This window comes from Bufo gargarizans, chromosome 4 (genome assembly GCF_014858855.1).
Source record: "Bufo gargarizans isolate SCDJY-AF-19 chromosome 4, ASM1485885v1, whole genome shotgun sequence".
In the NCBI taxonomy this organism is placed as follows: domain Eukaryota; kingdom Metazoa; phylum Chordata; class Amphibia; order Anura; family Bufonidae; genus Bufo; species Bufo gargarizans.
The window spans coordinates 97,315,306-97,387,192 of record NC_058083.1 but is presented as its reverse complement, the minus strand read 5'-3'; the positions used below and the strand labels follow the sequence as shown (position 1 = coordinate 97,387,192).

The 71,887-nt window shown below is 46.6% G+C and overlaps 1 protein-coding gene and 1 long non-coding RNA gene across 3 annotated transcripts; both read left to right on the top strand.

Moving 5' to 3' along the window:
- The first annotated feature begins 17,586 nt into the window (after positions 1-17,586).
- On the top strand, positions 17,587-55,745 carry UBXN7 (UBX domain protein 7). 2 transcript variants are annotated; one of them, XM_044291523.1, is made up of 11 exons: positions 17,587-17,719; positions 21,144-21,291; positions 22,859-22,923; positions 24,162-24,227; positions 32,087-32,199; positions 39,846-39,992; positions 42,286-42,376; positions 43,160-43,287; positions 44,082-44,514; positions 52,382-52,461; positions 52,745-55,745. In XM_044291523.1, the coding sequence occupies exons 1-11, from the start codon at positions 17,662-17,664 to the stop codon at positions 52,904-52,906; spliced, it is 1,491 nt and encodes a 496-aa protein (XP_044147458.1). In that variant the 5' UTR covers positions 17,587-17,661; the 3' UTR covers positions 52,907-55,745. The 2 variants fall into 2 exon arrangements, with proteins under 2 accessions (XP_044147458.1, XP_044147459.1); XM_044291524.1 differs by lacking the exon at positions 32,087-32,199.
- A 604-nt stretch (positions 55,746-56,349) lies between these two features.
- LOC122935065 lies at positions 56,350-58,498 on the top strand. The gene is made up of 2 exons (XR_006388774.1): positions 56,350-57,127; positions 58,340-58,498. It is a non-coding gene; the product is annotated as an uncharacterized LOC122935065 (long non-coding RNA).
- Positions 58,499-71,887: the final 13,389 nt, after the last annotated feature.

Here is a 71,887-nt window from a genome sequence, read left to right as displayed (position 1 = left end):
CCTCCTCATAGAAACTGATTAAATTAGGTGGGATGGATTATCTCGGTAAAGGAGAAGTGCTCACTAACACAGATTTAGTCAGATTTGTGAACAATATTTGAGAGTAATGGGTCTTTTGTGTATGTAGAAAATGTTTCAGATCTTTGAGTTCAGCTCATGCAAAATGGGAGGAAAACCAAAAGTGCTGCGTTTATATTTTTGTTCAGTGTGTGTGTGTGTGTGTGTATATATATATATATATATATAGATAGATAGATAGATGGTGTATGATTGGTGATATGATAATTTTGATTAACTAAGGTAGGAGTCCCTCTCTTGCTCTGTAATCCACTGAAGGGGTAGAGAGGCTCCACCTTTTTATTCTGTAGGTTTCCTGTCCCTTGGGGCGGATCCCCTCTCTCTGTGTGGTGCTGTCGTGGGGTCTGGAAAATCCGATTACCAGTAAGTATAATCATTTTTTTTTTAATATAAAAAACATAAAAATTCAAATCACCCCTCTTTTCTTCAAAATAGATACAGTAAAAAAATTCAACATCATGGGCATCACCGTGTGCAAAAACCCCCATACTATTAAAATGTATTTTTTTTAATTCCATATGGGGAAACAGAAAAAAAAAAATAGCCGATTTGCAGTTTTTTTGGTTGTCACCTCCCTCAAAATTGAATAAAAAGTGATCAAAAAGTCGCATGTTGTCCAGCAAAAAAAATTAGCCCTCGTACAGCTCTGTACATATAACTACTAAAAAGTTATCAGGGGGTCAGAATTTGGAGATGGAAAGAAACATTTTTTACAAGGTTTTTATAAAAAAAAAAAAATAGTTACGGTATCACCGTAATGACCTGGAGAATAAAGATAACTGATCAGTTTTACTGCATAGGGAAAGCCGAAAAAACAAAACCCATAAAACTGTGGTGGAATGTTTATTTTTTTCTCCCCCAATTCCACCCCATTTAGATTTTTTTTTCCAGCTTCCCACTATATTGTATGCATATCAAATGGTGCCATTAGACAGTACAACTTGTCCTGTAGAAAACAAAAAAACAAGCCCTCATATGGCTATGTGAATGGAGAAATAGAAAGGTTACAGCCCTGAAAAGGCAGGGAGTGAATAACTAAAATGCAAAAATGAAAAACCCTCTGGGGTGAAGGGGTTAAAGTCGGTGATTGTTACTATCGCCGATCATGGACTCTGCCTCCAGGTGTCTGGTGTGTAAAACAGCAGGCATTCAGCGCTTATGGGGGTCACACAGCTCCTAGGCATGTGCCCTTTTTACACTCCATTCATACGTGTGCAGTGGAAGTCGGGAAGGTGTTAAATGGAACCAGTTAAGAGTCACAAGGGCATCTTCCCCTTAGGCCCCTTGCACACTGGCGTCACTGTTTTTGTCCGAATGCGTTGCGGGTGCATTGCAGCAAACCAGCGCGAGTAGGCACGCAATTTCATTCGGTTTTGTCTGCGATTGTGTTAATTATTTTCCGCGAGAGTGCAATGCGTTTTGCATGCGCGTAATAAAATCTGAATGGGGTATCCAGACCTGAACCCAGAATTCTTCACTGAAGTTCGGGTTTGGGTTAGGTGTTCTGTTGATTTTATCATTTCCCCTTCTAACATGGTTATAAGGGAAAATAATAGCATTCTGTATTAAGAATGCTAACTAAAATGTCCATTGAGGGGTTAAAAATAAAATAAATAAACTCACCTTATCCACTTGATAGTGCACACGGTATCGTCTTCTTTCTTCTTCCTGCAGGACCTGCAAAAGGACCTTCGATTACGTCATTGCGCTCACCACGTGGTGATGTTAGTGCAGGTCCTGCTGAATGAAGATAGAAGATCCTTCTGCGTCAGCGCAGGTCCTTTTGCAGGTCCTACAGGAAAAAGAAAGAAGACGATACCAGGATCAAGTGGATGAGGCAAGTTTATTTTTGTTTTTAACCCCTCAATGGACATTTTAGTAAGCATTCTGTATTAAGAATGCCATTATTTTCCCTTATAACCATGTTAGAAGGGAAAATAATACAGTGAATTGACTTTGATGGGGTCTGGGGTTGCTCATCCCTATTTACTAACATCATCTAGCAACTATGCGTGAAAATCACACCGCATCCGCACTTGCTTGCGGATGTAATGAGATTTTTCACGCAGCCCTATTCATTTCTATGGGGCTTGCGTTGTGTGAAAAATGCAGAATATAGAACCTGCTGTGATTTTCGCGCAACACACAACTGCTGCGTGAAAAACAACGCTCGTGTACACAGACCCATTGAAATGAATGAGTCAGGATTCAGTACGGGTGCAATGCGTGATTTTCACGCACGGTTGCTAGGAGGCGATCGGTATGGAGACCCGATCATTATTATTTTCCCTTATAACATGGTTAGAAGGGAAAAGAATAGCATTCTGAATACAGAATGCATAGTACAATAGCGCTGGAGGGGTTAAAAAAAAAAGAAAAAATTATTTAACTCACCTTAATCCACTTGATCGTGCAGCCCGGCTTCTCTTCTTATCTTGTCTTCTTATTTGCTGTGTGCAGGAAAAGGACCTGTGGTGACGTCACTACGCTCATCACATGGTCAGTCACATGATCCATCACCATGGTAAAAGATCATGTGACGGACCATGTGATGACTGGAGTGACGTCACCACAGGTCCTTTTCCTGCATACAGCAAATAAGAAGACAGAAGAGAAGCCGGGCTGCACGATCAAGTGGATTAAGGTGACTTAAATTTAAAAAAAAAATTTTAACCCCTCCAGCCCTATTGTACTATGCATTCTGTATTCAGAATGCTATTATTTTTCCTTATAACCATGTTATAAGGGAAAATAATACAATCTACAGAACACCGATCCCAAGCCCGAACTTCTGTGAAGAAGTTCGGGTTTGGGTACCAAACATGCCGATTTTTCTCGTGCGCGTGCAAAACGCATTACAATGTTTTGCACTTGCGCGGAAAAATCGCGCATGTTCCCGCAACGCCTGTCTGAAAGAGGCCTAACAGTCCCAAACCCGAAGCAGATCGACCGGCACCACTCCTGTCAGTTCAATAATGGCTCAAATCCTACTTATTACAATCAACTGCCTTATGTGTCACCCCGATTCCTGATAGATTGTAAGCTCTTGCGAGCAGGGCCCTGACTCCTAGTGTTTCAGTTGTATATTAGCCAGGTACTTTTGTTTCGTACATGAGCCCTAGGAATTTGTAAAGCGCTGCGGAATATGGTGGCGCTATATAAATAAATATTATTATTAGGGCCCCATGTAGGGTGTTGAAATGTGTGAAAAAATGTGTGGAAAAATTGCAATACTCACATTGTACCATCTGCTGTTAATCTTTGCAAAACACCTGTCGGGTCAAAATTTTCACTCCCCCCCACCTTGGTAAATTCTGAGGGGTGTGGTTTCTTAGGGGCATTCACACGTCCGTATGTGTTTGCGGACCGCACATTGCCGGCACTCTCATAGTAAATAGGACATATTCAATTTTTTTGCAGAACGGAAGTGCAGATCCGCAAATGCGGATAGCACATTCCGGCCCCATTGAAAATGAATGGGTCCGCACCTGTTCCGCAAAATTGCGGAACGGACCCATTTTGCAGACGTGTGACTGGACCCTAAAATGGCGTCAGTCGTATTTAACCTCAGCAGTTTTTGCCCAATGCTGTATAGATCATCAGCATTTCAGATCTCAATACCGGAATTAAATGGATCCGTTTTGATTTTGCACATCAGGATGCGGTTGTATGAAATCAAAATGGAAAGAAACAGATCTGTCACTTAATACACTGAAAGTCAAGGGGGGACGGATCAGTTTTTTAGGCTCCATAAAAAAAGGATCTGTCACCACTGACTTAGGCCTCCTGCACACGACCGTATGGCTTTTTCAGTATTTTGCGTCCGTGTGTATTCCATTTTTTGCGGAACGGAACAGCTGGCCCCTAATAGAACAGTACTATCCTTGTCCGTTATGCGGACAATAATAGGACATGTTCTATCTTTGAACGGAAAAAACGGAAACGGAAGGCATACGGAGTACCTTCAGTTTTTTTTTGCGGATCCATTAAAATGAATGGTTCCGTATACGGAACGCAAAAAAGGAATGTAAACAGAAAAAAATAAATAAATTTCGTGTTCAAGAGGCCTTGAAACTCGCACCATTTTGCAAGCAAATTCAGTCAGTTTTGTCTGCGATTGCGTTCAGTTGTGCAGTTTTTTCCGCCCGGGTGCAATGCGTTTTGATGCGTTTTCTCACGCGCGTGATAAAAAACTGAAGGTTTACAAACATCTCTTGGCAACCATCAGTGAAAAACGCATCGCACCCGCACTTGCTCGCGGATGCAATGTGTTTTTCACGCAGCCCCATTCACTTCTATGGGGCCAGGGCTGCGTGAAAAACGCAGAATATAGAACATGCTGAACACGCAGAACTGATGCGTGAAAAACAATGCTCATGTACACAGACCCATTGAAATGAATGGGTCAGGATTCAGTGCGGGTGCTATGCGTTCACGTCACGCATTGCACCCGCGCGGAAAACTCGCTCGTGTGAAAGAGGCCTAAAAGTAGCCTAAGGCCCCTTTTACACAAGCGAGTTTTTCGTGGGGGTGCAATGCGTGACGTGAACGCATAGCACAGATCCGGTGTTTCAATGCATTTGTTAGACGGATCCGTCTACAAATGCTATCCGTTTGCACACGGATTTACGGATCCGGCAGGCATTTCCGGTGACGGAACTGCCTGCCGGATTTTCACAACGCAAGTGTGAAAGTACACTTAGAGATGATGTTTGTAAACCTTCAGTTTTTTTATTACGCGTGTGAAAAACACATCAAAACGCATTGCACTTGTGAGGAAAAAACTGAACAACCGAACGCAATCGCAGACAAAACTGACTGAACCTGCATGCAAAATGATGCGAGTTACACTGAACACACCCTGAACGCATCCGGAGCCAATCCGTCACGTGTGTGAAAGGGGCCTAAGGCCTCTTTCACACGAGCATGTCCGGATGCGTTGCGGCAAACCCGCGCAAGTAGGTACGCAATTGCGTTCCGTTGTTCAGTTTTTATCGCGCAGGTGCAATGCATTTTGCACACGCGTGATAGAAAACTGAATGTGGTACCCAGACCCGAACTTCTTTACAGAAGTTCAGGTTTGGGTTCAAGGTTGTGTAGATTGTATTATTTCCCCTTATAACATGGTTATAAGGGGAAATAATAGCATTCTGAATACAGAATGCATAGTAAAACAGCGCTGGAGGGGTTAAAAAAATAAAATAAAAATTTAACTCGCCTTAATCCACTTGTTTGTGCAGCCGGCATCTCTTCTGTCTTGTTCTGTGAGGAATAGGACCTTTGATGACGTCACTGCGTTCATCACATGATCCATCACATGATCCATCATCATGGTGATGGACCATGTGATGAGCGTGGTGATGTCCTCAAATTATTTTATTTTTATTTTTTTTAACCCCTCCAGCGCTATTGTACTATGCATTCTGTATTCAGAATGCTATTATTTTCCCTTATAACCATGTTATAAGGGAAAATAATAATGATCGGGTCCCCATCCCGATCGTCTCCTAGCAACCGTGCGTGAAAATTGCACCGCATCTGCACTTGCTTGCGGATGCTTGCGATTTTCACGCAGCCCCATTAACTTTTATGGGGCCTGCGTTGCGTGAAAAACGCACAATATAGAGCATGCTGCGATTTTCACGCAACGGACAAGTGATGCGTGAAAATCACCGCTCGTGTGAACAGCCCCATAGAAATGAATGGGTCCGGATTCAGTGCGGGCGCAATACATTCAACTCACGCATCGCACTCGCACTGAAAACTCGCCCGTGTGAAAGGGGCCTAAGTGTTTTCAGAAGGTAAAATCGAAATCTTAATTTCAAGTTGTAATCCAACAAAAAAGGAAAAACAAGAAAAGCAGCGAATAGTTTTTTTTTTTTAATAGGCTTTATTTTTAATTTTCCAGACGAAAATTGAGAGTAACAACATACATCAGACTCGCAGGTCTCAAGACTAGTGCCATCAGAGTTTCATAGACAGTACATTATTAAAGTGTTACAAACATCAGAGCAGGCATGGGATCCAGCCGGTTCTCTCCGGTTCTGCCGAACCGTTTGTTAAAATTACAGGCGGTTCGCAGGACCGGTGAGAAGCAGGGATCCCGACCCGGTCCTGCAGCTGCGCCTGCACCAGTGGCGTAGCTATAGGGGTGGGGGCGGAGCGGAAGCCGAGAGGAGAGGCCCTGTGTGACGCGCACTGTGCAGGGCAGCTGGGCAGGCGAAGTGAGGAGGGGCCGGGGGAGCGGCTTCAGTTGAGGTGCGACGCAGGACTTAGTCACGTACCTCACTGTGACCTCCTGCGGCGGATCTCGCGAGATGACGCGATGACGCGGCGCGGGAAGGCACAGTGAGCGAGGCATTGGTGACCGCCTGTACCAGGATGCCACAAGCTGTGAAGGAGAGAGAGGTAAGTAATAATTATTTCTCCTAAGCAGGTGCCTACTCCACCTTCCCCTCATCCTGACCCAATGTTTAGATTCTTTTAGCCAAACAAGAGTTATGGATGGGGTTGATGACAATATTTAAGGTGGCCACACACAGGGAAACACATCTATTTTGCCCACAGAGTAAGAGCAGCTTTTTTAAGCGGTACTCCACTATGTAATGGCCCCCTCTTTATTATTAATGTAATGTCCCCCTCTTTGTTATTAATATAATGGCCCCCTCTTTATTATTAATGTAATGGCTCCCTCTTTGTTATTAATATAATGGCCCCCTCTTTATTATTAATGTAATGGCTCCCTCTTTATTATTAATGTAATGGCCCCCTCTTTATTATTAATGTAATGGCCCCCTCTTTGTTATTAATATAATGGCCCCCTCTTTATTATTAATGTAATGGCTCCCTCTTTGTTATTAAAGTGGGGGCCATTATATTAATAATAAAGAGGGGGCCATTATATTAATAAAAAAGAGGTGGTCATTATATTAATAATAAAGTGGGGGCCATTACATTAAAAATAAAGAGTGGGCCATTATATTAATAATAAAGAGGGGGCCATTATATTAATAATAAAGTGGGGGCCATTATATTAATAATAAAGTGGGGGCCATTACATTAAAAATAAAGAGTGGGCCATTATAATAATAATAAAGAGGGGGCCGTTACAGTAATAACAAAGAGGGGGCCGTTACAGTAATAACAAAGAAGGGGCCGTTACAGTAATAATAAAGAGGGGGCCATTATATTAATAATAAAGAGGGGGCCATTATATTATCAATAAAGAGGGGGCCATTATATTAATAAAAAAGAGGGGGTCATTATATTAATAATAAAGTGGGGGCCATTACATTAAAAATAAAGAGTGGGCCATTATAATAATAATAAAGAGGGGGCCATTACAGTAATAACAAAGAGGGGGCCTAAGGCTTTTTAAAAGTTGAGTGGTATGTGTGTAGTGTATATATAGTGTATTTGTGTGTAGTGTATATATGGTGTATGTAAATATGTCGTGACTGTGTTGCATATATATGGTGTATGTAAATATGTGTCATGACTCGTGACGCGCTGCGTATCCACCGCTGAGTAGGGAACCTGTTGTTAAAAATTTGAATCCCACCCCTGCATCAGAGTACATCCCCCCACATTATATTCTTTCGCATCCGAAGCTCCAGAGTTAAGACCACTTTCACACTCACAATCACACCCACCACAGTGCTGCAGCTTCCCCCCCTAGGGAAGTAAAGATTTGTCGGCCGAACCACTCATATACATCACCACCTATGTAAGAGTACGGAGGAGACTCATCCTTATAACATAAGGCTGCACTCTTCTTTTCATATTAATAATAATAAGCCCACTGCTCGCCACTTTTCCCCTTTCCTGTAGGTAATATATTTACTCATGCTATTTCAGGCGCTGGCCTCGCTTGTAGCCAGAGTCCCCAAATTTTCTCAAATTTCTCTGCGTTGCCTCTCGCCATAAATGTTAGTATATACATCGGCAAAACCGCATCTATAATTTGGATCCACTTTTGTACCGCCGGGACCGCCGGAGGTTTCCAATTCAGTAAAATGACCTTCCTGGCGTAGAACATCAAGAGTCTATACAGCATCCTAGCATGCTTAGTCTGGATCAGATCATTCACTAGTCCCAATAAGCTATTCTCTGGGGAGCATACTGCTGGTAACCCTAATTTCTCATTAAGAAATTTGTGAATTCCTGACCAAAACTGTGCTATCACTGGGCAACTCCATATCATGTGAATCAAGGTTCCCCTTTCTGCGCCACATCTAGAGCATTGAGGAGTATCCAATTTACGCATACAATGTAGCCTTACTGGAGTCAGGTATGTGCGATGCAGCCATTTAGCCTGTATTAATTGGTCCCTTGCACTGATTACCGAGTGCCTCCAAGTGTGCACTAGTTCTTTCTCGTGCCTATCCTCCAATTGTGGAATATCCACCTCCCACCTAGCCAAAGATTTAGATAAGGGGGGGTGAGGCCTGCGATATCAGTTCCACATAGAAGGAAGATACTGGTTTACACAACTCTCTCAATCTGGCAACCTTTTCAATGGAATTATATTCTAGCTTAATGGGATCCTTACCAAATTGTTTAGTACATGCATGTCTAAGTTGGAAGTATCTAAGCAAACTAGATTTGGGGATCTGAAATTCTTCCCTGAAGTCTCTAAATGTCTTGAAGTTTCCCTCTACGTTTAGTTGGGTAACGTACTTCACCCCATGTCGCGGCCAGAACTCAAACTCTTGCAGTTTATACAATTCCTGTAGTCCTTGATTACGCCACAACGGCGTCACCGGGACAACTCCTCTCTGTCTTCCCTATTCTTGTTCACCCGTACTGTTTTCCTCCAAATGGTCAATACCGCCAACATATTAGAAGTAAGACATCTAACCGCATATTTACCCTCCCTATATATGAAGTTTGTTAAAGCTTCATATGATCCCAACAATGCAGCCTCCAGAACAGTCGCTGGATTATTGGCGTCTGCCCTGATCCACCAACTGGCATATGTCAGCTGCACTGCCTGGTAGTACTTGTACATATCAGGGAGAGCCAAACCACCCCTGAGATAAGACGCTTTCAGCGTATCTCTAGCAATTCTGGGCTGTGTATTGGGCCATAGGAAAGGAGTCAGTAATTTATCAATCACCTCAAAATGGGATTTCTTTAAAAGCTCCGGCGCCGCCCTATACATATATAGTAATTTTGGTAACAAGGCCATTTTGAAGATATTTATACGCCCCACCAGAGAAAGAGGAATGGCTACCCAAGCCCTTAATTTTTGCAAAATATATTCCATAGTCGGAAGCAGATTGAGAGAGGTGAACTGTTTAGGCTCTTTATGCACTATGACTCCCAAATATTTGAACTTATCAACCACTAAGAGTTTTAACCTTGCCGATACTCTCATATTCTCGGTTTCATCCACCAAATACAACACAGATTTGGCCCAATTAATTTTAAGTCCTGAATACCACCTGTATTCCTCTACCACTTCTAAGAGTGTATCTAGTGATTTCTCCGTATCTCCCAAATATACCAACATATCATCGGCGTAAAGCGATAATTTTTCTGTGATGCCCGCAATATTCCAACCCTCTATCCCTGGGCTGCTATTTATCAAAATAAATATTGGTTCCATCACCAGAGCGAAGAGTAATGGCGACAGTGGGCACCCCTGTCTGGTCCCTCTGCGTAAATGAAAGGGCCTGGATAACGTCCCGTTCACACGCACTCTCGCCAAGGGATCCGCATACAACAGATGCAGCCATTTCAAGAAGTTCTTTGGGAACCCAAACTTTGCTAATACTGCCCACAGAAATTGCCACTCAACAGAATCAAATGCTTTTTCATTGTCTAAAGACACTATTGCCCTATCTCCCACATTGTCATGTTGAACTTGCAGGTTGGTATAAAGTCTCCTGAGATTTATATCAGTTGACTTCCCAGGCATAAAACCTGACTGGTCTGGGCCCACCAAGGATAGAATAATCCCTGACAGATGCGATGCCAGGACCTTCGCGTCTAGATTTGAGGGAAATAGGGCGATAGGAGCTACACTGTTCTGCTGGTTTCCCAGGCTTATGGATTACTACTATGATAGCTTCAGAGAACGATGGAGGTAACTTTAAGACTTCCAGCGAGTAGGTAAATAATTTACTCAATCTCTCACTAAGCTTCTCCACATATAACTTGTACCATTCTGCAGGAAACCCATCTGGGCCTGGGGTTTTATGTGGTGTCATGGAGCCTATGGCAGCCTGAATTTCTAAGGGTGTAATTGGAGAATCCAGCATTCCCTTATCTGTCCTAGATAGTTGTGGAAACTTCAGCCTACCCAAATAACCCTGTATCTCTTCCGGAGTGTACGCAAGAGTGGAAGAATATAAATTGGTGTAATATCTAGCAAATTGAGCACAAATCTCCTCAGGTCTATGGGCCTCGGACCCTGAGTCCGTTTTTATCATTGCCACCACAGTCTGTGGATTCTCAGCCTTGGCCAAATATGCTAATGCCTTCCTGTTCTTATCTCCATCAGAGAATACTATCTGGTTTTGTGCAAGAAGTCTCTTCTGTGTGTACTCCGTAAGATGTAGCTTATACTCCCTTTGAATGGCTAGCCATTCCTCTCTACATTCCCTAGAGGGATCACTAATGAAGGCCTCCTCCGCCTCTGCCAGTCTGCCTTCTATTCCAGCCCGGGTGATTTGCAACTGCGCCCTGTGCGTAGCTATAGCTGCCATATACACTCCCCCTAGAACTGCCTTACAGGCCTCCCATTCTGTTATCGGGTCAGTGGATCCCTCGTTAGATTTCCAGTATTCCTCTAGCTCAGGGCTACAGGACGACTCTACTGGGATCACCTGCAGCCATACCGGATTCAATCTCCATACCCTCTCTGGTTTCCCTATGGCTTGAGACAGAACAATCTGTAAAGGGGCATGATCCGAGATACCTCGTGGCAGATATGTCACCCCCCCGAACCAAGGGTAGAGCATCCTGACTCCCAAAAACCAAATCAATGCGTGACATACTATCCTCTGAAGCTGCCTAACAGGAGAATTGCTTAAGGGATGGGTTCCTCCATCTCCAAATTTCTGAATTGCTTAAAGGATGGGTTCCTCCATCTCCAAATTTCTATCAGATTGTGTGCCTGCGCCCAGTGTACTAGAGCTGCATTGTGTCTATGTGGAGGTCTCAATCTATCAAGTTGGCTATCTAATACTGCATTAAAATCCCCTAGTATTACAAATGGGCCCAGGGGCAGTAGTGCAATCTTCACCATGAGCTCATCCAATAAGGCTCTGGCAAATGGTGGAGGCACATACAATCCCACCACTATCAGAGGTTCACCTCTGACAACTCCATGCAGGATAATAAATCTACCATTCATATCTACCTGGACTTTGTTCAGCTGCCACGGTAAGGTTTTACTGATCAGGATTGAAACCCCCCCTTGCATTGTTGGTATACGTCGCATGGTATGCCTGTCCCACCCATGGTCGCCGAAGGGACAGAATTTTCCGATCTTTAAGATGCGTTTCATGCAAGATAAGACTGTCAGGAGCATGCACTTTGACATAGTTAAACACCAGTGATCGTTTGATTTTACAGTTAAGTCCCCTCACATTCCAAGAAATTATTTTAATCATCTGTCTAAACATCCCATAATTGTTCCCTTTGTCCCACCCTGCCCACACATCCCCAACCTGTCTGGGCCTCAGATCCCGAACTAGTAATTAACAAAGGCTAAGGGCGTGCTCCTAAGCCTCTAACACAACCCAACTAGCTATGTACACCATATAATCCCAGCGAACGTTCCTTCTCAATGCCTCCCCCCCCGGACCCCTTCAAAAGGGACCCCTCAACTAGCGGCTAACACCACTTCTGGCTAAGTAGGACTCCACTCAACCCCAAACCCAACCTGCCCACTAAACTAATGAAAAACAATTCTCAACGAGAAAAATCCTTTTGTAGAAAGGACAACTTCAAGAGGTAAGATAGAGAAGACCCCCCTTTCTATGAAAAAAGCTCTCCCTCTAATAGCATACCACCTCCCAGTTTTTTATGTACTCCCTGATACTACAACAGAGAATAAGTGTATCCCCTCCAGCCTCTTTACCCTCCCCTTGCTATTCCTTCCCCCTCTTTTCAATCAAAATAGACAAGGAAATAGAAAAGGGAACAATAAACTGAACCCAACAATTATATCGAACAGTTCTATTATAATATTTCACCGCTGCTCCTCCCGTGACCGACGAGTATCCAGCCAATCCGAGGCCTCTTCCGGAGTCAGGAAAAACTTTATTCCTCCATCAACTTGGATCCGTAACCTCGTAGGGTACAGCATGGCATATTTTATACCCAGTTCTCTGAGCCGTGCTCTAACCTGGTTGAATTGCTTCCTCTTCTTCTGTATATCTCAGTGGTGAAGTCGGGATAAAAGGAGATCCTTGTGTTTTCATAAGAGATAGTTCCTTTTTTCCTTGCTGCTGCCAGGATCTCGTCGCGGTCTCTATAATTTAGTAGCTTCATAATGAACGGTCTCGGTGGTGCCCCTGGGGGCAAGGGTCGGGTCAGAATACTGTGGGCCCTTTCTATCACAAAGCACTGGGATAGATGCAGCGGAGCCAAATGTGTTTTAATCAGATTTTCTGCAAACGACTCGGGCTCAACCCCTTCAACTCTTTCCGGCAGGCCCAATATACGGATATTGTTTCGCCTGTTTCTATTTTCCGCATCTTCCGCCCTCGCTTGCAGAGCTTTAACTTGCTGCAGCAGTGAAGAGGTTAAGTCTTTATGGCCTCTAACAGTGTCCTTCACCTCCCCCACTCTGCGTTCCACTTCCGTTGTTCGTGTTCTCATCTTTTCTATATCGTGGCGCAGAAAATTAATGTCGCTTTGAAGAAGATCAATTTTCGCCATTAAGGCCGCTTGACAGGTCGCTATTGCTGACATAATTTTGTCTGTCTGTGCCTGTTCCGACACTGTATTGCCCGCGGCCCCTTCCCCTTCGGTTTGGCTCATGTTGTCCATGAAGATTTTGTTTGGGGTCTGAGGAGGCACTGATTGGTTTTTCCGCCTCATATACCGGCCGACCGAAAGCTTGGGGAACCCGGCTGATCCCCCTCTGAGCAGAAGGGCAGCCTTCCAGGGGTCTGCAGACGAGTTGCGCCCCTAAATAATCTCAGTTTGCACTGCCTCGCCAATATACAGTCCAGACTGCATGGGACATGCTGTGCTAACCGCTCCAAGCCGAATTATGCACACTCAGACTGATGCGCCCAAGCAGGGCAAATGACGCCTTATGTTTAGCTGAGTACACAAAAGCTGGGTATATTTAGGCTGAGTACACCCCTGCTGAGTACGCCCAGGCCGAGTATACGGTTGTTGAGTATAGTGAGGATAAACACACCATTGTTGAGTTTATTGAGGCTGAATACACGGCTGTTAAATATATTGAGGCTGAGTACATGTGACTGAATACACATGTGCTGGACACAGGACTACATTCAGAATGCAGGCAGACTGGCTGGATACATGCAGGCTGAGTACAAGCCGACTGATTATATCAGAGCTGGGTACATCTGAGCTCAGTACACAGCTCTATAGTTGTTATTACAGGGCGATCTGCTTTCCCCTCTTCAGCTTTAGAAGGGCGCGAATGCAGCCACGTGGTGTCCCTGGAAAATGGCTGCCGGCGCTCACAGGGTACTGCCGCCCTGCCCTCCTTCTCCTGTTTGCTGCAGACCCGCACCAGGGGATCCCCCTATAACCTGCTCGTAATCTTCCCCAGCCGACTCACCACCAGTCAGTCTCTTCAGCAAGCTGATCGCAGCATGACAGTTTGTCCGTCGGCCGTGCGCTCCTCCTGCCTCCCTGCAATGGCCACTTCACATGTGAGCGTCTGCCCGCCAAATCAGCTCCTCTCCTGCCACGATCGTCCGTGTAGAGCAAGGGACAATCCCCAGGAGGCTCTCCGGTAAGTTTATCAGCAGTTTGAAAGACAAATTATAGGTATGGGAGTTCAGGATTAGTCAGGATTGCGGGAGAGCTCTCTGCCGCACGTCTATACTCCATGCCGGTTAGGCCACGCCCCTCCAGTGAATAGTTTTGCAGGGCACGGTATATAGACTAATTCTCCTCAATTGCGACTTTAACCCCTTAACACAAAATGACGTACATGCTCACATGCGGACCGCCCCAGGAAAGGAAGACCAAGAGTCACCTCTGCTGCGGAGGATAAGTTCATCCGAGTCACCAGCCTCAGAAATCGCAGGTTAACAGCAGCTCAGATTAGAGACCAGGTCAATGCCACACAGAGTTCTAGCAGCAGACACATCTCTAGAACAACTGTTAAGAGGAGACTGTGTGAATCAGGCCTTCATGGTAGAATATCTGCTAGGAAACCACTGCTAAGGACAGGCAACAAGCAGAAGAGACTTGTTTGGGCTAAAGAACACAAGGAATGGACATTAGACCAGTGGAAATCTGTGCTTTGGTCTGATGAGTCCAAATTTGAGATCTTTGGTTCCAACCACCGTGTCTTTGTGCGACGCAGAAAAGGTGAACCGATGGACTCTACATGCCTGGTTCCCACCGTGAAGCATGGAGGAGGAGGTGTGATGGTGTGGGGGTGCTTTGCTGGTGACACTGTTGGGGATTTATTCAAAATTGAAGGCATACTGAACCAGCATGGCTACCACAGCATCTTGCAGCGGCATGCTTTTCCATCCGGTTTGCATTTAGTTGGACCATCATTTATTTTTCAACAGGACAATGACCCCAAACACAGCTCCAGGCTGTGTAAGGGCTATTTGACCATGAAGGAGAGTGATGGGGTGCTGCGCCAGATGACCTGGCCTCCACAGTCACCAGACCTGAACCCAATCGAGATGGTTTGGGGTGCGCTGGACCGCAGAGTGAAGGCAAAAGGGACAACAAGTGCTAAGCATCTCTGGGAACTCCTTCAAGACTGTTGGAAGACCATTTCAGGTGACTACCTCTTGAAGCTCATCAAGAGAATGCCAAGAGTGTGCAAAGCAGTAATCAGAGCAAAAGGTGGCTACTTTGAAGAACCTAGAATATGACATATTTTCAGTTGTTTCACACTTTTTTGTTATGTATATAATTCCACATGTGTTAATTCATAGTTTTGATGCCTTCAGTGGGAATCTACAATTTTCATAGTCATGAAAAAAAAAGTCATGAAAAAAAAAACTCTTTGAATGAGGTGTGTCTAAACTTTTGGTCTGTACTGTATATATGGCGCAGGCTAAAGAGCTGAGCTTGCTCCATATGCAGTGGGTGCCAGCCGCAGTTGTTTAATGTCCCCTGCACATGAACATGTGCACCCCCGTGGTCGTGGGGCAGCCACAAAGGATCGCGGACCCATTCACTTTAATGGGTCCGCGAGCTGACCGTTCCACAAAAAGATAGGACATGTTCTATCTTTTTGCGGAACGGAAGTACGGGACGAAACCCCACGGAAGCACTCCATAGTGCTTTTATGTTCTGCACCATTCCGCATCTCTGGATTTGCGGACCCATTGAACTTAATGGGTCCGCATCCGTGATGCGGAATGCCCACGGAACGGCACCCGTGTATTGCGGGTCTGCAATACGGCAACGGGAAGTACAAGTTCGTGTGCAGGGGGCCTAAGGGGGTTCCTTCCATCGGAGCCCCTACGGCAAAATCACAGGGCTCCAATCAGTTGCTATGACAGGCTGGGGCCTTGTGAAGACTCCCAGGCCTATCATAACCCTGTAAAAAATCCCATAAAAAAAAAAAAAAAAAACATCATTATTGTTGCCACATCTGAAACTGGCTGAACTTATTAAATCGAAAAATATTTTTCTTGTGCTGTGAACCACATAAAATAAAAAAAAATGTGTAATTCATCCAAAAATACAAAGTGATCAAAACGTCGTATGGGCTATGAAATTATACCAATAAAAAATACTGCTCGCCGCACAAAAAAAAACAAAAAAAAAAAAACACAAGCCTTCATACAGCTCTGTAGACAGAAAGATGAAATACATATGGGAATGGAAAGAATTTTTTTTTATCTTTTTTAAGGTTTTTCTTTTTTTAAGTAGTAAAACATAATAAAAACGACATAGATTTGTATCACCGTAATCGTACTGACTCGCAGAATAATATTGTCATGTCATTTTTAGAGCATAGAGAACACCGGACTATCAAAACCCCAAAACCATGGAGAAACTGGGGGAGATTTATCAAAACTGGTGTAAAGGAAAACTGGCTTAGTTGCCCATAGCAACCAATCAGATTCCACCTTTCATTTTCCAGAGCTCCGTTGGTAAATGAAAGGCGGAATCAGGTTGCTATGGGCAACTAAGCCAGTTTTCCTTTACACCAGTTTTGATAAATCTCCCCCATTGCCACCACACAAATAGGTTTTTCCAGCTTTCCGGCGCAGGATATGGTAAATGAAATGGTGCCATTAAAAAAATACAACTTTTCCTGCAAAAAATAAGCCCTAATAAGGACATGCGAACAGTAAATTAAAATCTGAAGGTGGAGAGGATAAAGACAAAAATAAAAACTGGCCTGATCCTTAAGGGGTTAAAGAGGCTGGCTCAGTGAGACAGACACACCGTTTTCCAGCAGTCCTTTTTAATCCTTCTCAGATGATGACCATGTTCACACCTATACCCACCAGTGCAATAAATCACACTTTTCTCTGTAATACTGTAGAGCTAGGGTGGGCCTCTGAAACTACAACTCCCAGCATTCATACTTGCACTGCTCTTTGCAATACTCTCATACAAATAAATGGAGCATGCTGGGAATTGTAGTCTCACAACAGCTGGAGTGCGGCAGGTTGCCCAATGCCCAGAGCAATAAGCTTATCAATAAAGCTTGTTTTACGCATGCGCAGTCCCACAAGAACGGACGCGAAACGTCAGAGGGACACTGTGACAGGCCTTATGGTCTCCAGAAACATGGCCGCCGGCTAAGAACGCTCTCGAACGCTCAACCCCAGCGTTCCAGGACTAATGGCTACATGCCATATGGACTTACATCGTGATTCGCCGATATTCTCGATGTCTGCGGCGGCAGTGACACTATAATAGCGCGTTAGGAGAGGGTCATACAGTGAGGGGGGTATATTTACCTCTAGTGTTCACGGACATGGGTGGTCTAGGTGGTGACGGTGTTCTGACGAAAGTCTATAGTTTGCCGTAAGTCTATAGCGGAAGTCACATGGTGCGCACTTCCGCGAATCATCGTCTTAAAGTGACAGTCATTTGTCATGGAAAGAAAGAGGCTATCTATCTATTTCTTTCTTTACCATCCTTTTCCTTCTTTACTATCAATGGCGGCATATAGTTAGTACAAATTAATGTAGATTAATGAGCGCGATTAAAGAGACTGTCACTTTAAGAAGTCTATATCCTTAAGTGTGCGCACGCGCGGTGAGCGAACTACTGCAGTGGAGGCTGCAGGAATGATCCACGGAAGTAGGCTTGTGCGCTTGCGCCGCGCACCACGTGACTTCCGCTATAGACTTTCGGCAAACTACAGACTTTCGGCAGAACAGGCTCAGGCAGTGACGTCGGCGGTTGTTGTTGTTTGGCGCGGAGAAGATGGAGGCGGATGGCGGGGTCGCTGCCCAGTTGTTGAGGGAGTTCGTCTCCATCACGGGTGAGGGGAAGGACGGCGGGCGTGGGAGCCGGGTGCAGTTGTATCATGGTCTGGCTGTGTGTGAGGCCCAGGAGGGCGCTGTGCTGAGCGGGGAGGCATGGATGCCAGGCTGCACTAATCTACAGGGGCTGGCCTCAATATTCCCTCTATAATGGTCACATTGACTAGTGCTGGAAGCCATATTACTGCGCACAGGTGGTAGCCTCACACTGTGGTAGATGTTGCTGCTACACACAAAGTTTCTGAGCCCAAGTCCACGCCCACCAGCTTTTGGTCCCTGAATTTCACCACCACAGCTTAATAAATGTTCAGCTCTCAGTCCCTGTATGGTTGTGTCTGTCAGTCCTGTCGGCTTTGAATGGAACAGTACTGCGCATGCTTGACTGCCGCTCCATTCAAAGTCCCGCTGCCACTAAGAGTTGATAGGGCTCTGCCATAAAGATGAGAAGACTGATTTGTGTCCTCAATAAGAGTTCTTCACCTGTGAGGGGCTGGAGGAGGTTTGACGGGTTTGGACATCTTACGCCTGCGCAGCTGCTCCAAGTAGCAGCGCAAGTGCAGAGGCTCTGCTCCCGGGGCAGTAACTGTGCATGCACATTCGCTAATATGGAAGCAAATTCTATGCAGGATGTCCAAAGCTGTCAATCAAGCGACAGGGCGAGCATCTTCAGCAGCAGGACAGGTCCTCCCAGGTGAACTCTTGGTGTTCATCTCTAATTTCTCTGTAAGGCCTGACACGGACGAGCGTGTGTCTAGAGCAGGGCTATTCTCCAGCTGTTGTAAAACTACAACTCTCACCAAGCCCTGCTGTAGGCAGACTGGGCATACTGGGAGTTGTAGTTTTGCAACAGCTGGAGAGCCGCTGGTTGGCCAGCCCTGGTCTAGAGGTCCCAATCTGACCTCTGCTCCTCTGGCAGGATCGCACAGCGTTATAATGCTGTGTGATCCTGAGAATCCTGGAATCTACTGAATTACAGCGACAGCATTATGTCGGTGTTAGGGTGCATTCACACGACCATAAGTGTTTTGCGGTCCGCAAATTGTGGATCTGCAAAACACTGATACCCGCAGTGTGTTCTGCGTTTTGCGGACCGCACATGGCCGGCGCTATATAGAGAATGCCTATTCTTATCTGCAACCACAGACAAGAATTGGACATGCTCCATATTTTTTGCGGGGCAGCGGAACGGAACAACGGATGCGGACAGCACACTGTGCTGTCCGCATCTTTTGCGGCCCCATTGAAATGAATGGGTCCGCATCCGTCCCGCAAAATTGCAGATCCATTTATACGGTCGTGTGAATGCGCCTTAATTCAATAGACTGCAGATCTCACAGGGACACACAGCATTATAATGCTGTGCGATCCTGTCAGAGGAGCGGCGGTCAGAACGGGACCACACGCTGTGAGTTTCTCTTGCTCATCTGTGCCTGCCCTAATAGGGATGAGTGAATCTGATGTGTTCGGGTTCTGGTAGAATTTTGTAATGGATTCCATTTTCACAGAATATAACAATTAGCTAAATACCTGTACTTGCGGGGTACTGATGATGCCACCTGTTTTTTTTTTTTTTTTTAAACCTCCCCGCTGTGCCCTCCTGAAGTATTCGCGCTCAGTATGTAAATCCTGAGCATCGGAACAGGGAGGAGACACCGGGGTTTCTCAATGGGCGTCTCCGTCTCCCTGGCTGTGCCACAATCCAATCACATCGGAGAGCGTCACAGCCAGGGAGCTCAGTTGACGGCTCCTTATCTCCGAGGGGTAGGCAACCTCCGGCACTGCAGCTGTTGCAAAACTACAACTCCCAGCATACATACTTGCTCTGCTCTTCTTAGAGCACTCATAAAGGTGAATGCTGAGAACTGTAGTTTCACAACAGCCGGAGAGCCGAAGGTTGCTGACCCCAAGTCTTATCTTACTGATAAAAATGAGGCTTCCTTCCCGATAATCTGCTCCTCGCTGGTGGAGGAGAATGGTGCTTTTGCCTGCAGCAATCTCCTCCATAGTATGTGGAGGAGTGATCGCTAATGCCATCGATGTTCCCTATACTGACTCGTTGTTTGCCGGCAGCAGATCACGATTACACAGCACCATCTGGCAGTGGGAAATGAGGATTATTGTGCTGCACAAACGTTTGGATTGTCAGATGAATGAGCTCAATATTTTTAGTAAAGACAAATTGAAAAAATAGTTTTTAGCCTAAAATGTGTAAAATGCAATCCTAAAAAAAAAATGCCCCTGAAGGTGTACATAGCCTTTAAAGCTAGCTGTAGTCAGCAGATCCCACCCAAGTTTCGTGAGGGCTCTCTAACCATCTAATATCTGTTCTCATGTTTTTCTGGGGAAATCAAAATAATAAAAAAAAAAGGCCACAAAGTGTTAAAAAAAATAAACCGCTCACCGTTGTCATTCCGAGGCCTGTCCGGCCCGTCTGCTCTTCTTGGTTCCAGTTCAAGACACTGGAAAGGCCGGCTCAGCCATTACTGGCCATAGTCGTGACTCACCCCAGACTGTAATTGTCTGAGCAGACCTTTCTTGGCGTGTCGAGCTGATGCCAGAGCTGCATTGTGATTGGTGCAGGCAAAGGAATTCTGTATTATCCTTTAGAGCTGCATTGTGATTGGTGCAGGCGAGTGCAGTCTGTATTCTCCTTCAGAGCTGCATCGTGATTGGTGCAGGCGAGTGCAGTCTGTATTCTCCTTCAGAGCTGCATCGTGATTGGTGCAGGCGAGGGCAGTCTGTATTCTCCTTCAGAGCTGCATCGTGATTGGTGCAGGCGAGGGCAGTCTGTATTCTCCTTCAGAGCTGCATCGTGATTGGTGCAGGCGAGGGCAGTCTGTATTCTCCTTCAGAGCTGCATCGTGATTGGTGCAGGCGAGGGCAGTCTGTATTATCCTTCAGAGCTGCATGGTGATTGGTGTAGGCGAGGGCAGTCTATATTATCCGTAAGAGCTGCATCGTGATTAGTGCAGGCGAGGGAATTCTGTATTATCCTTCAGAGCTGCATCGTGATTGGTGCAGGCGAGGGCAGTCTGTATTCTCCTTCAGAGCTGCATCGTGATTGGTGCAGGCGAGGGCAGTCTGTATTATCCTTCAGAGCTGCATGGTGATTGGTGCAGGCGAGGGCAGTCTATATTATCCTTAAGAGCTGCATCGTGATTAGTGCAGGTGAGGGAATTCTGTATTATCCTTCAGAGCTGCATTGTGATTGGTGCAGGCGAGGGCAGTCTGTATTATCCTTCAGAGCTGCATTTACAACTTTGAAGATCTCAGAGTTTCAAAGGGTTTTGCAGCCCCAAAATGACCCATGAACAGTAAGGGTGGAAAACCACAACCCGGACTGTGGATTCCAGATACTCCCCGCAGCAGTGACGTTTCACTATGAAATGGCGGTCCGCACTGTAACCTCTGTTTCTGTTTTAGGGGCCAGTGAAAGCGTGGGCAAACACATGTTAGAAGCATGCGGCCAGAACTTAGAAATGGCTGTCACAATGTTCCTGGATGGCGGTGGTATCGCGGAGGAGCCTAGCACTAGCTCTGCAGGGGCGTCCACAGCTCGACCTGCTGCAGAGTAAGTAGAAGTGTCGCCATCAGCATGCATGTTTCTGCTCGCCAGCCCCTCCAGTGATTAGGCAGATGCCTTCAGGATTGCTTCATGCACTTTGCATACAGGGGATCTGTCTCCTCTCCTGACATGTCTGCTTTAGTTAAAGGGGTTAAGCAGTAGCTTAATATTGATGACCCATACACAGCATTGGTTATCAAAATAAGGTTGGGGGTCCCTGCGCCCCTGGCGATCAGCTGTTTGAAGGAGTTATGGCCCCTATGAAAGTGCTGCTTCTTCTTCAAAGTTTACCTGCATGTCGTCCCCTTACAATACACTCACTTGAATGGGCCGGGCACTGTAATTACAAAGGAGGCAACGTGCAGGTGAACTTTGAGGAGGAAGCAGTATTCGCACAAGGGCCGCAACCCCTTCAAAGAGCTGATCGGCAGGGGATGATATTGATGACCTATATTGTGGATGGGTCATCTGTTACACCATGACACAACCTCTTTAATTCTCGTATTCTCCGATTGAAAGAAAGAACTGTTCTTATTAGTTTTTTTTTGTGTTTAACCAGTATGCAAATTAGCCTTTAGGGCAACGAGTGTGTCCTTGCGATCAAGCCCTGCTCCTCCCTGTTGTATTGATGAGCCCCCAGCTCTCCTTTCCCACCTGCAGTAGACGGGAGATGTTCATTGTCTTCTATGGGAGAGTTTTCTAGACCTGCTGTGTGACCTGTGCAGGGAGTGGGAGTAGATAAGGCTACTTTCACACTGGCGTTTTGGTTTACTTTGTGAGATCCGTTCAGGGCTCTCACAAGCGGTCCAAAACGGATCAGTTTTGCCCTAATACATTCTGAATGGAAAAGGATCTGCTCAGAATGCATCAGTTTGCCTCCGTTCCGTCTCCTTTCCGCTTTGCAGCGTTTTGGTGTCCGTCTGACAAAACTGAGCCAAATGGATCCGTCCTGGCACACAATGTAAGTCAATAGGGACGGATCCGTTTTCTATGACACAATCTGGCACAATAGAAAACTGATGGATCCGCACAAAACGCGAGTGTGAATGGAGGCTCCTGTGTTCTCTATAGAAATTTTATCTTTTATTCTTATCCTGTCTATGGTGATGACTTCTGAAAAGGGATCTGTACATGACCAGAAGTGGGTATATTAAGGCGGGTTTACACGGTCCAAGCTAAATCTGATTGTTGGGATGTTCTCCCGACAGTCAGTTGCTCGCTCACTGGAGGTGCAGTGATCTCCTCCACCGCATGAGGCTGAAGAATCTCTCGTCCTCATACAGAATCAAGGTTTCTGGGCAGCAGGTCGCTGTTTAGACGACACGATCTGCTGCTCAGAAACAAAGCAGTTTGCTCATTGATCGGCTGCACATTCATATTGGCAGATTGTTGGGAACGAGCGTTTGCAGGAATATTCGTTCCTGATAATCTGCCTAAATATCAGGCCTTAGTGGCTAATGCAAAAACTGCTTCTGAGAATAGGTCCTCATTATATTTACTGGCTTAACCCCTTTAATTTCTATAGTTACTGTAGTTCTGCTTGTAATTCCCATTCTGTGATGTTTTGTTTCAGAGATGATGTTCGAGCTCCTATACCACAGAAACAAGAAATCCTTGTGGAGCCAGAAATATTTGGCGGTAAGAGGGTTGAGTGGACAAATGCTCTCTTCACGTCATGTTTGATCCTTGCACTCATGTATAAAGGGGCATATGCTGCCCAAAGGCTACAGTGTTTAAAAACAATTGAGTGATTGAAGTCCTATGGATAGATTTAACGTATACGCCCGGGGTGTTTGAGGAGTGCAGCAAACGGTGAGCTGTAACATGATGTATGCAAGTGCTCGGGTGACATTATTATTGCGTCCTTTAGCATTTGGTTATAGCAAACGATTCTGGACCTGTGGACCGTCTGTACCTGTTGTCCACCCATTAAATGGGTGCGATTCAGAATTAATGAACTTGTGTGAAAAAGTGTCCATAGCAACCGACCCAAGTCCTCGTCTCTAATAGGCTTCTGAGTGTTTCCTTGGGTAATTGGTTTGTGACAGTGCCGTACAGCCTCCATTCCTTCTTAAAGGGGTTGACCTATTAAGACAGTTTATCCCCTGCCCACAGGTAAGGGGATAAGTGTCTGATTGGAGGGGGTCTGACCAAATACATGTCCACCGCGCCATTCTACTCTGTGGGACCGCTAGGGATGGCAGAATACAAGCTGTTGGCTATCTCTTGCAGCCTCAGAACTAAAAGGCGCAGCAGTGCACATGTGTGACTGTCGCTACACTCAAACAAGGAGCACAAGCCCCTGTTCTTATGATCCCCGGGGCACAGCAGACCCCAACCGATCAGACACTTTAACCTTCAAGTTACCTTAATGTGACAAACCCCTTTAAGTCTCTGTTCACATTGCATTAGCTTACTACGTTCAGCGCTTGTTTGCCTGCTTGTGGTTTATTTCCATTCAATTCTAGAGCAGGTCCACACCATACAAAATGAAAACCCACAGATGAATCCTTATACTTTGTGCCTTGGGATGAGTGGTGGATTTTATCACGGATGAAATACTTTGTGTGAACGTACCCGAAGTGTTTTTTTTTTTTTTTTTTTTTTTTTTTTTTTTCCAGCGAGACCAGATCTGGGCATTGTATTCCTAAAGAGTTTATTTTCATAACTGATTTCAGAAGAAGAAGAAAGTACTTACCTTTCCTTTGCGAGAAAGAGTAGTAAAACAACTAATGTTAAGATCTGTTCATTTTTGGGAGGGTGGACCGTAGCTACAGTCGTGTAAATGACGTAGCCTCATATATATTACTTTAGTCCATTTACTCGTATATTGAAGTGTGCAGTGCATTGAATATACTCGTTCATATCCATTTTAGCTCCCAAAAGGCGAAGACCAGCGCGATCAATATTTGATGGCTTCCGGGATTTTCAAACTGAAACCAGTAAGTACTTGTGTTATATTGAGATAAATGTTTGATTGTGTTTGGGCATGGCATAAGCCTGTTTTCTGAATTATTCCCTGAGTTGGAGTCACCAGGTGGTGGAGGAGGGAAGCTCAATTATCTCCAGCCTCTCATTAAAGGGGTTGTCCAGAATTTTTATATTGATGGGTATAAGTTTTTTCAGATTGGTGGCAGTGGCAGCGTCTCGCACTATGCACCCTGCCAACCAGCTGTTACCCTGTAGCTCTGATGTTGCAAGTCATTGGAACTACACATATCTGTCTATTGTGTATTAGAGCTGGTAACTACAGAACGGCTGCTTTTCACTTTATAGGGAGCAGCGGTGGAGTTATCAGCTCCTTACTTGGAGCTACAAATAATAGCTGACAGTAGGGGGGATACAGTGTATAGGGACCCCCAGCTTATCTAATATTGATGTCCTATCCTGGGCATGACCGTCTGTCTCGCTGAACAACTCCTTTAACCCCCCTAAGACTATTGCCTTAGCTCTGCTCATGCACTGAGAAAAAAGACTTAAAGGGAGTCTTTCACCTAAAATGACCATTATACACCAGAAACATCATGATATCCATTACATTCCCCATATTATAATCTTGCCTTTCATATTGCTGTCCGTCGCCTATTCTCTCTTAAAAACGCTTTTATTCCATATGCTAATTAGGTTCTCAAGGTGCCCAGGGGCGGCGTTTATGCGGCCGGTGCCCAGGCTCCACGGCGCTGTTCAAATCAAACCCCTCCCCTTTCACCCCTCTGGCCCGCCCTCGGTTCTTCAGATACCATCCTCCAGTCAATGATAAATCCGGCGCCTGCGCACTCCATTACCCACTAGGGCAGAGGCAGCAGAGCGTTTAATGCGCATGCGCCGGCCCGTACATCCCGTTATTTTGGCAGTTTACTTCCGCCGGCTAGATCGGGATGTACGGGCCGGCGCATGCGGATTAAACACTCTGCTGCCTCTGCCCTAGTGGGTAATGGAGTGCGCAGGCGCCGGATTTGTCATTGACTGGCGGATGGTATCTGAAGAACCGAGGGCGGGCCAGAGGGGTGAAAGGGGAGGGGTTTGTTTTGAACAGCGCCGTGGAGCCTGGGCACCGGCCGCATAAACGCCGCCCCTGGGCACCTTGAGAACCTAATTAGCATATGGAATAAAAGCGTTTTTAAGAGAGAATAGGCGACGGACAGCAATATGAAAGGCAAGATTATAATATGGGGAATGTAATGGATATCATGATGTTTGTGGTGTATAATGGTCATTTTAGGTGAAAGACTCCCTTTAACAGTTCAGCCTGAGCAGATCTTGGCTAGCAAGGTGAGGAAGGAGGGCAGCTTTAAAGAGAACCTTTCACCGGTCCTGACATTACCCTATAAATAGCTGCAGGGTGGGAAATACTGATGAAATGTGATATCTCTTATTATTTTCTCGCCCAATTCCTTGGGGGACACAGGAACTCTTGGGTATAGCTTATCTCCATAGGAGGCGTGACACTAAGTAAAAGACTGTTAAGCCCCTCCTCCAGCAGCTATACCCTCAGCCTGGAGAGAGAGACTTCCAGTTTTTTGCTTAGTGTCAAGGAGGCAAGACACTCTCTGCACTGCAGAGTTGTCTTGAGAAGATTTTAGAGTTTTTAATTTTTTATTTTACTTTTTTCACTTGGATTTTTCCACAGGGACAACAGAGTCGCAGTAGACTTCTCTGTTTTCCCGGGGTTGAGCTGCACCAGGGCCGGTTATCCGCCCTGCTGCCTCCCCCACAGAAGAAAAGGAGGACCAGGGCAGCTCTTGCTCCCCTGCATCCCGCCAGCACTGGGTCGCCCACCTGCAAGCCCCTCTCCAGCTACTGTCACTCTTGTGCCAGTGGCTGAAGGGGCGTCCCAGCTGGATGGACTAGAGGGTGAAGACGTCGCAGGTGAGGTGGCTAGTGCAGCCGTTCCGCTCCCTTCCCTCTCCTCTCCGGTTCAAGGCCTCCTTTTGCTGATGGCCTCGTTGCATAACGTTGTGTTGGCGCGATTCGGCGGCGGCCTGGCGCCCTGTTTGTACCGTCTGGGACAAATCCCAGGAGAGCTGAGCGGCGCTCATGGGGGAGGCTTGTTTGAGGGCGGCCGGGTATGCGACCGCTGTGCCGTTGCATTGCAGGACGCCGACACCCGGTCCTCCTCTTTCGGCTTCCTACCTCGCTTCCGCTGCGGCGGGGGCCATTGGGGAGACCTGTAATGGTTAAGCGCGGGATTTGAATCGCGCGCGCGCGCGATAATGTTTTCGGTGGGGGGCGGAGTTTCGGACCGGCCCAGCGTCTGGCTTGGTCTTCATTCAGGGGCCGGACGCCTTTCTTCCCGCGCCTCTTTAGTCCCGCCCACTCTCGTGCCTGCGTGCTTCTGGGAGCTCACTGCAGGACGGACCATTTCTCTGGTTGCCACCACCGTTCTTCTGCTGCTGCCGCTGCCGTTCAGCTTCCTCTGTGACCTGGTAGGACTGTTGACCCTTCCTCACTGTAGCCCCCTGGCCTGGACTCGGGTTTTTTCTATTGCTCCTACCAACATGTCTGACCCCTTAGTGCCGGTGGGACCTTGGTATCATACCTGCACCGCATGTAAGGCGCCCTTTCCTCAAGGGCAGTCTGACCCGCATTGCTCGCTTTGCAAAGACCCATCGCAGGGTCCGCCATCTGTTGTGTCACCCCCTGGCCTCTTGGATCCCCCTGACTGGGCTAGATCCCTCTCCCAGGCTGTGGTTAGTCTCACTAGTGTTGTGGGCCGACTTGCAGATGTGTTGCCCTTGTCGCAGCCGGATGATTCCCCTGCTGGGCCCTCCGGGTCCGCTGTCCTGGCCGACCCGTCTGAGTCTCTCTCTGCAGGCGATTCCTCCAGAGCCCGCCAATCCCAGAAGCGGTCTAGGGCGGATCACCGGTCATCCTCGGATGCTTCGGTATCCCCCCCCACGGGTGCGTTCTCAGTCGGGTCCCTTCCTCCTTGCAGGATTTGCCCTCTGAAGGGGAGCTGGTTGATTCCGATTGGGATATGGATTCGGCGCTGCCTTCAAAGCTGGCTTCCGCTGTGGGCCACCTTATAAACAGTATCCGTGATACCTTTAAAATTCGCGATGGTCCTCCTGATCCTGAGAAAACCAGTGTTTCCTTTTATCGCCAGAAGCAGGCTTCTGCGGTTTTTCCCCTCCATGCTGACTTTTCGTCAGTGGTTTCTAAGGCCTGGGCCCGTCCTGATGCACGGTTTACCCCGCCAAAAAAGTTAGATGTTTGTTATCCGTTTCCGGCGGATTGCATCACGAACTTGGCGTCTCCTCCTAAGGTCGACCCCCCTGTGGCCCGTTTGTCCAAGAGCACGGCTATTCCCGTCGCAGATGGTTCTTCCTTACAATCCACTGAGGATCGCCGTATAGAGGCCCTTACAAAGGGTATCTTTTCGGCCTCCGGATCCGCGCTTAGGCCAGTCTTTGCCTCTGCTTGGGCGGGTAAAGCGGTTTCAGAATGGGCGTCTCAGCTGGATCTGGAGCTTGAATCCGACGTCCCTATTCAAGACCTCCGTGCCCTGGCTCAACTTATCGTTCAGGCTGGAAAATTTGTATGTGAAGCATCCCTGGATGCAGGGGCTCTTATTGCCCGTTCGTCTGCTCTGGCCGTGTCGGCCAGGAGGGAGCTTTGGTTAAAGGTTTGGTCGGCGGACGCCGTGTCAAAGCGGTCTCTTACTAGCCTTCCTTTCTCTGGTGCTCGTTTGTTCGGGACCCGTTTGGATGAAATCATCTCTGAAGCCACGGGGGGGAAGAGTACCCATCTTCCCCAATCCAAGGCTAGGAGCTCCACTCGTGGTCGTCCCACCTTCTCCCGTTTCAGGTCTTCTCGTAGGGCTTCCGCTCCTCGCTCCGCCTCTGGTCCGTCCGCTAACCCTGTCCAGGACAGGCGTAAGAAACCCTTTTTTCGGACCCAGCCCTCCTGGCGCAAATCTAAACCTGCTCGCGCTCCCGCGACCAAGCAGGCCCCCGCCTGAAGGTGCGCCCCCACCCACCCGAGTGGGGGGACGTCTCCTCCTGTTCAGGGACTTCTGGCAGGCGCACGTCTCCGACGCCTGGGCTCTCGAGGTTGTGTCTTCCGGGTACAAACTCGAGCTTGCGTCCCTTCCCCCAGTTCGGTTCTTTCGCTCTCGGGTTCCCCGGGATTCCCGAGGGGCGGCCGATTTCTTTGCTGCCGTTCAGACTCTTCTAGACAAAGGAGTCATCACCCCGGTTCCTATGGGAGACAGGTTCAAGGGGTTCTATTCGAACCTTTTTGTGGTCCCCAAGAAGGAGGGTTCGGTGCGACCCATTCTGGATCTAAAACGGCTGAACCGCTTCCTTCGTCTTCAGCGTTTCCGGATGGAGTCTCTCAGGTCGGTGGTGGCCTCTCTGGAACAGGGGGAGTTCCTGGCCTCCATCGACATCCAAGACGCCTACCTTCACATTCCAATCGCACGGTGTCATCAGTGCTTTCTGCGTTTTGCAGTGGGGTCCGAACACTACCAGTTCGTTGCCCTTCCCTTCGGGCTGGCGACGGCCCCTCGTGTTTTCACGAAGGTCCTGGCCCCGGTCCTCGCCTTACTTCGTTCCAGGGGAGTTTTTCTGCTTCCATATCTAGACTACCTCCTAATCAAGGTGCCTTCTCTGTCACTGACTTCAGCCAGCGTGGATCTCTCGCTGCAGACCTTGCGCCGGTTCGGTTGGGTTATCAACCTACCCAAATCCTCTCTTGTTCCTTCCCGGCAATTGGTCTTTCTGGGGATGCTGCTGGATACCGATTCAGCGGTGGTTCGACTTCCGTTGGAAAAGCGCCTGCTCCTCCATCGGTCGGTTCAGAGCCTTCTGTCCCACCGCCGTCCTTCTTTCCGGTTCAGCATGCGGGTCCTGGGTCAGATGGTGTCCTGCTTCGAGGCGATTCCTTACGCACAGTACCACTCCCGCACCTTTCAGACGGCCATTCTGTCCGCCTGGGACAAGTCCCAGGTGAGTCTGGATCGGCATTTTCCCCTTTCCCCCCAGGTTCGTTCCTCTCTCCTCTGGTGGCTGCGGACCCCTCTTCAGGGGAAGTCTTTCCTGCCAATGACTTGGCTGGTGATTACCACCGATGCCAGTCTGCGGGGTTGGGGGGGAGTGTTTCCTCCTCGGTCCGTCCAGGGCACTTGGTCTCCATCGGAGTCCAGACTGCCGATCAATGTTCTGGAGCTGAGGGCCATCCTCTTCTCGCTCCGACACTGGACTTCGTTGCTTCAGGGTCGCCCTGTTCGGGTCCAGTCGGACAATGCCACGGCTGTGGCGTACATAAATCACCAGGGGGGCACTCGCAGCGCGGCGGCGATGAGGGAGGTGTCTCTGATCCTTCGCTGGGCGGAGGTTCATGTTCCGGCCCTTTCGGCCATTTACATTCCGGGGGTGGACAATTGGGCGGCGGATTTCCTCAGTCGGACGACGATCGACCCGGGGGAGTGGTCTCTGCACCCCGACGTCTTCGAGTCTCTTTGTCTCCGTTGGGGTCGTCCGGACGTGGATCTCATGGCCTCCAGATTCAACTACAAACTTCCCATCTACGTGGCCAGGGCCAAAGATCCGGACGCGCTCGTCCTCCCCTGGACGGAGTTTTCGCTCCTCTACGTGTTTCCGCCCCTGCCTCTTCTTCCGCGTGTCCTTCGGAAGATTGCGGCGGAGGGCACGCCAGCAATCCTAATCGCCCCGGACTGGCCGCGTCGTCCGTGGTACGCCGACCTTATGTTGCTTCTGGCAGACGCTCCCTTGCCTCTGCCTCTCAGAGAAGACCTCCTCTCTCAGGGGCCGATCTTCCACCAGCATTTAGGGTCGCTACGTTTGACGGCGTGGCTATTGAAACCGCGGTCCTGACGCGGCGGGGGTTTTCGGCTGACGTGGTCCGTACCATGATTCGTGCACGAAAACCGGCCTCGGCCAGGATTTATTATCGTACCTGGCGGGCCTATTTGGCTTTCTGTGAGGCCTTGGGGACTCCCCCTCTGAGGTTTTCCCTTCCTACGGTTTTATCCTTTTTGCAATCTGGTCTGGTTCTGGGCTTGGGTCTCAGTACCCTGAAGGGTCAGATTTCGGCTCTTTCGGTCCTTTTTCAGCGTCCTCTGGCTCCGCTCGGTCCGGTTAAGACCTTTCTTCAGGGGGTTGCTCACTGTGCTCCCCCCTATCGCCCTCCTGTTCCTGCTTGGGATCTTAACGTTGTGTTGGCGGCTCTCCAATCTTCCCCTTTCGAGCCTCTGCGCAAGGTTTCCCCTCGCTTGTTGTCTTGCAAAGTTTTCTTTCTCGTCGCTATCACGTCTCTTCGGCGTGTGTCTGAGTTGGCGGCTCTTTCTTGCGTGGAGCCCTTCTTGGTTTTTCACCAGGACAAGGTGGTTCTCCGCCCTGTTCCGGAATTTCTTCCGAAGGTGGTGTCCGCCTTTCACCTGAATGAGGATATTGTCCTTCCTTCTCTGTGTCCGTCCCCGTCGCATCCCCGGGAGCGGGAGCTTCACCGTCTGGATGTTGTTCGGGCTCTCAGGATCTACCTGGATGTGACCAGACCCTTTCGACGCTCGGATTCTCTGTTTGTGATTCCGGAGGGTCCGCGCAGGGGGCTGGCGGCGTCTAAGGTGGTTGTTGCCCGCTTCCTCAAGATGGCTATCGTTGAGGCTTACCGTGCTCGGGGAAGGGATCCGCCCTTTGGTGTTACCGCTCATTCTACCAGAGCGGTCGGGGCTTCCTGGGCTCAGCGTAATCGTGCCTCGGCTGAACAACTGTGCAAGGCGGCCACCTGGTCTTCTTTGCACACGTTCACCAAGTTTTACAGGGTGAACACTTATGCCTCGGCGGATGCTGCTTTGGGCCGCTTGGTCTTGCAGGCGGCGGTGCCTTAATGTTTACGGTGCCTGGTTCGTTTTTGATTGTGGTCCCTCCCTGTTTGTGGACTGCTTTTGAACGTCCCAAGAGTTCCTGTGTCCCCCAAGGAATTGGGCGAGAAAACGAGATTTTTGTATAACTTACCAGTAAAATCTCTTTCTCGCTCTTCCTTGGGGGACACAGCGCCCGCCCATTGTTTTTTTTTTTTTTTTTTTTTTTTTTTTTTTTTTTTTTTTTTCTGACTTGTTGGTATTGGTTTGGTTACTCCTTGCCTTTGTCTTGCACTACTTGGGCACATAACTGGAAGTCTCTCTCTCCAGGCTGAGGGTATAGCTGCTGGAGGAGGGGCTTAACAGTCTTTTACTTAGTGTCACGCCTCCTATGGAGATAAGCTATACCCAAGAGTTCCTGTGTCCCCCAAGGAAGAGCGAGAAAGAGATTTTACTGGTAAGTTATACAAAAATCTCGTTTTTTCTATGCGCTGCTCCGTTCTCCCGCTGTGCCCCCTGCTTCTATATCCTCGCACAGGGCAAGGGCTGCTTGTTTATATTTTTTACACTGCTAGGCTGCTTCCGTCTAGCAGTGTTGCCGGTGACGACAGCGGCACTGATGGACAAGCCTGTAAAACGGCTAGGGCAGCGGCGCTAAAGCCCGCCCATTAGTACAGATGACGTCACCGGGCTCACTGCTTGGCAGAAGCCTCCGCCTAGCTTTACCCATGGAGAGCCTGGTACGTCACCGGCTCTCCCCAAAAAAAGCCTTTGCCCTATGCGATTCAACGCAAGGCAAAGGATAGCATCGGATAATGAAATGGTCCAATGCTCATGTCGGCTGCCTGGGTGAAAATGGGGATCTTTGTGGGTTTAGTTCTGAACCCCAACAACCCCTTTAAGCTACGTTTTGTTGTCGGTTCTCACTGTCCTAATCTTTTCTATATCTTGTTTACCGCTCCATCTTCGTCTGAACAGTTCGCCAAGAACAGGAACTGCGGAATGGAGCAGCAGTTGATAAGAAATTAACTACCTTGGCTGATCTGTTTCGACCGCCTATTGATCTTATGCATAAAGGCAGCTTTGAGACAGTAAGTGTTCGTATTCGCATGTTATGAATTGTCTGTGATTTTGCAGCTGACCTGCTAATAATTTTACACAATTACTAATTGCCACATTTAGGTTTTCATTCTGTTTGTGCAGTTTCTTGGCCGACTTTAAAGTAGCCTGACTGCATTTGGATGTAAGTTACTGTTTAGTTGTGTGTATTTGCACAGAGGGGGCAGTATGATGAGGCTTTTTAGTTTCTATATTTCTCTATGCGAGTACCTACATCCAGAGATGGATATTTTAGGGAGTTGGTTCCCCATGAGCAACCCTATTTCAGGTTTGTTAGAGGTAAGCATCATTGTCTTCTGAGTAGTTGGCATCAGCTTTATTGTATGTTGGAATATTAGGATTATGCCTTCGGTAAACAATCCTGAAGCCTTTTCTTAACAATTGGCAAAATGGCTTGTGCTGAATGGTCTGAAACTTGTGCTGTGAATTTCTGACCTTAGTGCTCATTATCGTAGGTTGCTTGTCAACTATCACACCCTGCACTTGTATCTCCGTGACCAGTATCAGATCAGATGGGAGAGTACAGGCCCCAGTACATATTAGTGTATTGATGGCCGAACCAGCCATTTTCATCAGGACTGGCCAACAGTTGAATATATGAGTTGCTCCTGAATTTGGTTTTCCTGGGAGATAAACTGCTGCTAGTGGTGTCTGGGAGCAGCCTTCTCTCTCTCCATTGAAAACACATACATGCTTGACCAAACAGAGTGTGTATGAGGGAGGGAGAGAGTGGTCGGCGCACCGAGCATTAGGCGTATAAACGCCTTATGCGGGGACAACTCCTTTAAAGTGACCCTCTGAATCAAGAAAAATTCACACTTGGAGAATGAACAAAACACTTGAATGGCATTGGGGGAAGCAGCACCATGGGTATATGCCCAGCTGACACTAGAAGTAAAAAGTGATGGCTCCTCCTATCTGTGTTATACCCACTGCACATGAAGGAGCAAACCAGTTTTATTTTTTTTCTAGTGTCAATAGGAGGAAGACACGACCTGCTTTTTTTATTTTTTTTTTATTTTTTTCTGCAGGTCTTGCTGCTTCATCTTGATGTTTTTCTTCCTTATGCAGGTTTTTCACCTGCTGCAGGTGGGTGCTCCATCGTGGGCTGCCACTTTAGTTGCACCCCCTGGGGGCGCACTACTTCAGTAGCTCGCCGGTCACCCAGTCCCCATTACTGCCTTTGCAGTGGCTTGCCAGCATTCCCATGGGTTCTGTGTTGAGTCTGCTGATGGGGTGACCCTGTGGCGCCTGAAGACGTCAGAGGGTAAGTACACTAATCTCTTCCCGCCCCCCTCCCCTTTCCCAGTTTGGCCAGGGCGTCTATTTCTAAGTGGGGGCACTTTATAGGGTCTATCCCATTTCAGCCACAAATACCTTAGTCCCCAGCTTATGCTGGGAATAGGCCTCATTTTTCTCCAGCCTGCCCGGCGTTGCGTCTCCCCCGCTGGAGTCGGCAACCTTTTCCCCGTTGGGGGGCGCGAGCACTCCCTTCGGTTCCCACGCGCGGCCGCCGGAGCTCGGCCAGGCTGTGTGTGTGTTTTTTTTTTTTTTTTTTTTTTGCTGCACCTTTTGTCCCGTCCCTCTTCCTTCCTGGGCTTCGGCTTGACTCCTCCTCACTCCGGGGGGGCCTTCTGCTGAAGCTCCTATCCCGGCTAAGCGCGGGTTTTTTTCTGTAGAGGGGCGGTATATTCTGCTGTCGCCATCTGGAGCGTTCCTGTGTCCTTCCTTAGCTGCTGCAGCGCAGCTTCGGACACAGCACCTGGGGCGTGGTAGGAGAGCCTTTACTGGCTAACCTTTTCTTTTGAGGTTTTCTTGTGTCAGCATGTCCTCGGCCAGTGCGGACCACCAAACCCTGGTCCCTATTGGGGTAGCCATTTATTATGTGTGCTCCCGATGCAATAAGGCCTTGCCTTCCCTGCAACCTAACTCGCTCTGTTCACAGTGCCTTGACTCCATCCCCCCTTCTGACGCCCTGGCCGCCTCTGCGATATCGGTCCCTCCTGATTGGGCCGCCTCACTGTCCCAAGCTATAGGGAATCTTGCCAGCCTTTCCTGGTCCATGGTGCAGTCGCTGGATCGTTTGCCTGCTCAAATTGCGTCAGTTTCAGCCCCATGCAGGGACCATGTTGCTGAAGGGGCACGCCCCCTCTCTGACACCAGTTCCCATAAAAGACCTAGAGTAGTCTCAGCCGCGTCCCGCTCATCCTCGGGTCACTCCCTGGACTAGTCTGAGGCAGGCTTCTGCCGCTACTGGGGACACCTCTGATTCCGATTCAGCATAAGAGCAGAGTTCAACATTGTCTGCGGCCATGCAGGACCTCGTTAAGGCGGTTAGAGATGCTCTCCGAGTGCAGAAGGGTCCTCCCTCCTCTACCCAGTATTCTGTGTCCTTCCGCCATTCCAAGCGCTCAGTGTTGGTTTTTCTTAACAACCCGGATCTTGACGCACTCCTGGCAAAGGAGTGGCTTCAGCAAACCTCTAAGAGTTTGGACACTCTTTTTTTTACTTTCAGTGAGAAGTCTGTTAACCTCTGGTCAGTCCCACCCCAGGTTGACCCTCAGGTGGCCCGTTTAGCCAAGGCCACCACCCTTCCTTTGGCTGACGTGGCTTCCTTGTCGGATCCCGCTGATAAGAAGATTGATACCTTTGCGAAGTCTGGTTTTTTTTTGTTTGTTTTTTGCAGCGGGCTCTGCTGTTCAGCCTGCTTTTGCCGCCTCCTGTGTCGCTAAAGCCTGTGTGGTCTGGGTCAAGAAGCTTATCCGGTCCCTGACGGATCCTGCTCAAGGGGAGGTTTCCATTCTTGCCTCTCAGCTTCTCCAGGCATCCCGGTACCTATGTGATGCCTCCCTGGAATCGGCCATCTGCCGTATGGTCTGGCTCCGTACATAGGCGGCAGATGTGTCCTCCAAGAAGGTGCTCATTTCTTTCCCTTTTCAGGGCGAAAATTTATTTGGGAAACGCTTGGGGGAACTTATTTCCGAAGCCACAGGAGGAAAAAGCTCCCTCAAAGCCGCCGCCGCGGTCTCCTTCCCTTGACGGTCCAAAAATGTAGTTCCTTTCGAGACTCCTCCTCCCGCTCGGACAAGAAGTCGGCGGGGCCTTCCTTCAAAACCAGACCCAAACCTTCAAAACCACAGTCTGCAAAAACCTCTTCTGCATGACTACGCTTTGCCGCAGGTGGGGGGCCGCTTGCTCGCCTTTCAGTTTTGGCGCGCAAGTGTGGACGATGCATGGGTTCTGGAGGTCGTTTCCTCCGGATACAATATAGTTTTCCACCCTTCCTTCAGGTTGGTTTTTCATGTTGTCTCTCGCAAAGGCGGCAGATTTTTTTTTTTTTTTTCAGGCCTTCATTCCCTTCCAGCCCAGAGAGCCAAGGTAATGGCTCTCTGGGCTGGAGAGGCTTGCCTTTGCAAGCCGCCCCCCACCTTTCTCTCCGGACGTGCATGCGGGCTCTGGGCCGGATGGTTGACTCTTTCGAGGTGATCCCCTTTGCACAATTCCACTCTCGGCCTCTTCAGCTGGTGATCGTGTCCAGCTCGGGCCTCGACCGCCTTTTTCGACTTTCCCCTCTTGTCCGCAAGGAGTTGTGCAAGGTTGCAGCCACCAACCCGCTATCTCTCGGCAAGTCCTTTCTTCCCCCACGTTGGCGGGTGATTTCCACAGACGCAGCCTGACTGGTTGAGGAGCTGTCTTCGGGTCCCTCACTGCTCAGGGCCTGTGGTCAGCGGTGGAATCTTCCCTGCACATCAACATCTTGGCGCTCGGGGCGATTTTTCTGGCTCTCTCCCACTGGACGCACCTCCTCACCAGTCTCCCTGTCCGGATCCAGATGGACAACTCCACTGCGGTGGCTTACCTGAACCACCAGGGGGGCACCAGAAGCGTGTGAGGGCCAGGGAAGAGGCCTCACACATACTACGGTGGGCGGAGGACTTTGTTCCAGTCCTCTCCGCAGTTCATAAACCCGGTGTCCACAATTGGGCAGCAGACTCCCTCAGTCGCCAATGCCCCGACCCAGGCGAGTGGTCCCTTCACCCAGAGGTGTTCCTACAACTCTGTCAGCGTTGGGGCTCGCTGGACGTGATCCTCTTCGCTTCCCATCTGAACCACAAGCTCCCGCGTTACGTCGCAAGATCTCGGGACCCTCTGGCGTTGACCTCAGATGCTCTGGTCCTTCCTTGGTCCAGTTCAGCCTCTTATACCTCTTTCCTCCCATTCTGCTCCTTCCCAGGGTCCTCAAACGCCTGAAGGCGGCCCGGGTCCCAGCGATTCTGGTCGCTCTGGACTGGCCTCGCAGAGCGTGGTATGCGGATCTTCTGTTTCTGCTCGCCAACGCTCTATGGCGTCTTCCTCTACGTCCCAACCTTCTTTCCCAAGGTCTGCTACCCCACCTGAGTTTACCTCTGCTGAGGTTAACGGTGTGGCTGTTGAAGCCGTGGTCCTGAGGTTCCGCGGTCTCTCTGAGTCTGTTATCCAGACTATGCTCCACGCACGCAAGCCCCAATCATCCAAAATTTATCACCGTACCTGGAGGGCTTATTTTTCCTGGTGTGAAGCTGGTGTTTCACCCTCTCTACCTCTGTATTCCCAGGAATCTTGTTTTTTTTTTCTCCAGGCGGGTTCTGACAAGAGTCTTCGGCTGGCCTCTCAAGGGTCAGATTTTGGCCCTGTCCGTTCTCTTCCAGAAACCCCTGGCTTCTCGCCGCCAAGTGAGAACCTTTCTCCAGGGGGTTGCTCACAGTGTTCCGCCTTTTCGTTCTCCTGTGGAACCGTAGTTCTTGAACCTTGTTATTGACGCTATTCAGGCCCCTCCCTTTGAGCCCTTGCAGGCTATCTCTTTCATTCGTTTCTTTTAAGGTCGCTTTTCTTGTGGCGATTACTTCCATCTGTAGAGTCTCTCAACTTGCGGCGCTCTCTTGCAGGTCCCCTTTCCGGGTGTTCCATTAGGACAAGGTGGTTCTGCGTCTGGTCCCTTCCTTTCTCTCTAAGGTGGTGTCCTCATTCCACATTAATGAAGAGATTGTCATTCCATCCTTCTGCCCTAACCCCTCTCATCCTAGAGGGTGTTCTTTTCACCGTTTGGATGTTATTAGGTCACTTCGCCTCTACCTTCTCCTTTTCTCATAAGATGCATTTGGGGACACAGATCCCATCCTCTTTTGGATCGTTTTTTTTCTATGGTTTGTCCTCTCTACTTTTTCTACCTACTGGTTTGCTCCTGCATCTGCGGTGGTTATAGCCCAGATAGGAGGAGCCAACACTTTTTTTACTTCTAGTGGCAGCTGGGCATATACCCATGGTGCTGTGTCCCCCAATGCATTCAAGAGAAAAGGTTTTTACGGTGAGTACAAAAATCCAGTTTTCAACTTTTTAATTGCAAATTCCGAGGCTTCTCTTCTGCCATTCAAGTTGGCCGCACCATTTCTCATAGATCGGATGCATTAGTAATCCAAGACTCTTCCCATTTGTCCGGCCCTGATCTTGGCTTGGTCAATACTGTTGACGTGAGCAGTGCTGGCCAATCCCAGGGCAGCAGGAAGTGTCTTCAGCTACCAAATGCACCACATCAGGCAGTCTGAAAAGCGGTGCAGCCATCTTGGATGGCAGAAGAGTGTGGATCTGCCTCTAAAAAGGGGGGCACAGTGTAAGTGTTCTGTTAGTTCTCCAGTTAATGTGTTTATCCTCTCTCTTGAACTGGAGAGTCGCTTTCAACTATGTGAAAGGATACACAATTAGAGATATATTAAAGGAGTTTACAAGTTATCCCTCTTTCATAGGATCGGGATAACAGATTGTGAGGGTCAGACGACTGGGACCCGAGAATGGGAGTTCTGTTCCTCTGTCCTGATGAAGTGGCATGTTGAGAATGTGCTCTGCTGTCATTCTGTATGGCACTGCCAGAGATAGCAGAGTACAACACTTGGCCATTTCCAGTGTTCCTATAAAGAATGAATGCAGCAGCAGCACGGCGCATTCTAGGACTGCTGCTCCATCAGGATGGGAGAATGGGACTGCCGTCCTAGGGAACTGTGAGGGTCCCAGCTGTTGGACCCTCACTGATCAGTTAGTAATACTGCATCCTGTGGATAGGGGATAACTTTAAAACGTGTCATAGCCCCTTTACTCACTCACTTACATACATACATAGCCCCTTTACATACAGGTACCATAAGCTCTGTATCTTTGAGCTAGATCAGCGGGTATCTCTAATTTATATTTGTAGAAAGCAACTAGGAAAGTAAAGCTGCCAGTCTGAGGGCAAACTTTTTAAGGAGTGCTGAAATAGAATAAAAACATGATAATAGCATAGGCAGTTCTGCTATTACACATGTTATTTTTCTAATTTCAGAACACCTTAAAAGGAGAAGTAATGTAGTAAAAGAAGAAATCCATAGAGGACCCAGTAACTGCAGTGCCAGACAGTGACAGCATCCTGTAATCGTAACGTGTGAGTCGGGCTCCTCATCTGATTTCATGCACATTTCTGTATAGCTGGTGTAACGTCTGTAAGCAATGCTACCCCGAATCGTTACTTCTAGGATGTTCTGATTCTAAATGTCAGCAAATAAATCTGGGCCCAAACCAACTAGTATGTAATCCCGCTAAAAGTAAACATTCAATAAGAATTGCATGTATTGGTTTTATTTTACCAAACCACAATTTTGAAGTGCTTTTCTGTGATTTTATATTGGTGGCCTATTCTGATATGATCTAGGTTCCACCCCTTAGTGATTTTTAAGACTGGGTCCAGATGTGACAGAATTTCTGTAGACTTGCAGTGTGTATTTCTCAATTGCCCAAATACAATACATGTGGATGGGGTTTGGAAAACCTGCTTGCATTACAGGCTGATTTTCTGGTTATGTAACCTCGCATACACTGCTGAGCAACGGCGAGTTTGATTGATCCAAACATGTCTTAAGCTCTGGCTGAGAAAAGAGATGGCATTTTATTAAATACTCCTAGAAGAATATATGAGAATGATGGCAGCTCACAAAATCCTGCCCACCCAAAAAACGTCCCTGTTTCCAGAACATCAAACTGCAAAGATGAATTTGCATATTAAAGGGGTTGGTCAGTTTTCTATATTGATGACTTGTCCTTGGGTCATCAATATCAGATCAGTCGGGGTCCGACCAGCACCCCCAACGATCAGCTGTTTGAAAAGAACGCAGCGAACGTGTGAGCCCTGCAGTCTCTTCACTGTTTACCAGCTTGTCGTCGACATTGCAGCAGCAAGTGGGTGTAATTACAGCTCCTACATCCCCATTCACTTCAATGGGAAGAAGTAGACGGAGTGTAACTGCTCCTTCCCATTGAAGGGAAAAGGACAGCGGAGTTGTAATTATACCTGCTCTCCTTTTGCAGTGTCAATGAACAGGTAAACAGTGAAGAGAATGCCGGGCTCACACAAGCACTGCGTTCTCTTTAAATAGCTGATCGATGGGTGTGCTCGGTGTTGGACCCCCGCAGATTTCATATGGATGACCTAGCCTGAAGATAGGTCATCAATATAGGAAAACCATACAAGATTGGTGTGAGTTCCTCACTCTTTCTGTTCAGTGCATTCACCTTGGGTCAGATTCTCAGTCTTGAAATATTTTCTTTTTTGCAGGCGAAGGAGTGTGGGCAGCTGAAGAACAAGTGGCTGATGATCAATATTCAGAATGTGCAGGATTTTGCTTGTCAGTGCCTAAATCGAGATATTTGGAGCAATGATTCTGTGAAGTCTCTAATACGGGAACATTTTATATTTTGGCAGGTTAGTTCCTGCAACTACGCTGTAATAAAGGTTTAGGAACTAAAATCTCACCATAAATATAGCATTTTCTTAGAATTGGTGTTTGATTTATACTGCATCTTTCAAGGTTTAAAGTTTGAGTCAGGTAATTTTTCAAAATAAGTTTATGTGGGTGTATATGAGGAATTGCACTATTTCTGCCCGCAAAATGACTTGTATCTGTCATTTTTAGCAGTTTTACCCTCTAATCCCCCCCCCTTCTCTGAGCTAGTGGGTAGAGATTAGATGACATCATGTTTGCCCATAGACTGTACATGGAGAAACAGGGGATCCTGCTTCCAAACTCTGTAGCACATCCTCTGAAGCATCTGCAGTAATGGAGGACATTGCACAGCAGAACTAAAGCTATGTTCACATGAGGGTTAAGAAATCCGGCAGGCTGTTCCAGATAATGCCGGGCAACCGCCAGATTCCCATTAACTGCAGTGCGATCCGGCCGCCTTTTGGCATAAATGTCAGCTTTCAGCCTGACAAGAAGTTGTGCATGCAGTGCTTTCTCTCCATAGGTTTCAATGTAATCTGATCTTTCAGTGAGCAGGCATCCCGTCTTTACTAATGCCAGAGTAGTGAATTGAGAGTTAGGGCTCATTCAGATGGCCGTATGCGGTCTGCAAAAATGCGGATCAGTTTTTTTGCGGATTAGATGCAGTCCCATTCATTTATATGGGGCCCTTTCCTTCCATTGTACAGCTCAGCAAAAAAAAACTTAACATGTCCTATACTTGTCGGTGAAAATTAGGATATTGCCCTATTGAAGTCTATGGATCAGCAAAAAACGGAATGCAAACCTTCTTTTTTTTTTTTTTTTTTTTTTTTTTTTTTTCCCGGACATGCTGAACTGTCCGCAAAAAAAACAGATACGCATTTTTGCGGACAGCATATGGCCGTCTGAATGAGCCCTTAGTAAAGAGGAGGGGCAGGAGAGAAAATTTAAAGGGTTTTTCTGAGACTTTACTACTAATGACCTATTCTCTTAACACCTGGGATCCCCGCCTATCGGCTGTTTGAGAGTGCCACAACCTTGTCTTAGCTTAGTTTGGGCCATATAACTTCACCTTCATTGGTCGCATGGCCCAGGCACAGCTCCATAGAAGTGAATAGGGCTGAAATACCAAGCACAGACGAGAAGGCTGCGGTACTACTGCGAGCAACGGTGCCTTCTCAAACGGCTGAACGAGGATGGGTTATCAGTGGTAAAGTCTTGGAAAATCTTGTTAAATTAACTTCTGCTTCCCATATAAGATTATCTTCCTATATAATAGATTAGTGTAAGAGTCTATTTGTGGAAGGCTTTATACCATGGACAAGACAGCACTGAAATATGGTTATGCACATTTCCAAAACAATGTTTAAGTATATACTGTAAACTGCTACCTTTAGGATTGTTTCACACAAGATGCTTTAGTATAAAAGCTAAGTTTTATGGCATTTTCCTGCTTTTGTTGCTGCAAATATCTGGATGCAGTGTGGATTTATTTTTTGTGTGTTCCTCCCCGTGGCTGTGTCCATCTGGGTTCCTTTTCAGTCGCCCCACATTTAGTTGGAATCTCTACTGAAGTTGTTTCTCTGGATGGTAGCCTGCTTGTTTGATATCCTCCGTTCAACAGGTGACCGTGGGGGTAATCTGTTCAGCTCTCATTTATTCTAGGGGCAATCTGAGTTCAGATTTTTTTTATTTAATTTTTTTAACTTATTTTTCCCCCACCCTGTCCTCTGTTTTTCAGCCTTCTTCAGCTGATCTGAATCTACAGCTCTTTACTCAAGGGTCCAGGGCTGCCCTCCGGCTGTGTCAGATCACGGTCTATCTATATTTTTTTTTTTTTTTTTTTTTTGTGCTCATCTGTAAAAATAAAAATAAAAATCCTGCTACGTTCATGTGAGGACACAGCTCCCACCCACTTGCTTGTCGTGTTTTTTTTTTTTTTTTTTTAATGGGTTCCACAGTTTGGATACTGACCTATCGAGGCTTTTCTTTGGTTGTATGGTTCAGTTGGACTTCTGTGTCTCCCAATGAATGTAGCGAGAAAAGGATTTTTACAGGTGAGCACAAAAATCCAATGTTTTGTGCAGCAGATCATCCTGTGTAACCACGGATCTGCTGTCCAGAAACAATGAGTCTAAATGCAGATCTCATTTTTGCTCACAATTAGGTAGTTAATGGGAACAATTTCCAATAAGTTGCCTGTCCTTCCAAGGAATCCATTGCATCTACTCAAATGCCAAAAAGCTGTTATTTCTGTGTTTGTTTTCACAGGTTTATCATGACAGTGAAGAGGGACAGAGATACATTCAGTTCTACAAGTTATCAGATTTCCCATATGTCTCCATTTTGGATCCTCGTACAGGTGACTGAGAAAGATGATAGGCTTGTTATTTTTAGACTTTTTCTTTTAAAGGGTTTCTATCACTTCGCTGCACATATTTAGCTGTCAGACACTAGCGATCCGCTAGTGTCTGCTCTGCCCAACCATCCTAATATAATTGCTTTTGGGGCAGCCGTTTTGCTAAAAAAAATAACTTTTATTAATATGCTAATGAGCCTCTAGGTGCTATGGGGGCGTCATTAGCACCTAGAGGCTCCGTCTACCTTCAGAAACTGCCGCCGCCCAGCGCGTCCCTCCAGCCCGCCCATCTCCTCCTAAATGCGATCCTCCTTGTGAGCGCCTGTATTCGGCGCATGCGCAGTGAATGTCTGACAGCTTCCCTGCTCAGACATCTCCACTGCGCCTGTTCCTCGGAGCACTATGGCGTCATCGCGCAGGCGCAGTGGAGATGTCTGAGCAAGGAAGCGGTCAGACATTCACTGCGCATGCGCAGAATACATACGCTCACAAGGAGGATCGCATTCAGGAGGAGATGGGCGGGCTGGAGGGACGCGCTGGGCGGTGGCAGTTTCTGAAGGTAGACGGAGCCTCTAGGTGCTAATGACGCCCCCATAGCACCTAGAGGCTCATTAGCATATTAATAAAAGTTCTTTTTTTTAGCATAACGGCTGCCCCAAAAGCAATTATATTAGGATGGTTGGGCAGAGCAGACACTAGCGGATCGCTAGTGTCTGACAGCTAAATATGTGCAGCGAAGTGATAGAAACCCTTTAAGCTTTCTGACTCTGATTTTGCTTCTCAAAGGCCAGAAGATGATTGAATGGCAGAAATTAGATGTTAACTCCTTCCTTGAACAAGTTACAGGATTTTTAGCGGAGCATGGTCAGCTCGACGGACTCTCCAGCAGCCCACCAAAGAAACGGCTGCGTTCTGTAAGTATGAAGCTGCACATGTTTTCTAGAAATATTTCTAGGCATACTTTATATTTGTATGTATGAACTTTACAATATCTTATATGCAACAAATATCACAACATATAACTTGTATTCAGCTAAAACCCAACAAATACGACACTAGACATTTACATAACATGGCACCCTGAAAATGGTGTCTTCACTCGTCGGTGGCTTTCCCTGAGTAAAGGCGAATTTACATGGCCCGAGAATTGGGCAGATCTTTGGGAACTGCGGATGGTTGGTTGTTCCCAACAATCTGGCCATGTAAATGTGCTGCCAATCACCCAATGAATGAGCAAAATGTGGGTGATCCTGTCCTGCATGCAGACACCACCAGTCATGACTTCTGGGCAGCAGATCGTGCTTTCTAAACAGCTCCCTTGTCTTCATACAGTGAAGGAGATCGCTGCATGTAAATGGAGCAGCCTGTGTAAATCCAGCTTAATGGACTAATTAGCCCTTCATAACACAACAGCTCTTCCTGTTGAGTGTCTCCCTTTTATAGGTATTTGGTTCACCAGGGGACTGCGAAAAGGGGACTTGGGGTTTAGTGGATGATGTGTGCCAAAATATTGAGCCACTCTGGTCCATGCCATATGTGAATCACTTGGTCAGCCATAAATCTGATGTAATGCTACCAATATTTGTCATATGCCATCAGCCTGGTACTGTCTGAAAAGAGGTGGTCTTTATGAGACCTTTTATTTATATCGTATTTTGCTTCTTTTAATCTTACTCTAATTTGCATTAGTGGTCTTAATGTCCTCCAGGAGAGCCTCATCGATGCAAGTGAGGACAGTCAGTTAGAAGCGGCAATACGTGCCTCCTTGCAAGAAACCCATTTTGACTCTTCAGCCAGTAAACAAAACGCCCGATATGAGGAGGAGTCGGACACAGAGCTGTATTCTGGCAGTGAAGAGTTTATCTCTGTCTGTGGATCAGATCACGAGGAAGAGGAGGAGAGGCCTCCAGAGTCATTGCCAGAACAAGAGATTTCCAGCAGTAAATCTAGGAAGGCCACCTGTAAAACCATCAATCACAGGAAAGATGATTTAAGTCGGGCAGAGCCAGTTGTAGAAGAAGCAGATGAAGACTCCTCAAACTACCAGTTGCTACCTGAAACAACTCATGCGGGATCTCAAGCTACAAAGGACAATGTTGGGAATGATGAATCCTCTGAAGACTGTCCTGACACTAGTAACGGTTCGTACTGCACCTTATCTTCGTGGTATTAACTTGTTGGACTATTTCCTGTGTATGAACATATCTAGTTTTAGGTTTTCCTTCAGAAATGATAGCAGCTAGTCTGTACCCATAGAGTCTTAGAGATGGAGTCTGCAGAGGGTAAAACTACTGAAAAGTGCTATTTCTCGCCCATTTTCCTTGGGGGACACAGACCTTGGGTATAGCTCAGCTCCCTAGGAGGCGTGACACTAAGTAAAACTGTTAAGCCCCTCCTCCATCAGCTATACCCTCAGCCTGGAGATAGAGGCTACCAGTTTTAGCTTAGTGTCCAAGGAGGCAAGACACTCCCTGATACTGCAGGGCTGTTTTCTCCTTGTTATTTTTACTTTTCCTTCTAATTTTGTTATTTTATTTTTTCCTAGGGATACCAGAGACGCATTAGACCTCTCTGCTCTCCCGGGGTTGAGTTGCGCCAGTGCCAACTTATCTGCACTGCTGCCTCCCCCACAGAAGCAATAGGAGGATCTGGGCAGCAATGGCTCCCCTACATCCCGCCAGCTAGGGGGTCGCCCGCACGCCAAGCCCCTCTTCCAGCTTCCTGCCACTGCGGTGCCAGTGGCTGAAGGGGCGACCCTGCTGGAAAGGACTGAGGGTGAAGACGTCGGACGGCGAGATGGCTATTCCAGCCCATACCCCGTCCCTATCTGCAGCATCTACCCCTCTGGGTAAGGGGGGCACCCGTGGTCGCTCATTCTGAGCGCTCATCTGCAGGACAATGCAGCACAGCAGCATCCTCAGCACCCCCACGCCGTTCCCCCCCACGCTGCTATCTTTCTCTCCCCCCCCCCCCTTCCCCCTCATTCGGGGCTGACTCCATTTTTCTCTTCTCTCTCTCCCCCTTCCCGCCGCCCGCTCCGTTCCGAGAACGGGGGGCGGGGCTTAGCGTTCCCGGCAGGGGCGGGGCTTACACGCGCCATTTTGGGGGCGGAGCTACGTTCTCCTTCACAGGAGACATTTCAAGCGCTGGAGGGGGCGGAGCTTGTTCCCCACGCTTTCTGCTGAGGTTTCCCGCGCTTCCTCACTCCTGACAGGAAGCTGGGACACGGTGGGGGACTCTAACCTCCTGTGTACATCGCTCGGCTTCTGTGGGCGCTCTCTGCTGCTCTCTGCTGCTCTCTGCTCACTGCTGTTCACTGCTTCTCTGCTGCTGCTGATCTGGGCCATCTCCTGACGTTCTTCTGAGGCACTGGTAGGACAGTTAACCCTCTCCTAACCCTCCTGGTCATAGCTGCTATAACCCTTTGTGGTCTCTATATTAGAGTACAACCACACTTCAGCATGTCAGATCCCACAGGTGCCCCCAAACCCTGGTACCATGCCTGTACCGCCTGTAAGGAACTTTTTCCGCGTGGGCAATCTGAGCCGCATTGCCTTGCATGTCAGGCCCCGGTGCAGGGCCCGCTTCCCGCTGCGCCCCCCGGTGCCTCTGAACCCCCTGACTGGGCTAGGTCTCTGTCTCAGGCGGTGGAAAGCCTTACACACGTAGTGGGCCGTCTCGTGGATAGACCGCCTCTCCCGCAAGCTGCCACAATCCCTGTCGCACCCGCTGGGACTACCGTTTCTGCCGCCCCCACTGGTTCCCTGCCTCCCAGCGAATCTTCCAGGGCCCGGCATACTCAGAAACGTTCAAGGGTTGAGCGCACATCTTCTCCAGATGCTTCGCTCTCTCCGCCATGCGTGCGAGCTCAGTCAAGTCTATCCTCTCAAAGGGATACGCTTTCTGAGGGAGAACTGGCGGATTCGGACGTGGACATGGACTCAGAGCTTCCGTCCAAATTGGCGTCCGCGGTGGGGCATCTTGTCACTAGCATCCGTGATACCTTTCAGCTACACGATGACCCCCCCAGCTCTGAACAGGCCGGCGTGTCCTTTCTCCGCCCCAAACAGGCCTCCAAGGTTTTTCCCATACACGCTGATTTTTCTTCTGTGGTATCCAAGGCTTGGACTCGGCCTAACGTCCGCTTTATTACACCCAAAAAGCTGGACATTTGTTATCCCTTTCCAGCGGATTCTGTGACCACGTGGACATCCCCGCCTAAGGTTGATCCTCCCGTGGCTCGCCTGTCCAAAAGCACTACTATTCCTGTACAGGACGGATCTTCCCTCCAGTCTGTTGAGGACCGTCGTACGGAATCCCTCTCCAAGGCCATATTTACTGCCTCTGGTTCGGCCCTTAGACCGGTCTTTGCCTCCGCCTGGGTTGGCAAAGCGGTCTCTGAATGGGGTTTGCAACTGGAACGGGAGTTAGGGTCGGACGTCCCTGTTCAGGACCTCCGTTCCTTAGCCCAACTAATTGTTCAGGCCGGAAAATTCGTCTGTGAGGCCTCCCTTGATGCGGGTGCCCTCATTGCCCGTTCCTCTGCCCTGGCAGTTTCTGTCAGGAGGGAACTCTGGCTGAAGGTTTGGGCGGCGGACGCCGCTTCCAAACGCTCTTTGGCCGGCCTACCATTCACGGGTTCCCGCCTGTTCGGAACCCGTCTGGACAAACTTATATCAGAGGCCACGGGTGGGAAGAGTACTCACCTCCCCCAGTCCAGGCCAATGGGCGCCCCCCGTGGTCGCGCTGGTTCGTCCCGTTTTCGGTCCTTTCGCAAGCCCACCGGGTCTAGACCCGCGGCCAGTTCTTCTTCCTCTGGCCCAGCCCAGGATAGACGCAAGAAGCCGTTTTTTCGGACGCAACCTACCTGGCGCAAGTCCCAGCCTGCACGGGCTCCCACAGGCCAGCAGCCCTCTGCCTGAAGGTGCGCCCCCACCCACCCGGGTGGGGGGCCGCCTTCTCCTATTCAGGAACGTATGGCGGGCCCACATCTCAGACGCATGGGCGCTCGAGATTGTATCTTGCGGATACAAAATCGAATTTGCGTCCATTCCGCCAGATCGTTTCTTCCGATCCCGTCCTCCGCGAGATCCCGTACGAGTGGCCGCCTTCTTCGCGGCCATTCACTCTCTAATGGACAAGGGTGTCGTCGCCCCCGTGCCTCCGACGGAAAGGTTCAGGGGGTTCTACTCGAACCTCTTTGTGGTTCCCAAGAAGGAAGGCTCAGTGCGTCCGATCTTGGACCTGAAACGCCTGAACCGTTTTCTCCGACTGCAGAGATTCCGGATGGAGTCTCTCAGGTCCGCAGTGGCCTCCCTGGAAAGAGGGGATTTCATGGCCTCAATCGACATTCAGGATGCATACCTCCACGTTCCGGTTGCTCCATGTCATCACCGCTTCCTGCGCTTCGCGGTGGGGGACGATCACTTCCAATTCGTCGCCCTTCCCTTTGGTCTGGCGACGGCTCCTCGAGTGTTCACCAAGGTCCTGGCCCCTGTCTTGGCCCTTCTACGTTCAAGAAGTGTTTTTCTTCTCCCATACTTGGACGACATCCTGGTCAAGGCACCCTCCTTCTCTCAGACATCCCGCAGTGTGGGACTCACTCTGGAGACCCTGACGCAGTTCGGTTGGATTATCAACCACCCCAAATCTTCCCTTACCCCCTCCAGACGGCTGATCTTCCTGGGGATGCTCCTGGATACAGAGTTGGCGGAGGTCCGCCTTCCGTCGGACAAGCGTCTGGCCCTTCGCGGGTCGGTTCGCAGTCTCCTCCGTCATCACCGCCCTTCCCTCAGATCCAGCATGCGGTTGTTGGGAAAGATGGTTGCCTGTTTCGAAGCGGTGCCGTTCGCACAATTCCGATCCCGCACCTTTCAGAGGGCAATTCTGTCGGCCTGGGACAAATCACCGAGGAGTCTGGACAGGACCTTTCTTCTGCCTCCCCTGGCTCGGGCTTCCCTCGGCTGGTGGTTGCATATCCCTCTAAGGGGGGGAAGTCCTTCCTTCCACTGAACTGGCTGGTGATTACCACAGATGCCAGCTTACGGGGGTGGGGGGGGGGGTTTTCCCTCCCCGGTCCGTCCAGGGCGTTTGGTCTCTATCGGAGTCCAGACTTCCAATCAATATTCTGGAACTGAGGGCGATTCTTCTGTCCCTCAGACACTGGACCCATCTGCTGAGGGGCCACCCTGTTCGCATCCAATCGGACAATGCCACGGCTGTGGCATACATAAACCATCAGGGAGGCACTCGCAGCGATGCAAGAGGTGACCCTCATTCTCCTCTGGGCGGAGACGCACGTGCCGGCCTTATCTGCGATTTACATCCCGGGGGTGGACAACTGGGCGGCGGATTTCCTCAGCCGGTCCACCATCGACCCGGGAGAATGGTCCCTGCACCCAGAGGTGTTCTAAGCCCTTTGTCTTCGCTGGGGTCGCCCCGACGTGGACCTCATGGCCTCCAAATTCAACCACAAGGTCCCCCTATACCTGGCCAGGGCACGGGACCCGAAGGCATACGGCGCCGACGCGCTCGTCCTTCCGTGGCGCGAATTCTCCCTTCTGTACGTCTTTCCTCCTTTTCCCCTCCTGCCACGGGTTCTTCGGAGGATCGCGGCAGAGGGCGTCCCCGCGATCCTAATCGCCCCGGATTGGCCCCGCCGGTCTTGGTACGCCGACCTAATGTTGCTGTTGGCAGACGCACCGTGGCCACTGCCCTCCAGGGAAGACCTTCTCTCTCAGGGACCGATCTTCCACGAGCATTTAGGCTCGCTACATTTGACGGCGTGGCTATTGAGACCGCCGTCTTAACGCGACGGGGTTTCTCCGCAGACGTAGTCCGCACCATGATCCGTGCTCGTAAGCCCGTATCCTCTAGGATCTACTATCGGGTTTGGAGGTCCTATCTGGGGTTCTGTGAGTCCCGGAGCATCCCACCTCTCCGGTTTTCTCTTCCCACAATCCTGTCCTTCCTCCAGTCGGGTCTGGACCTGGGGCTGTGCCTCAGTTCTCTGAAGGGTCAGATTTCGGCGCTGTCTATTCTTCTCCAGCGTCCCCTGGCCCCTCTAGGGCCAATTAAGACCTTCTTACAAGGGGTGGCTCACTCTGTTCCGCCGTACCGCCCTCCAGTTCCTTCCTGGGACCTGAATGTGGTGCTCTCGGCGCTCCAATCAGCCCCCTTCGAGCCTTTACGGGAGGTCTCCCTTCGCCTTCTGTCCTGCGAGGTCATCTTTCTTGTGGCCGTCACGTCTCTCCGACGGGTGTCGGAGTTAGCGGCTCTTTCTTGCTCCGAACCTTTCCTGATCTTCCACCAGGATAAGGTTGTGCTTCGGCCTGTCCCGACTTTCCTGCCAAAGGTGGTCTCCGCCTTTCACATCAATGAGGACATCGTCCTTCCGTTCGCTCTGTCCCTCTCCTTCCCACCCCAGAGAACGGGAACTGCACCGTCTGGATGTGGTCAGGGCGTTGAGGATTTACTTGGAGGTCACCGGGTCCTTTCGGCGCACGGACTCCCTGTTTGTGGTTCCGGAGGGTTCGCGCAAAGGGTTGGCGGTCTCCAAGGTGGCTATTGCCCGTTTCATTAAACTGGCGGTGTCTGAGGCTTATCGAGCCAAGGGCAGACCTCTGCCTTTCGGCGTCACTGCTCATTCCACCAGAGCAGTCGTAGCTTCCTGGGCGCAGAGGCATCGGGCCTCGGCTGAACAGTTGTGCAAAGCAGCCACTTGGTCCTCTCTGCACACTTTCACAAAGTTCTATAGGGTGCATACGCATGCATCAGCGGATGCTGCTTTGGGCCGCCTGGTTTTGCAGGCAGCGGTTTCCTGATGCTCTGGTGGTGTTCCGCCTTGGGTTTGTGGTCCCTCCCTTCTTGGACTGCTCTTGAACGTCCCAAGGTCTGTGTCACCCAAGGAAAATGGGCGAGAAAAGGAGATTTTTGTATAACTTACCAGTTAAATCTCTTTCTCGCTCTTCCTTGGGGGACACAGCACCCACCCTTCTGTGTTTGGTTACAGGGTTATGGTCTGGCGCCCCGTTGGGTTGCTGGCTGGTTGTTTCCGTTATTGGTTGTTATCCTTTCACTACTTGGACACGCAACTGGTAGCCTCTATCTCCAGGCTGAGGGTATAGCTGATGGAGGAGGGGCTTAACAGTTTTACTTAGTGTCACGCCTCCTAGGGAGCTGAGCTATACCCAAGGTCTGTGTCCCCCAAGGAAGAGCGAGAAAGAGATTTAACTGGTAAGTTATACAAAAATCTCCTTATACCAATCTTACAATGGTCAGTGTAGTGTTATTCCTAATGTACTAACATGACCGCTTAGTCTCATCAGAAATGACAACTACACTGAAGTATTCTAGCGGGTGCAGCTCAACTATGCTGGCACCATTTCTTTGTCTAAGTAAGCCCAAATTGCGACATTTGTTTAGCTATGAAGCTGCAGTTAAGGTGAAGGAAAAAAAAGAAAAAGTAAAAAAAAAAAAATACATAAAACTCCTCACCCCCACCAATCACTGTCATACTACTTGCCCCCAACACAATCGCAGTAAATTGGACTTGCAGTACATCCAAATTTATGTTCGACTATGACCAACACAAAGTCCACTGTCCAGTAACACTGTATTATTACCCGAAAATAGAAGTCTATTAAAAAAAAAAAAAAAGCCTAACCACTCTAAAAATTTTTTTTTAAAGAATAAGTGAAGAAACTTGCGTTGGTCACACAACAAACGCTATGAAAACATAGCCGTAAAACTAAGGCTACTTTCACACTGACGTTTCTGGGTCCGCTTATGAGATCCGTTTCAGGGCTCTCTCACAAGCGGCCCAAAACGGATCAGTTCAGCCCCATTGCATTCTGAATGGATAAGGATCCGTTCAGAATGCATCAGTTTGGCTGTGTTTGGTCTCCATTCCGCTTTTGAGGCGGACACCAAAACTCTGCTTGCAGCGTTTTGTGTGTCTGCCTGACGATGCGGAGCCAAACGGATCCGTCCTGACTTACAATGTAAGTCAATGGGGACGGATCCATTTTCACTGACACAATATGGTGCCATTGAAAACGGATCCGTCCCCCATTGACTTTCAGTGTAAGTCAGGACGGATCTGTTTTGACTTAGACTTTTTTTTAAAAAGAATAATGCAAAAAAAAGGTTCTATATGATTATTTTTATTTTTTTTGCGGTGCGGAGGCATAGACAGAAATGCCACGGATGCACTCCGTAGTGGTTCCGATCCGTGCTTCCGTTCCGCATCTCCATGACTGTGGACCCGTTCAAGTGAATGGGTCCGCATCCGTGATGCGGAGTGCACAATGTTCGTGTGCAAGAGGCCAGAAACTGAAGCTATAACTATATAAGGTATTGTAAATCTGGTGGGCTGTGTGAAGACCCACCTTCTGCTAACCCAGCACACTTTTTACTGTCCCTTCAGGAAAGTGCTGAGAAGGCTAAAAATTTGCAAATTATGGTGCACAATGTGTGACTTTTTTATGCCATAATTGCATAAACGCCATGTACTATGTATGCAACCAGTAGGATCGGTTTGTTAGGGTCTGTTAAGACTGTTTGCAATGTACATTCTGTGCATATGGTAGAAATGGCCCTTCATAGGCTGAACATGTCCGTAAAGCACTATGAGACCCTGACATAAATGTCCTTTTGGCTTTCGCCGGGCTGTTGTGTGTTTTCCTATCTAGTCAGAGGCTACAAAAAAAACGTATGACTTCTACAATCGTGGTCTGCGTGTATCATGATGTATAAGTCAACAAATTCTCCGAAGTGTGAACAGGGTATGAACTGTGACGGGAGAGATTATTAACCATGAGCCCGGCCTTGGGCAAGGACTAGAATTATGTCCCACCTACACGAGTTATTTTTAGTTTTTATACCAATAAAACTTTTTCCCGCTAATAGTTGGAGTGCCTGCCCTAGTGGGCTTTAGAGAGCTGATAACCATGTATCCTTCTCCTTTCCAACTGAATCATAAGATCATGTCATTTAATTATTTTTCAGGTCCCAAAGCGAAGCTCATGTTGCGATACCCAGATGGCCAAAGGGAACAAATTTCATTACCAGAAAAGGCCAAGTTAATGGTATGTAAATGGTTAACTGAGCAACCAACACACCAGTATGAGCCAAGTTGTTTTCATATTACCAACGTTTTCTTGCCAAAAAGGGGGGGGGGGGAGCTGCACTTTTCAATTGAGAGAAAAATCTGCACCTCTTTATTGCTATGGACATAGGCACAAAGTACTATAAAATCAAAAAATACAAAGACTAGAAAAAGTGTTTTATTCAACCTTTTCAGGACACATGACCGGTACGTCATGTATGGTTATTAAGCAAAATGTTCTAGTCTCCCATCTTCTCTTCCAGGCCCTGGTTAAGCACGTGCAGCAGAAAGGATTTCCAAATGAGAGGTTTGAGCTCCTTACAAACTTTCCACGACGGAAGTTATCACACTTGGACTATGATATTACGTTACAAGAAGCCGGCTTGTGTCCTCAAGAGACTGTGTTTGTGCAAGAAAGAAATTGACCACCTCATGTTACCGTCCCTCCTGTTACTTTGCCATTCCTAATAAGATATTTTATTTTTTATTTTTATTTTTTTGGTTCTCCAACTTTCTTTTGTCTCGTCCTTAATGCATATTGCTTGGGAATGGCAGGTATCAGTGACCTAACAATGGTCAGCGGAGGCCTATTTGGGAGATTTAGTGGTGGAAGACACCATGAAGGCAGTTTTCATATTTTGAAACTTTTCTGTCTTCCACGAATACTGGAAGAAGCAGGCCTCATACACCGGTATCTCCCAATTATTTTAGGAAGGTCGGTTTTTTTTTTTTTTTTTTTTTTTAAACTTTCCATAGTTTATATGTTAATTTGGAACTTCAAGGGGAGTTCCATCAGTGACTCTTATTTATTACTTTTTTCACCTTTTTTTTTATGTTTGCAAAACCTGCAAAGCATAAGTTTCATTTCAGACCTGTCATTTCATATTCAACATGCTGATCCTGGAACCATGACCATCTCACATCTGTGTCTAAATGTGTTACGAAATGCCAGTAATATTGGGGGCAGCTATGTCTAATTGTCCAACTCCCTCGGTTAAGAATCGATTGGTGGATTACAGGGCGAGGTGGAGTTTATCAAGCCCTACACTCCAGAATTCTGGCTTCAAAAAGTCGCTAAATATGGCTTAATGACTCTTTGGGCTTACTTAGGGAAAAATCTTGCAACCTCCTGGAAGACCAAAAATAAAATAATTCAGGTTATGGCAGAACGGTGCCCCATTTCTAAATTGGATGATTTATTTAGAGTTAATAAAGCCGCATTTACACGACTGATGTTTGGGCTGATTATCTGGAATGAGCGTTCCTATGAACACTTGTTTCCAATAATCGGCTTGTGTAAAGGTGCCGCATATCACCTGATGAATGAAATGATCTGAGGTGAGGACACTTCAGCGTCTAAACATTCTTCTGCTGCCCAGTAACAAGGCTTTTGTAGGTGGACTAGCAACAGCCATCGCTCGTCCTCATACTGTGGAGGTGATCGCTGCATGTCAATACATTTCTTCACCTCCACTTTATGAGCAGCCGATTGTGGCGTAACAACTCTTCCTTCCTGACAATCGGCTGCCCCTCGCAGAGTCTAAATGCAGCTTAAATCCACTCTTTAGAACAGGTTCTCATCATTTTCCATTTAAAATGAATGGAAGCACAGCTTTTGAGTAGCATAAGGCCTCTTCCATACAAAGGATCCGTTCAGGTTTTGCCCAAAAGTTCAGTCAGTTATGTCTGCGATTGCATTCAGTGTTTTGAGATTATTATTTTTTTACCCCACACGGGTGCAATCAGTTTTTGATCCATTTTTCACGCGCAGAAAAAAAAAAAAAAACACTGAAGAATAACAAACTATATCTCGTAGCATTGCATCTAGATGCAATCTGTTTTTCACTGAAGCCCCATTCCCTTCTATGGAGCCAGGGCCGCGTGAAAAAAATGCAGAATATAGAACATGCTGCGATTTTTATTTTATTTTTTCCCCTGATGCGAAATGAGGCATGAAATACCTTTTTAATAATAATGGGTCAGGATTCAGTCCGGATTCAATGCGTTAGCTTCACGCATCTCACTCGGACAGAAAACTTGCTCATGTGAAAGAAGCTTTAAAGAGTTTGATTTTTATTTTATTTTTTCTTCTCCTAGACACAGTACCACTCTTGTCCATCGATTTGTGACTGGTATTGCAGTCCTGTCCCATTCACCTGAATGGAGATGATCTGCACTGCAAGGCCATAGATAATAGTGGGGCCATACCTGCTAGAAGGCAGCCATGCTTTCATTATCCATCCACCTTACATCAAATCAATTGTGCAACTTGGTCCATTTCTAAAACGGTCATGTAGCCTTAGTACTTAGACTGATTTATTTTTTATAAAAACATTTTAAATTTGTTTTCCTTCCCTGAGAATAGAAAACCTATTGATGTGACACATTTTAGTGTGTTTTCAATAGTTTATGTATTGGGTTCAAGGTTTGGGCTTGACAAAATCTTTGAGATCTGCTTGCATTCCTTCTCAAATGCATGTTAATGAGTTTTTGTGACTCCCAATTATGTTCTGGAAAAATAATGCACACTGTGGCGCTATTTATTCCTGCTCCAAAAAGGCTGACTAGCCCTATTGAATGGTGTGCTAATCCTCCTGTGCATCAGATGCATATCCGCGGCACTAATGAGTGTCAACTTCTGATTTCTCGTTTAGATTCTCCAAGAAATATGTCTGGCTTGCCATCAGACAATTTGACATGTGTGACCATACTGAGCTGTTAAAATATTTGCTCTAAATACATGAAAGGGTTTAGGTTCACATCATGTTTTTGTTTTGTGTTTAACGTATACAAAAACATATACATTAAATGGTTGCCATACAATGGCATCCGTCCGTCACCATAGAGTTCTATTGTCAAAAGGAAAATATATGTTAACATATATACGTTTTTTGCTAGACTCTGCGGGAAGGAAAAGCGTAGTCTACTGCACTTTTGCATACCCCCCCCCAAAAGTATGTTAAACATAAGACAAACATGAAAACATGACGTGAACCCAACCTTGGTGTACATATTTCTCGGTTACTCTACCCATACAGTGTACAGTTGGCCATAGACTTGAGGTAGAACGAATGATCGTTACCCTAATGCAGCCATACACATTGGTCAGTCTGTCACAAATGCTCAGTGATACTGGCCAAAGGATGAGCAATCTGTTTGGGAACGTTCTTTCACAGGAAAAAAAAAAAAAGTTCATAGACTAAATGTGTCCGACTTCTTCTTTTCAGACAACGTTCTCTGTTGGCTAATCGATCATTCGTTGTTCAGACGACAAATGATCGTTTTGGTTGAAATCGCCATAATCTTGATTCGAACATAGCAGGTTCAAAATGTATATCATGTCTGATCCCAGGGTAGTACAGTTACTGCGTAGTGAGGTGACATACAGAGGCCTCGAGGGACCTTTTTTCCCATTTTGCAGAAAGCTCAAACTACAGGTCATGCAGCGATAAATAACCCATGGCGGATGCTATTACTGCTGATATTGTGTGGCTTCATTTTATATCTTTTTGTTTTCTGATTTGTTTTTTCACATCTGTGGATAATTCCGTACAACACACCAACCCCTCAACTAGAGCACGTGTCCTCTGATAATCTGACCGTTGCCTAGAAGTCACATTCCGGCTGTTCGAGGCATCGGAGAGAGACGGTGTAATAAGAAGCCTCTAGGCCAGTGATGGTGAACCTTTTTAGAGACCGAGTGCCCAAACTTCAACCCTACAACCCACTTATTTATCGCAAAGTGCCAACATGGCAATGTAACCTGAATACTACAGTCCAGTATAGTATATTTTCCATGTAATTTATCACTTAGCTATAATAGCCTGCCTACATTCAGTGTGCTGACTGTCCTGTTCATAGTGCGCCCTGCGCTGATGAGTGGCAGGAAACGTCTAAGGCATATTGGTACACCATAGACTTTTTCGAGGGTGCAGGTGCCCACAGAGAGGGCTCTAAATGCTGCCTCTGGCACCCGTGCCATAGGTTCTCCACCACTGGTCTAGGTTATGTGGCTTTGGTATTTCATATAGCTCTTTGAAGAGGTTTAGTGATATACTTAGGCCTCATGCATATGCCAGTATGACCTCTCCATACAAGTTCCAAATTGTACTCCTCTGTAACAGAGCATCCATAGACATTGCTTGAGCCCAGGTGTGTACCACCTTATGTCTGTACTTCATACAGAGACAGTTTTTTTTCTATCGGTAACAGCACAAAGCTACCAACTGTGGTATTTTCTATTATCGTCCCTTAGAAGCATGGCTTCTATAGCACAGTATGTCCAACATATGGCATGTGTATGCACTACCATATGGCAACACAAGGAGTGCCACACAAGCTCCAGCACACAGCTCAAGACCAAACGACTAAAGATCTTCGAAACGAAACATCACTTCTTTTAAATAGATCTACAAAAGGGTCCTACCAGTTTTTTTTTGAAGTTGGATATTGCAAATAATTAGATCACATTATTTAATACATTTTACCAGTAATTATTTTTGTCATTCATGCAGGAATCTTGTCAGTAAGGAAATAGTTTGACAAATATTCTATCTTTGGTCTCTGCACATTCCTGCAGATAGCTGAACCAGATGTGGACTAGATGTGTTCAAAACAAGGCTTGTCCAATTTATTACATTTATCAGGTATATATATTTTGTTATGGGCTCTATTTTGAAACCTTTCCTCGGCATTTTATTAGGCCGGGTTCAAATGTGGCCAATTAAAAGAAAAATCTGCTTATAATGGTGTAAATTAAAGGGGTAGTCCCATCTTGGACATTGGGGGCATATCCCTAGGATATGCCTCTAATGTCTGATTGCACCTATCTTTAGAACGGAGCCTGCAAAGTGAATGAGGGTGCACCGTGCATGCGCGGCCATCCTCCATTCATTCGTATGGCAGCGCTGAAAATGGCCAAGCGCTCCCTCATCTATTTGTCAGCCTCATAGATGTGAATGGAGTGGTAACCGTGCATGTGCAGTGCGCTTCCCGTTCATTTAGGAATGAATAGATGGTGGTCGAGCATACAAAATTTGCCCTCATTCACTTTACGGGCTCCATTCTAAAAATCGGTGTGGGACCCACACCTATTAGACATTGGGGGCATATCCTAGTGATATGACCCACTGTCCAAGATGGAAATATCCCTTTAGATGGGTTGACCGCTTTTTACTATTGACCTATCCTCAGGATATTTCATCAATATCAGATCGGCAGGGGTCTGACTCAACCTTTGGCAGGGTGCCCCCTGCTGATCAGCTGTTTGAAGGGAAGGCAGTGCTCATAGGAGCACTGCCTTCTCTGCTCTGTTTACTTGCTCACCACTGCAGTTGCTGTAGCGAGCAGGTAAACAGCAGAGAAGGCAGCGCTTTAAACAGCTGATCGGCGGGGGTGCTGGGAGTTGGACCCCTGCCGATGTAATATTGATGACTTGATAGCGGCAAGTTATATGGGACTGGTCTTGTTTGAAAGCTGACAGTCTAAGCTTTAGAAAAAGACTAGAATCACAGCACTACTTTAGGAGATATAGCTAGTAGAAATCGGGTCATGAGTGATAGCATCTTAAAGTGAAGGCAGGTTTCAGCTGTATCTCCCAGTGTTATGGAGATAATGCTGTGATTCTGGTATTGTTTTAAAGCTTGTTTACCAGCTCAAGTTATAAGGGGTTAAAGCAGCCCTGCCCATCACACAGATAATGTGGAGACTCCAGCTCTGGGTGGTAAATCATCTTATCACTTATGGCACAGCACACTTCTGTTAGTATAAGGATTATAATTTATTCCAGAAGGACTCACAAACTCTTACTTATCCTTGATCAATTTGTTAGAAAATTTTATATTTTTTTTTGTTTACAGAAATCAAAAATGCAAATCAAACATGTCCAGGCATTTTGTGTTCTGATACAAGTGAGAAGTTTTGTTCTCCCATCAGTGTTAAACTGCTCCACCCATGTCTATTATACCATGTAAATTCATTTTGTTTCATTTACAAATAAAATCCAATTTTGTATCTTATTGTGGCTGTATATTTGTTTACTTTCAGATTGCAATATGTAAGAGTTAGGCTACTTTCACACTGGCATTTCTGGGTCCGCTTGTGAGATCCGTTTCTACTAGGGCAGTGCTGCTTTGTCACCGCATTGCGCTGCTCCTTTTTGTCAGAGTAGGTCCCACTCAAAGAGGCAACCTTGGCGTGGTGGGTGGGCTTATGCCTTTTGATCAAAACGTACACTAATGCCTCTTGTACAGCATGTAGTATGGGGGGGGGGGGGCTGTACACTTTAATATGGCACTGGGAAACAAGGTTAATTAGATAAAAGCATAGCATTGTGGATGTGCGATCCAGTTCGGTTTTTCTCCCCTTGATATATACAATCATGGGGAAGACTGCTGACTTGACAGTTGTCCAGAAGACAGTCATTGAAACCCTCCACAAGGAGGGTAAGCCAGAAAGTCATTGGTAAAGAAAATGGCTATTCAGAGTGCTGTATCCAAACATATATTAATGGAAAGTTAAGTGGTAGAAAAAGGTGCGTAAGCAACAGGGATAACCGCAGCCTTTGAAGGATTGTCAAGGAAACGCCATTCAGAAATTTGGGGGATTCACATGGAGTGGACTGTTGAGTCAGCTACTAGAGCCACCAAACACAAATGTATCCAGGACATGGGCTACAACTGTCGCATTCCTTGTGTCAAGCCACTCATGACCTGGAGACAACGTTAGACGCCTCTTACCTGGGAGGAGACAAAACACTGGAGGGTGGCTCAGTGGTCCAAATTCCTGTTTTCAGATGAGTAAATTTAGCATTTCATTGGAAAATCAAGGTCCCAGAGACTGGCGAAGAGTGGGAGAGGCACACAATCCAAGTTGCTTGAGGTTTGGTGTGAAGTCTCCAGTCAGTGATGGTTTGGGGAGCCATGTCATCTGCTGGTGTTATATCAAGTCCAAAGTCAGTGCAGCCGTCTACCAGGAAATTTTACACTGGGTTCAGACCTGAGCGTTCGGGATGTCGCGCTCTGTATGCGCGATTGTACCGGCGTTTGCAATCGCGCATACAGAGACAAGCGAACGCCCATTGTCGCGCATTCCCGGAAGTCTATGTACGGGACCGTGCGACAAGATGCCCCAAAGAAGCTCATGTACTTCTTGGGGCGTCGGGCGTTTTACAGCGCGTAGGAACGCGCTGTAAAACGCTCGGGTCTGAACCCAGCCTCAGAGCACTGCATGCTTCCCTCTGCTGACAAGCTTTATGGAGATGCTGATTTCATTTTCCAGCAGGACTTGGCACCTGTCCACACTGCCAAAAGTACCAGTACCTGGTTTAATAACCACTGTATCACTATGGTTGATTGGCCAGCACACTCACCTGACCTTAATCCAAAGACACCAGACCCAACAATGCAGACGAGCTGAAGGTCTCTATCATAGAAATCTATCTTCTATAACACCTCAGCAGTGCCACCGGCTGATCTCCTCCACGCCGCATTGATGCAGTAATTCATGCAAAAGGAGCAAGTATTGAGTACATATACTGTACATACTTTTCAATTTCTGTATTAAAATCATTTTTTAATTGGTCTTATATTATAATCTAATTCTCTGAGATACTGACTTTTGGGTTTCGATTAGCTCTAAACCATAATCATCAAAATTGAAAGAAATAAACGCTTGCAATAGACCACCCTATGTGTGAGCAATCTATAGTATATGAGTTTCACTCTTTGAATTAAAATACTGAAATACATTAAAAATTTTGAGGATGCACTTATAGTGAATACCTTAAGTCTGTAGAATAGGCTGTCACTCTCTGATCTAGGGTTGGACCTGGTATCGAACTATCGATACCCAATCGATACTTTTAGACCCAGATCGATACCTGGATGTGCAATTTTTCGATACTAGGCTGCGTTACTGTGCAGCCTAGTATCGGGTAGAGAGCATGGCACGCGCCGCTCTCAGCGTACGCCATGTTCTCAGCAGCACAATGGAGAAGCAAGTCCCTTCCTCCCCACTGTGATGTGGCTGCCGCTGGCCACCAATGAGGCTAGCAGTGAGGAGGAGGGGAGGGGCTGTGGCCACTGCACCACCAATGAATATAATACTGGGTCGGGGTATCTTAATTTGTGGCAGTGGCAACTTCCAATCAGAGCCCCAGCAGTGAAATCGCGGCGCTCCAATCGATTACCATGGCAGCCAGGATGCTACTGAAGCCTTGGCTGCCATGGTAATCTCCCTGCTGCTGTGTGCGGTCCTATTCACCCTAATAGATCTCTATAAGGGTGAATAGGACAAGGGTTCTAACCCCTAAGGGGGCTAATAATTAAAAAGTAAAAAAAAATGTAAAGTTTAAATCGCCCCTTTCCAAATTTTACATATAAAATAAACATATAACATCGCCATGTTCAAAAAGTCCAAACTATGCGGTGATTGCTGTAACAGAAAAACAAAACAAAAAACTGCGTGACTCACCATATTTTAGTCACCTTATCCCCTAGAAAATAGGATAGGACTGTTCTATATGGGCTGGACATTCCATAAAATGTGCAATGCACGTGTTTTTTTTTTTGGTGTCGAGTATGGTATAGAGTATCACAATACTTTTTTTATGGTATCGAAATCGAATCAAAATTTTGGTACCTACTCTGATCGGTGGTGGTTCAACCCCCTTCCCCCCGTCGATCAGCTGTTCTGTAGTAGCTCCATTTGTTGTGCAGAGGACAGAGCCGCTTACTTGAGTGATCCTCTCATTCACTTAAACGGGAGCAGCGGCTGCAGTAACCGGATCTGTCCTCTGCACAATGAAAAAAACCTTCTGCAAAACAGCTAATCGACAGATCCCTGCTGATCAGATATTAACAGCCTTTTCTAAAAATAAACCGTCACTTGTAAAGGACAACCCCTTTAAATGGGTTATCCCATGATTGAGGTGGTAAAAATGAAAATCAGACATCATATATTACATGCCAATATCTTTCTAACAGAGCTAGAAGCAGCCCTGTACCTCACATGGATCTAGAGATCATTCACTGCTAGATTATCTTCAGCCTGGCAGCTTCGGGGGTATGTCCTTTCTGATGCAGATCTCTCCCTGTCCTGTGACTCACCAAATATTTGAAAACACACTGTAATGTAACGTCATCCTTTATTGATAAAATGTCATACAACACATAACATCTGACAGTTTATAGACTAGCAGCAATACAGGACAATGCTATGTCAGAAATGATTTCCCCCCTAGCCAGAACCAGTCTGCATATTCAAGTCTCAAAGGAGTGTGCAACACATATAACGCTTGACACTAAGGTGTCAAGATATTTGGAATTACACCTAATCCTCCATGTTGCTACAAACAGTATTGCACAATCCCACAAACCTAATGCCCGTCAGTCATTTGCAAAGAATCTCAGCAGAAAAGAGCTTAAAATAAGTGATTATACATAGTCCAAGCAAGACAAGGCAATAAAAGAGTTACAAATAGCATAAAAAGGAGAGACATATAGAGTTGTGTTCAAAATTCTTCAACCCCCAATGCTGTAAAGGGTTTTAGGGAATTTAGTGTATATTTGTAATTGTGTTCAGAATGAAATCTTACAAGGACTTTTTAAAGAACCAAATGCAACTAAAATGACATCAATTGTTTTTGTAATACAGTATTAAATGTGGTTTTTTTTGTGATTTCTTCATTGACACAATTATTCAACCCCTTAAAGACTACCACTCTTAAGAACAGAGGTTCATTCAAGTGTTTTCAATCAGGTATTGAAAACACCTGTGGATGTCAAGGAGCAGCAATCAAGCATAATAAGCACCAATTAGGCAGATTTAAAAGGACTGTGATACTCAGCTCCTTCTAGACATTTACTGGTGTGTTTACAAACATGGTGAAGTCAAGAGAATGGTCCAGGAAGACAAGAGAAGAGGTGATTTCTCTTCACAGGAAGGGCAATGGCTATAAGAAGATTGCAAACATGTTAAACATACCAAGAGACACCATAGGAAGCATCATTCGCAAATTCAAGGCAAAGGGCACTGTTGAAACGCTACCTGGTCGTGGCAGAAAGAAGATGCTGACTTTGGCTGCTGTGCGCTACCTGAAGCGCAAAGTGGAGAAAAGTCCCCGTGTGACTGCTGAGGAACTGAAAAAAGATTTGTCAGATGTGGGTACTAAAGTTTCAGCTCAGACAATAAGGTGCACACTGCGTAATGAAGGCCTCCATGCCATAACTCCCAGGCGCACCCCCTTGCTGTCTCCAAAGAATAAGAAGAGTCGACTGCAGTATGCCAAAAGTCATGTGGACAAACCACAAAAGTTTTGGGATAGTGTTCTGTGGACTGATGAAACAAAATTAGAACTGTTTGGGCCCATGGATCAACGCTATGTTTGGAGGAGGAAGAACAAGGCCTATGAAGATAAGAACACCTTGCCTACTGTGAAGCATGGCGGGGGGGTCAATCATGCTTTGGGGCTGTTTTGCTTCTACAGGTACAGGGAAGCTTCAGCGTGTGCAAGGTACCATGAATTCTCTTCAGTACCACGAGATATTGGATGAAAATGTGATGCAGTCCGTCACAAACCTGAGGCTTGGGAGACGTTGGACCTTTCAACAGGATAATGATCCCAAGCATACCTCCAAGTCCACTAGAGCATGGTTGCAGATTAAAGGCTGGAACATTTTTGAAGTGGCCATCGCAGTCACCAGACTTAAATCCGATTGAGAACCTCTGGTGGGACTTAAAGAAAGCAGTTGCAGTGCGCAAGCCTGAGAATGTGACTGAACTGGAGGATTTTGCCCATGAAGAATGGGTGAAGATACCCTTAGATCGCAGCAAAACACTTGTGTCAAGCTATGCTTCATGTTTAAAAGCTGTTATAACTGGAAAAGGATGTTGTACTAAGATTGAATGTCACTTGGGGGTTGAATAAAACTGATAATGATGTGAGCACAGAAAAGACATTTGTGGTTATTTCATTATAAATGTTATGTTATATTTGTCTGACTTACAAGTGCCTCTTTGATTTAATTGTAAATAAGATGACTGAAATGATCAAAATCAATGTCAAACTGGCCAAAACACTCAATTTCAGTGGGGGTTGAATAATTTTGAATACAACTGTACAGACCAGGAGCCAAGGGGGAACACCAACCCTGACGCACGTTTTGCCTCGCTTCCTCTTGGGGGCGTACACTGCCGTCAAAACCTCATGCTATTTATACCCCATCTAGTTGGTCAGTTACACATATTGCCTAATTTTAATGACACCCATCTATAAGCGAGAGAAGGAGTCAGAATTTGCTGACACTATCGCATCTATTCCCAAAGATGGCCGCCAAATCTCGCGAGACTGTTCGCAATCACGTGATTAGTCCGATCACATGACTCGCCATGTCGAGATGACAAGCGGCTGTTAGGTATTTTCTTTATGCTCAGAAGGGTCGGATCGGTTGCGGACCGCCCACAATAGAGTCTCCCTGCAAAGCCGTCAATGTTTGAGATAAATAACTCAAACTCCCACAGCCGCATGAGATCACTGGCTCCATAATAGTAAAGGGCAACCTACCCATATCTCTCTTTTGGGAAATATTATGTATTATATTTAGATAGCGAGATAGATTAGGGGATATTCGGAATACCATCTTAGTGGTAGTAAAATCATGTTTATTAACCATATTACCCATAAAAACACTAATGATCCCAAGGTGCTATTGCCCATACAATCCCCATATGGAGATAATACATTCATCACAGTATAATGATAAAGTGCTTGAATGAGTCATGATTCCACACAAAACCTTAATTAATACAGAATATACACTGCCTGATCAGAATAAAAGTCACCATAAAAAAATTAAAATAAAGGATTCTCAATGGGGTTAAGGTCTGGTCTCTGTGGTGGCCAATCCATGTCTGAAAATGATGTCTCATGCTCCCTGAACCACTCTTTCACAATTTGAGCCCGATGAATCCTGGCATTGTCATCTTGGAATATGCCTGTGCCATCAGGGAAGAAAGAAAAAACAATGATGGAATAACCTGGTCATTCAGTATGTTCAGGTAGTCAGCTGACCTCATTCTTGGAGCACATACTGTTGCTGAACCTAGACCTGACCAACTGCAGCAACCCCAGATCATAGCACTGCCCCCACAGGCTTGTACAGTAGGTACTAGGCATGATGAGTGCATCACTTCATCTGCCTCTCTTCTTACCCTGATGCGCCCATCACTCTGGAACAGGGTAAATCTGGACTCATCAGACCACATGACCTTCTTCCATTGCTCCAGAGTCCAATCTTTATGCTCCCTAGCAAATTGAAGCCTTTTTTTCTGGTTTGCCTCAATGATTAGTGGTTTTCTTACAGCTACGCAGATATTCAGTCCCAATCCCTTGAGTTCCCTTCGCATTGTGCATGTGGAAATGCTCTTACTTTCACTATTAAACCTAACCCTGAGTTCTACTGTTTTTTTTCTTCGAGTGATTGGTGATCACGATCATTCAGGATTTTTTCTCGCCACATTTCTTCCTCGAATGCGATGGGTCCCCACTATCCTTCCAGTTTTTAATAATGTGTTGGACAGTTCATAACCCAATTTTAGTCGTTTCTCTAATCTCCTTAGATGTTTTCTCTGCTTGATGCATGCCAATGATTTGACCCTTCTCAAACAGACTAACATCTTTTCCACGACCACGAGATGTGTCTTTCGACATGGATATTTCAGAAATGAGAAGCAACTAATTGCACCAGTTGGGGTTAAATAACTTATTGCCAGCTGAAAGATAATCGCCCATGCAGTAATTATCCAATAGGAGGCTCATAAGTTATAACTATTTGCTTAGTTAAATCCAGGTGGAGACTTTTTTTTTGGACAGGCAGATAGTATAATATATAATACATGACATATGCAGATTTCATATAATATATAAGTAACAATCTTGCAATAAGTGAATTACATGATGACTGGAATAAAATACCTTATCAAAAAGTACTATAAAATATGAATTACAATAAATTAATAGGAAGCAAAGTGAACCACAGTTATAATGAAGACAGAAAGTGCCGTGCAAAAGTGCAAGTGCTGGCGCCAAACGTGACATGCAGTGAGAAGTGCAAAACAAACAAAAACTAGTGCCCATATGGGCCGTATAACTCTATATTACATATCACTAAGCAATTTAAAAGAGCATAAGCCATATTGTTCCCCACTATCCAAATATGACGTAATCATATTCAAGGATTGTCATTTTAATAATGTTCTTAATAGCCAAGGTACTCCTAACTTGTCATAGGTCATCATAGGTTAGTATCACGAAAATATGGAAAGGCAACCAAAGACCGGGTTTCTGAAACATAGCAAGAGTGGTTAGTCAGGAAGGTACCAAACTTGTTAAACAGTAAAAAAAACTCAGTAAAACCACAACTGTTAAAACCATATTTATATGCCCCAAGCTCTGGCCCGGGTCAGGGGGGCCACCACCGAGCAACACTGAGGCACCTATCGTTGCATGTAGAAGAGTGGGGCAAAACTGTTCCCCTCCTTACTATCATGTCTGTTATGTTCAGAGAAAAGGGGCACAACTATTGCCCTCATTTAATCCCAATGATGCAACTGTATTTAGAGTAAAGATCCGCTTTGTCTCCTTTTGGCAAAGTATCTTCCTCCAATTCCCTCCTCTAGGGGAGATCATCTCCCTGTAACTGCCACACCTCCTAACAGAACATGTGGTAGTTGAAGATTATGGACAAAAAAATAAGGAAAAACAGCAGGTGGCTCTATACAGATACATTTTATTGAATAACTCAGTGGCTATACAAAATATTTAATTACATGCAATTACAAAATAATTCAGATCTAAGTGCTGGTTTGAAAAATGTAGAATATGGTTTGTGACACAACCCCTTTAACCCCTTAAGCCCTATTTCACCTTAAGGATTTGGCCATTGTTTGCAAATCTGACCAGTGTCACTTTAAGTGCTGATAACTTTAAAATGCTTTTACTTACCCAGGCCGTTCTGAGAGAGTTTTTTTCGTCACATATTGCACTTCATGACACTGCTAAAATTGGGTCAAAAAAGTTAATTTTTTTGCATAAAAAAATACCAAATTTGCCAAAAATTTGGAAAAATTAGCACATTTCAAAGTTTCAGTTTCTCTACTTCTGTAATACATAGTAATACCCCCCAAAATTGTGATGACTTTACATTCCCCATATGTCTACTTCATGTTTGTATAATTTTGGGAATGATATTTTATTTATTGGGGATGTTACATAGCTTTGAAGTTTAGAAGCAAATTTTGAAATTTTTCAGAAATTTTCCAAATCCCACTTTTTATGGACCAGTTTAGGTTTGAAGTCACTTTGTGAGGCTTACAGATATACTTACATAATAGAAACCATCCAAAAAATGAACCCATTCTAGAAACTACACCCCTCAAGGTATTCAAAACAGTTTTTACAAACTATGTTAACCCTTTAGGTCTTCCACAAGACTTCATGGCAAATGGACATAAAATTTAAGAATTTTGGAAAATTTTCCAATATAATCAATTTTTTCCAGGAAAAAAACAAGGGTTAACTGCCAAACAAAATTCTCCATTTTAACCCTTACTTTATTACTGGGAAAAAAATGGGTTAACAGCCAAACAAAACTCAATATGGGTTGCCCTGATTCTGTCGTTTGCAGAAACACCCCATATGTGGTCATAAACTACTGTTTGGCCAAACGGGATGACATAGAAAGAGGGGAATGCCATATGTGTTTTGGAAGGCAGATTTTGCAGGACTGGTTTTGTTTATACCATGTCCCATTTTAAGCCCCCCCTCCTTGCACCCCTAGAATAGAAATTCTAAAAAAGTTACTCCATCTAAGAAAGTACACCCCTCAAGGTATTCAAAACTGGGTTTACAAACTTTTTTAACCCTTTAGGTGTTCCACAAGAGTTAATGGCAGATGGAGAAACAATTTTGAAATTTCTATATTTTTTGGAAAATTTTCAATTTTAACCCATTTTTTCCAGTAATAAAGTAAGGGTTAACTGCCAAAACAAAACTCAATATGGGTTGCCCTGATTCTGTACTTTGCAAAAACACCCCATATGTGGTCCTATAGAAAGAGGAGAACGCCATATGGGTTTTGGAAGGCAGATTTTGCAGGACTGGTTTTGTTTATACCATGTCCCATTTCAAGCCCCCCCCCCCCCTTGCACCCCTAGAATAGAAATTCCAAAAAAGTGACTCCATCTAAGAAGTACACCCCTCAAGGTATTCAAAACTGGGTTTACAAACTTTGTTAACCCTTTAGGTGTTCCACAAGAGTTAATAGCAGATGGAGAAACAATGTTAAATGTTATTTTTATAGAGACGATTTTTACGCACGTGACGATGCCCAATATGTATGGCTCTCAGACTTTGGAGACACTAAGCAGGCATCCTCAAACTGCGGCCCTCCAGATGTTGTAAAACTACAATTCCCACCATGCCCTGCTGATGGCTGTAGGTTGTCTGGGCATGCTGGGAGTTATAGTTTTACAACACACTCTGCATCTTTTTTGGGTTCGTCCCTTCTTTCCAGTATGGGGGACCACACCTGGAAAATGTTGGCCAGGGACAATCCGGGCGCCTCCAATTCCCGAGGTACTCCGGCCTGCTCTTTCCCGATCTGAAAAAATCTGGTCTTTGAGGACTGCCTCATAGAATTGGAGTAATGTCTCTGTGCTGTCAGCACTTCAGGCTAGTACAAAAGAGTTGTACAAGGCAACCTGTACCAAGTAGACTGCAACTTTTTTGTACCATGCGCGGGTTTTGCGCATGGCATTATATGGCTTGAGGACTTGATCAGAGAGATCAACTCCTCCCATATACCGATTGTAGTCGACGATACAATCGGGCTTGAGGACCGTTTCCGCGGTACCTCGCACAGAGACGGGGGTGGTGCTGTTACCGTGGATTGTGGACAGTACAAGGACATCCCTCATGTCCTTATACCTGACCAGCAACAGGTTTCCACTGGTAAGTGCACGGGTCTCACCCCTGGGGATATGTACCTGGAGGGGATGGGCAGGGAGGCCGCGTTGATTTTTCCGCACGGTCCCACAAGCAAACGTGGATCTGGCGGAAAGGGACCTGAACAAGGGAATGCTAGTATAAAAGTTATCCACGTAAAGGTGGTAACCCTTATCTAGCAGTGGGTACATAAGGTCCAACACGAGTTTCCCGCTAACACCCAGAGTGGGGGGACATTCTGGGGGTTGAATACGGGAATCTCGCCCCTCGTACACACAAAATTTGTAAGTGTACCCTGAGGTACTCTCACAAATTTTGTATAGCTTCACACCATACCTCGCCCGCTTAGTGGGAATGTATTGGCGGAAACTGAGTCTCCCCTTGAACGCAACGAGAGACTCATCAACCGCGACCTCCCTTCCAGGTACGTAGGCCTGCTCAAATTTGGCCCCGAAGTGATCGATGACTGGCTGTATCTTATACAGACGGTCATGGGCAGGATCACCTCGGGGGGGACATGCTGCATTATCGGAATAATGCAGACATTTCCGGATGGCCTCAAACCGGGGACGTGTCATGACCATACTGTAGAGTGGGGTCTGGTAGAGGACGTCCCCCCTCCAGTATTGCCTGACACTGGGTTTTTGCACTGACCCATGTGCAGCACGAGGCCCCAAAATGTCCTCATCTCGGCTGCACTGACCGGCGTCCAGCCACTGGGTCTAGCCAAAAATGAGCCCAGGTGCTGAGCAACGAACTGTTGGGCGTACAGGTTCGTCTGCTCCATCATCAGATTCACAAATGGGCTACTGAAAAAAAAACTAAAAAAGTCCATTTCAGTAAACCCCACTGTGGGAATCTGGATTCCTGGATTGCCAACAAAATCCAGAATCTCGGGCTCAAAGTCCACTGGGGGACACCAGCTAAGTTCATCGGCAGGGGGCTTTAGCCAATGTATTCCAGTCAAGAACACAGCGGAGCCCCTTTGCACCACCGTCAAGGTATCTCAGCGTGGCACGGGTTCCCACCACTAAGCTACCTACAGAGTGTGAACAACGGTCTGAGAGATGCTAAGATACAACTTACAGCCAAACTCCCACATACCTACATAGTGAGATCACTCAGGCAGTGGGAGAGATCTGTATCAATCCATATGGTCCATATTCTTTTGACTTCAAACTTTCGTTTTGACGGCCAATATTTTCAGGAAGAAAAAAATCTTGTATCAGTCTTTACAGTGCACTGTTGTTTCGCATAATGGAAATGCTTCTTTTTATAAAAGGGTCATGTTACGATCTCATATTAGATCTCTTGAAACCAAGAGATCTAATATGAGATCGTAACATGACCCTTTTATAAAAAGAAGCATTTCCATTATGCGAAACAACAGTGCATTGTAAAGACTGATACAAGATTTTTTTCTTCCTGAAAATATTGGCTGTCAAAACGAAAGTTTGAGGTCAAAAGAATCGACAACCCCAGTCCTGCATGCCGACACGTCATTTCCGGAGCGACAAACCTACCTCCGAACACACGTGGGACGCTGTCCAAAAAACGGCCGGGACGCCGGCATCCAGCGAGCCCCGAATACCTTGACTGACCAGCCGGCATTGAAGGAAGGTAAGCCCACAATTGTGGGTGATTACGAGGCATATTGAAATTGCTAATTCTCAAGTCACGCTTGTGCAAAAAGAAATATTTACATTTGAAAACAACTACAATTGGAATATTGACTTTATCCCAGCGGACATCACTCTGCCGTGCCTTTCTTTATAAAGGATAAAAATCAAGGCAGATCCTCCTTTTCTCTTTACAGGAACTTACTTGTGAATAACTATATCTCTGTTGTAATGACCACTAGATTATTATACAGACCAATGTATGACATAGGATGTTGAAATATATGCCCCATGACACTATGCCATAACAAATGTCACATTGTGTGAAATTTTATTTTGTAAAATAGCAATCAATTGATACCATTTATATCCAATTTTTACAAGTTACTTTTTATTCTTTTACACTTTTATGTATATGTACAATACATTTTGCGATTTGTATCAATCCATATGGTCCCATATGTTGAGTGTGCCAGTCTTCCAATACTATACAGGTTTAGAGTAGGACCTGCCTGACTAAGACCACCTTGGCGCTGGTAGGCGGGCACAGATGTGTTTTGATCAAAATATATTGGCTGAGAGTCTCAGATTTTTATCATATCAGAATGAGGGCTTAGTCCATATATAATGTTTGCATCTATTTTGTTAGTGCATTATTTTCAGTGATTTTCACTTATCACATATAAAGGGCAAATGCCTGAACAAAACATCCCACTGAAATACCACCATAAAACTGCATTCAGTATGGAAAAAAACACAAGTAGTTTCTATGGCCTCTTTTTTGTGGGGGAAAAAGAAAAAAAGTACAGGGCAAATTCATGTTTGTGGCCCTTATGCAGTCGTGGTATGGAGGTTTAGTTTTTTACCTTAAAGGGAATCTGTCAACTATTTTCCTCACAATAAACTGTTATTATGACATTAAAGTTCACAAATGGTACCTTTCTCAGTTGTCTGCACCTGTGATGTGGGAAAAAAAGAATGTAGGACATGGGTTTAAAGCTCCTGTATGTTAGGGCCATTAAACTATCCCGTGCACAAAATCGCTAAAAAGTGTTTAGTCATTTAGGGGCAAAACATTATGGTTGTTAAAAGGTTAAGTAAAGTAAAAATAAAAAATCATAAAAAACCCATATAAAGTTTTGTGACTATGACTGGTTATCTATGCATGAGTAACAGTAAATGCAAGTATGAGAAGTCCTGGTTTTTCTGACTCTGCGACTGACGAATAGTATAAGGAAGTGCGCACAGTCTAAAAAAAAAACATATGAAGAACCATGTGTTTCTTGTAAACCTCAGTGTCCCATTGTATAACCTGTCCCCTCCCTACATTTCTGAGCTACTTTCCTGATACATCCCCACACGCATCTCTTCCCACAATCGCCTCCAGGATTTCTCCTGTGCATCCCCCATACTCTGGAACTCGCTACCCCAACATATCAGACTCTCACCTACAGTGGAATCCTTCAAAAGAAACCTGAAAACCCACCTCTTCAGACAAGCCTACAACCAGTGACCCTGCTGCCTGTATACCGCCATGACCAACTTCAACCCGCACCTACTGTGTCCTTCTCCCAGACCATGTAGATTGTAAGCCCTCACGGGCAGGGCCCTCTCTCCTTCTGTACCAGTTTGTAACTCGTCTTGTTTATGATTAGTGCAGTTGTCTGTATTATGTATGTGCACCCCTTATCATATGTGCAGCGCTATGGAATGAATGGCGCTTTAATAATAAATAATAATAATAATAAAATATGTAAAGATTTGGTTGTCCAGCCTTTACTAAT

Coding starts and splice junctions, on each gene's coding strand:
- UBXN7 (XM_044291523.1), top strand. CDS start 17,662: ATGGAGGCGGATGGCGGGGTCGCTGCCCAGTTGTTGAGGGAGTTCGTC. Junction 21,292..22,858: donor ACAGCTCGACCTGCTGCAGA/GTAAGTAGAAGT, acceptor GTTTTGTTTCAG/AGATGATGTTCGAGCTCCTA. Junction 52,462..52,744: donor CAGAAAAGGCCAAGTTAATG/GTATGTAAATGG, acceptor CTTCTCTTCCAG/GCCCTGGTTAAGCACGTGCA.